Source organism: Dermacentor variabilis, chromosome 3 (assembly GCF_050947875.1).
Source record: "Dermacentor variabilis isolate Ectoservices chromosome 3, ASM5094787v1, whole genome shotgun sequence".
Taxonomy (NCBI): Eukaryota; Metazoa; Arthropoda; class Arachnida; order Ixodida; family Ixodidae; genus Dermacentor; species Dermacentor variabilis.
This window is the reverse complement of record NC_134570.1, coordinates 168,767,065-168,839,153: the sequence shown is the minus strand read 5'-3', so window position 1 is coordinate 168,839,153 and position 72,089 is coordinate 168,767,065. Positions and strand designations below refer to the sequence as shown.

The 72,089-nt window shown below is 45.7% G+C and overlaps 1 protein-coding gene and 1 long non-coding RNA gene across 2 annotated transcripts; one reads left to right on the top strand and one right to left on the bottom strand.

The window, feature by feature from the left end:
• Positions 1-43,536: 43,536 nt before the first annotated feature.
• On the bottom strand, positions 43,537-46,851 carry LOC142576511 (uncharacterized). The gene is made up of 3 exons (XR_012826859.1): positions 46,477-46,851; positions 44,469-44,678; positions 43,537-43,634 (listed from the first exon to the last, which is right to left on the bottom strand). It is a non-coding gene; the product is annotated as an uncharacterized LOC142576511 (long non-coding RNA).
• A 7,093-nt stretch (positions 46,852-53,944) lies between these two features.
• On the top strand, positions 53,945-65,733 carry LOC142576510 (monocarboxylate transporter 12-like). Its single transcript, XM_075686663.1, has 5 exons — positions 53,945-54,054; positions 55,373-55,639; positions 61,362-61,505; positions 62,124-62,969; positions 64,345-65,733. The coding sequence occupies exons 2-5, from the start codon at positions 55,384-55,386 to the stop codon at positions 64,596-64,598; spliced, it is 1,500 nt and encodes a 499-aa protein (XP_075542778.1). The 5' UTR covers positions 53,945-54,054; positions 55,373-55,383; the 3' UTR covers positions 64,599-65,733.
• Positions 65,734-72,089: the final 6,356 nt, after the last annotated feature.

The window sequence follows — 72,089 nt, the reverse complement described above, 5'->3', positions numbered from 1 at the left end:
GGTATTTTTTTTTCACTTTGTGTCATTTAGAAGTCCCGAAAATCAATCTTCCGTAGTAATTTTCCTGCGTGAATTGTGCCATCTTTTCATTTGAACCTTTATACTTTCTTTGTGACTTAATTAAATGTAATAATTCGTTCTTACGCATATTGATGTAGAAATGCGTTATTGTACTAACATGCTTCTTGTGTCGTATGGCTATTGTTTGTTTTTTCTGCACTGTTATACCTGTGGGCGAAGTTCAGCACTGAGCATTGTGTCAAATAGTATATAGATGGGTTTTTTAAGGCGAGTGGGGGGGGGAGGTTATGGTCATGAAGCTGAGGCGAGGGATGGTAAGGAGGGAGCTAAGTTGATCGAGAATACACGTATCGTAACTACTTTCAATGGTATTCTGTACAAGCGCGGCTTGGGGCTCGCTTTTCTAACGAAACGTTTGGTGGGTAATTCGTGTTTAACATGTTATCGACACTGCACGTAAAGCGCGCAATTTTTATATAAACGCCGAAATCTGTAGAAATTAGGCGCCAGATATCTGAAGAGTTTACCGTCAGTGGTTATTATTGCACGTGGGGAAACTTTCGCAATTCGGTTGTTAGCGTTCAGGCCAAATCTACGATTTCAACGCGGGGTACCTATATTGTGTACCACTACACTGAAGTTCTTGCTAATTTGTTTCCTTTGTTTCTTTACTTTTTGTGTGTGGAAATCTGCCTGATGTCTGCAAAAACCTTTTCGCCACTTACATTTGACAAGGCAAGATGACATGAAGCAATGCGTCATCACTGCTGCCGGACGGCGACACGCATTGGACCTTCGGGCCATGTGTTTAAGTAAGCTTCGTGCACCGTTCTTACATGCGCTACGGAGCCCATGTAAAAACAGCGGAGTAGTAGTTGCACTTGTCGTTCTTTCGCCCCGTTACTTCATATGATATGTAGTATGGGAAATATTTGAACCCATCCTCTGTGTGAGGCCCTAAAGGCCTTGAGGCTATAGCTATAAATAAAAATAAATAAATAAAGAATTGCATGAATGTGCGTCATGACATGACATTAACCACAAGACATGTATCAGCACGTCATTAACACAAGTCTCGCCACACACACGCTGATACATATCCCGGTAAAGAAACAGCCACGACGCCATTACCTCGCGTCATTTGTGTCTTTGATGACAATCACATCATGACATGCATCTCATTTCATCAATGTCATGGATGTAGATACCAGTTAGAAAATAGACCTGACAGTAATGAGAATCATTCTGATATGGACGATATACCGTGCATGCCATGACATGGTATGAATGTCACAAATGAGATGACACTTACGGATTGAATGACAGTAAATGCATTTATTTAACAGGAGAAATTATAAGTATTCTCGTTATGACTTGACATGTGTGATATTAGCGACATCTCATGCGCTGTATGGCCTAAAATGATTGCCATGAAAGCATATTATGCACTGTCTCTATGTCAACCCATCACATAATTCTATGGACGTCATGACAAGCATGCATGGTATGACATTACCATGGCAAGAACTTATCCGGACCCAGTCTACCAAGTTGTCTAACTTAGACCGATGGCTATATGCTCGTGTTTGTGATGCCCTGACGGTCATTTCATCGTAATTACAGACCCCCGCCTCTGACCCTCGCCTCTGATTCTCACGCGCTATCAGCGCTCGTGTCAGGCGGTAGTCGTAAAAAGATCCCGAAATCTCGGCAGAAGAGCAGCGGGAGGTAATTGCATACGTCCAAACAGCTATTCATGTTTCCCATGAGCGGTGCATTCTCAGCATTAACGCGCCACCTCCTCTTTCCTCCTGAAGCCCATTCCGGACTTCCACGCCCTCTCTTGTCGTTACCAGATTACTTAATCAAACATGGCTTGCCCTATCTTGGTGCACGTAGAGTCCGTATACGCTAATCCTGCATCAATTTCACTATGTCAGCGTAACTACGGCGCGTTCAATACGACTAGCTGCGCCACGCCACTGTTTAAAAGGGCTATAAAGGGACACGGGCTTTAGGTTGTGCTATATTATCACCATCAGATCTGTGTCTTCCAAGTGATATCGCACGCTACCGTCAGTGAGCATTTAGTTTCTGCGTTTCTCACTGATCACGCACCTCCATCCAGCACGTTCACATGAATTTGATCGTTCGTAGAAATCAAGCAATCCGCGTTGTTGTCGCCGTCACCTTGCTGCTCCCGTCGCACACACATGCTGTTGCATTAATTCTAGTTCACTCAGTAACCAGATCAACCTAGTAACCTTTTGTGGAACCTAAAATTTTGCTGCATATACTGTTTAGAAGGATTTGTATATGACGCAGTGGATTGTGATTGCCCAGGATGAAACTGGAAATCCTAGCAATTACTGCGTCAGCGGCCATTTGTTGAATAAGTAAATAATGATAATGGGCACTGATGGCCTTGAGCTCGGTTTCAAATAACATAAGAGGTCTATGCACGGTGGCGGTAGAGCCATTCCCCTTGTCTGAATATCAGTGAAACAGTCACGTTCTCCGCGGTGTTCAGCGTACTCTTTAGAGGTCGGGAACTTTCTTTTAGGCAATTCGATATGCTTCATCGCAAGAATAAAGTGGGGCATACAGGTATTTCTATTCATAGATACATTCATACAGCTATGTAAAACAACAATACCACCGATTTCCTAACTTCCGATGTCACGGGTTTTCTGCCGCTCCATTAAGAAAACCCAGGTTCGTGAGGTTTCGAAACTTGTTTCCTATAGCATGAATATACCACCTTGCTTTAACCGCCGCTGTTGTTCAGCTGAGTGCTGACTATAAGCACACACAACTGGCTACTGGCCGACGATCGGGTCATTACTGCCAAAGGGCAGCAAGAAAACAGTGCAGGTGGTGTTCCCTCCTTTAAATTCTTCTGCATAATGGAACCGAGGGAACGCTGCGATTGTATGAAGCACGGATATAGTGAAGGATAGTTTTAGTGTTCAGTTTAGCAAGGTCTCATGCAATACCGCAGTCCGCACTTGTTTATGGAGAAAGAGAACTCTTCACTGAAAGGTAGACATGTTTTCCGGGTAGAAGTATTCGCTTACATCTTATTCTGCAAGAAAGATGGGAGAGAAAAGCCCAAGAAGAAGAAGGGCAAGAGAAGGCAAGATGAATAAGTCTATAGAAGTCTACAGAGTTAACGTGTGTATAGAAACTTGTGAAAGCAGGTATAACTTCATAAAAGGGACAGCACTGTTTCACGCGATGTTCAGTATGCCGCACTCCGTCACTAACGATCAAAGGTTAGGCCCGATCTGCCTAGGCGTCAAACGCCCTTCCCGTCACGGCAGCGCCATGCGTGAGATAACGGCGTTACGTCGTCGATTTCTCTTCCAAAATTGGACGTCGATGACGCTAAGAGCATCGGTCAACATCTCGGGCGGACCGTTCTTGAGGAGAAATTGCCCAATAAACACGGCCTCATGGCGGACGGCGGTGCCTAGACGGTATGGTGCCTTTCACAGCTGTGTGAATCTGGCCTCATTGTTTCCGACTACGCAATGCCTGCAGCAAATGCATAAGCTTGAACCAGTGATACGATTCTATTTATGAAATTACTGCTACATGGCTAACTGCACCCTTTAATAATGAAAGATTCTGTAACACTGTAAGACACTATCACTAGTAGACGCAAAAAGAGATGATCGTGCCACCATAACTTTCTTTAGGTTGGATAAGCAGCACCTTGAAGCATAATTTTGTAACGTTCATGACATTTAATATCAGCCCCTCGTGATTTGTACTTGATTAGCGTGAATAGAAGAGAAAATAATAGATTGAAGGATATATTTATGGAGAGTTGATTGTAAGCTTTTTGTTTCAAATTGATGCACATTTTTATAGCGTTTTATAATGCTCTCTTGCTTTTATCATGTAACCGAGTAGGACAAGTTACCGGTGAGCTATTCCGCCAAGATTTTGTGGTAGCTGAGTGTTTCAATGAATTTAGTGTTCATTCTTCTGAATTGATTCGGGAAAAAGTGATGCTTTTCTATAGGCTACTTAATAACATAAAACGTCAACAGCGTCTGATGTCCAGCACTTAAAAATCCACAGAACAGACCGAGCTGTGTAGCACTAAAGTCACTAGATACTTTTCAAAGTGCCGAAAATCGAGGGACATTATCTAGCACTACCTTTTGACGGGACATTCACCATATTGCATTTAACCATTCACCATCAGCCGGCGTTTCTGAGTGCCGCGTTTTCAGAGAGTTGTTCTGTGAGCCACTATGGTTCGCTCTCGCAGAGGAGGCAGATGCCAGCGCTCGAATCTTAGACTGCCTGCGCCATCTGCCATCGAACTCGCGCATTACCGACAAGCGCGCTGGGCGCTCCAGCGCGCACTGATGAAATCTCAGGGGCCATGCTCTCGCAAGGCTTCCTCGACACCTGCCAGATAGATGGCGATAGCGGTCTGCACTAAAAGAGACGAGTGGGTGTTTTGGCGTGTTTTCGCGTACGCGATGCTATTGGGTGTCGAAGAAAAAGCAACTAAGGTTCAATCGGAAACTTGTTGCATTTGTCCCCATTTGAAAACAAAAGTCCGTTAAAGAACGATATGTAGTAGGTAGAAGCGCGATACTTTTCGTTCTACTGAACCTATTGAGGGATATCAAAACGAATAACAAGACAATAACATAGACAGTGCGTTCTCAAAGATTACGAGACAAAGAAAACAAATGTTACAAGAACTTCGTATTGCGTAGACCGTTGAGGGCATGCTATGACAGGCAGGAACATTGAAAGGTCTATGTTCCGTGGTGTTCTTCCGCGGCATACGAAACATGATAAAAACTAAGGAGATGAAGGCAGGTTATGAGTGAGGATGCCATGAAAGAATTTGAAAAGAAACAGATCAGCGCGATTACGTCGGCAGCGAAGTAATGGAAGTGACGATAACCCAACAGCACGAGAACAATGCCGATTGTCCGTGTTCGGAAATTCATCACGATGTATGCGTAGAAACGTTTTCTGGACTAGTTGTATGATTGTTGGACTTCGAAATCCCCCTCGAGACGACTCACGCGTATTCCAGTTGAGGAGGACCGATTGTCGTGTTGAACTTGCGAAAAAGCCATGGGGAATTTATTTGTCCTGATAGTTCCAAACAGAGGCTAGATAGCGCATGCCCCGCCTTGCAACGCGTTCTTCGGAGCATCAAAGTGCAAAGTTGCATGAAAAATTAGATATCGTTCATCCCACAGATCTTGCAGAATTACGTAGAATCTACAAAATAAAGAAAGGAATGCTTGCTCTTTTGCGTCTTAGCAGCATTTAAGGCGAAGTTTTTGTCTAAAGGACGCGACAGTCATGAACAGTACGAATTCCTTTTCAAATCTTGGTGTTATCGCATATAGAGGGAAAGAAGATTTATTATCAACAAAAAAAAAGTGCATTACTATTTTTTAAAATAATCGTTTATACACCAATCTTTGAGTGATTCAGCTAGCTGCAATGTAAAGGGAATATGTTTGAGCCAACGACGTTAGCATACTGTGATCTCTTAAGCAGATAAGCGCGCAAAACTCAAAACTGATGAGTCCGCACACAGGTGCGTGAACTTAGCCAGACGGAGTGAGTGGCTGATTACGTCTAATGTCTGCCGTATGCAATCCAACCCATTTTTATTCTGCTGTGATTTTCCGTTTAATGATGAGGGTTCGCTGTGATTAATCGACCTAGGTAAACGTACTCCTTCACAAACTCTACAGGCCGACTGGTGATCCAGAACCCTTGTTCCTTTGCCCGGCTATTTATCATTATCTGTCTTCTGCACATTAATCTTCAACCCCACTCTTACACTCTCTCTGTTAAGGTCCTCATCGATGTGTTATAAGTCGTCTGCATCGTTGCTGAATAGAACAATCTCACCGGCGAACCGAAGGTTGCTGAGATATTCACCGTTGATCTTTACTCCTAAGCCTTCCCAGTTTAATAGCTTGAATACTTCTTCTAAGCACGTAGTGAATAGCATTGGAGAGATTGTGTCTCCCTGTCGGACCCCTTTCTTTATAGGTATCTTCCTGCTTTTCTTGTGTAGAATTAAGCTAGCTGTAGAACCTCTGTAGATATTTTCCAAGGTGTTTACGTAAGCCTTCTGTACTCCTTGATTACGCAATGCCTTTATGACTGCTGGCATCTCTACTAGTCAAATGCCTCTTCATAATCTATGAAAGCCATATAGAGAGGCTTATTGTACTCTGCGGATATACTGTATATCAAATAGGGGTAAATATTCTTCCTTAAGCTTTCAGATTTGCGGAGATGATGCCATCAGGACTACAGAAGAGCGAATGGTTCCAACGCTGAAGGCATTCGCTGATGACCTTTTCATCTAATAATACAGCACACTAGATGTAGGAACTTTCGTGTGCTTCTGACACCAGCGTATAAAGCTGAATCTTTGTGTAAAGGTAAGAAGTGGGCAACGCAACAGTCCGCAACTGCTTGTAGTTCGGCTCCGCTAGAGTCGATCAGGCGGCGTTTGCTAAAGTCGACGTTTTGTAAAGTGCCGCGGCCGGTCTTAGGTGCTCTTTTCCATGAGTGCATTGCATGAGTTGTGATCCCGTCTATAGAGGCGTTTGCAGAGTGCTCTGAAAATTCAGAACTTATATACCGAATCATTATGCGTAGGACTGCAAGATTTTCGGTGGGCGTAATCCCTAGGCTTTAAGGCAGTTATTGGGTAAGGTGAGAAACAATGGGGATATTTACATCGTTTAGATCTGTACTGCGGAAAGTATCTACACATAGTGCTTTGTACAAGCTCCATAAACTGATGTATTTGCGCAATAACATTCATTTTTTTCTGTAAGCACTGGCCGATCGATACTGGACGAGCAATTATATAATCAAGCACAATCACTACGCTTGAAAGGTGAACGAGCAGACTTGTTTAAGCCTCTTGGGGACCTCTGCCTCAAGGCTGACACAGAGGCAGGTACCTGTACTGACGTATGAAAATTATCGGGACGCAGAAGGGAAATGCCTCAACGAGAGACGTCTTCAACTTGTGTATTCAGCACGCAAATGTCTGAGACATTGCCAGAGCAATGTAAGATGAAGTTATCGTGCTGACGGGAACTGATGGACAGAATGACCAACAACAGGCTGCACTTGTTGTCTATGTTGATATTGTAACGACAATATCTAATCGTGTTGCAATCCATGCCAGGTGTAATAAAATCGCCAAGAATGACTATCTTGTGTTTGCTATGGGGAGGTTTACACATTCAATACTACAGATTATCTTATGAAACATTATACGAGAAATATGCAGCGGTGCACCCTCTGCTGCGTCGCAGGTCTGACCGCCGCCGTGGTCAGTTGCTTTGCAGCTGCTGGGGACTGAGGGCCGGGGTTTGATTGTTGTGTTCATAGGAGGTTGTGGCCAAGTACTGCACCAGGGTTGCCAATCCTGCTCTGGTGAGGGAGTGCGTTACCGGTTCTGTTCACCGGGATCAGGCCACACTCCAGGCCTGTTTGTGCAATTTTATCAACACGCGGATTTTTTTTTCACCCGGTGGAAAATTGCTGGCACCAGGATTCGAACCACGGACCTCTTGCACGCGAGGCCGGTGTTCTACCTCTACGCCACCGCTGCATCTTTTTTTTTCACTGGCTCCCTTTTTTTTAAGAATCACTGGCTCCGGACAGGCCGCCATTGGAATATGAACCTGGCAACGTTTAACGCTAGAACGTTATCTAGTGAGGCGAGTCTAGCAGTGCTATTGGAGGAATTCGAGGGCAGTAAATGGGATATAGTAGGCCTCAGTGAAGTTAGGAGGCCAAAAGAAGCATATACAGTGCTAAATAGCGGGCACGTCCTGTGCTACCGGGGCTTAGCGGAGAGAAGAGAACTAGGAGTCGGGTTCCTGGTTAATAAGAATATAGCTGGTAACATACAGGAATTCTATAGCATTAATGAGAGGGTGGCAGGTCTTGTTGTAAAACTTATTAAGAGGTACAAAATGAAGATTGTACAGGTCTACGCCCCTACATCCAATCATGATGACCAGGAAGTCGAAAGCTTCTATGAAGACGTGGAATCGGCGATGGGTAGAGTGAAAACTAAATACACTATACTAATGGGCGACTTTAATGCCAAGGTAGGCAAGAAGCAGGCTGGAGACAAGGCAGTGGGGGAATATGGCATAGGCACTAGGAATAGCAGGGGAGAGTTATTAGTAGAGTTTGCGGAACAGAATAATATGAGGATAATGAATACCTTCTTCCGCAAGCGGGATAGCCGAAAGTGGACGTGGAGGAGCCCGAACGGCGAGACTAGAAATGAAATAGACTTCATACTCTGCGCTAACCCTGGCATCATACAAGATGTGGACGGGCTCGGCAAGGTGCGCTGCAGTGACCACAGGATGGTAAGAACTCGAATTAGCCTAGACCTGAGGAGGGAACGGAAGAAACTGGTACATAAGAAGCCGATCAATGAGTTAGCGGTAAGAGGGAAAATAGAGGAATTCCAGATCAAGCTACAGAACAGGTATTCAGCTTTAACTCAGGAAGAGGACCTTAGTGTTGGAGCAATGAATGACAATCTTGTGGGCATCATTAAGGAGTGTGCAATGGAAGTCGTTGGTAACTCCGTTAGGCAGGATACCAGCAAACTATCGCATGAGACGAAAGATCTGATCAAGAAACGCCAATGTATGAAAGCATCTAACCCTACAGCTAGAATAGAACTGGCAGAACTTTCGAAGTTAATCAACAAGCGTAAGACAGCTGACATAAGGAAGTATAATATGGATAGAATTGAGCATGCTCTCAGGAACGGAGGAAGCCTAAAAACAGTGAAGAAGAAACTAGGAATTGGCAAGAATCAGATGTATGCGTTAAGAGACAAAGCCGGCAATATCATTACTAATATGGATGAAATAGTTAAAGTGGCTGAGGAGTTCTATAGAGATTTATACAGTACCAGTGGCACCCACGACGATAATGGAAGAGAAAATAGTCTAGAGGAATTCGAAATCCCGAAGGTAACGCCGGAAGAAGTAAAGAAAGCCTTAGGAGATATGCAAAGGCGGAAGGCAGCTGGGGAGGATCAGGTAACAGCAGATTTGTTGAAGGATGGTGGGCAGATTGTTCTAGAGAAACTGGCAACCCTGTATACGCAATACCTCATGACCTCGAGCGTACCGGAATCTTGGAAGAACGCTAACATAATCCTAATCCATAAGAAAGGGGACGCCAAAGACTTGAAAAATTATAGACCGATCAGCTTACTGTCCGTTGCCTACAAAGTATTTACTAAGGTAATTGCAAATAGAATCAGGAACACCTTAGACTTCTGTCAACCAAAGGACCAAGCAGGATTCCGTAAAGGCTACTCAACAATAGACCATATTCACACTATCAATCAAGTGATAGAGAAATGTGCAGAATATAACCAACCGTTATATATAGCTTTCATTGATTACGAGAAAGCGTTTGATTCAGTCGAAACCTCAGCAGTCATGGAGGCATTACCGAATCAGGGTGTAGATGAGCCATATGTAAAGATACTGGAAGATATCTATAGCGGCTCCACAGCCACCGTAGTCCTCCACAAAGAAAGCAACAAAATCCCTATAAAAAAAGGCGTCAGACAGGGAGATACGATATCTCCAATGCTATTCATAGCGTGTTTACAGGAGGTATTCAGAGACCTTGATTGGGAAGAATTGGGGATAAAAGTTAATGGAGAATACCTTAGTAACTTGCGATTCGCTGATGATATTGCCTTGCTTAGTAACTCTGGGGACCAATTGCAATGCATGCTCACTGACCCGGAGAGGCAAAGCAGAAGAGTGGGTCTAAAAATTAATCTGCAGAAAACTAAAGTAATGCTTAACAGTCTCGGGAGAGAACAGCAATTTACAATAGGCAGCGAGGCACTGGAAGTCGTAAGGGAATACATCTACTTAGGGCAGGTAGTGACGGCGGATCCGGATCATGAGACGGAAATAATCAGAAGAATTAGAATGGGCTGGGGTACGTTTGGCAGGCATTCCCAAATCATGAACAGCAGGTTGCCATTATCCCTCAAGAGAAAAGTATATAATATGTGTGTCTTACCAGTACTAACCTACCGGGCAGAAACCTGGAGGCTTACGAAAAGGGTTCTACTCAAATTGAGGACGACACAACGAGCTATGGAAAGAAGAATGATAGGTGTAACGTTAAGGGATAAGAAAAGAGCAGATGGGGTGAGGGAACAAACGCGAGTTAATGACATCTTAGTTGAAATCAAGAAAAAGAAATGGACATGGGCAGGACATGTAATGAGGAGGGAAGATAACCGATGGTCATTAAGGGTTACGGACTGGATCCCAAGGGAAGGGAAGCGTAGCAGGGGGCGGCAGAAAGTTAGGTGGGCGGATGAGATTAAGAAGTTTGCAGGGACGGCATGGCCACAATTAGTACATGACCGGGGTTGTTAGAGAAGCATGGGAGAGGCCTTTGCCCTGCAGTGGGCGCAACCAGGCTGATGATGATGATGATGATGCAGCGGTGCATATACTCATTCGATCATAATTTTTCACACCCCCTAGGTTGACTTCCAGCCATATCCTTTGCTGCATACTTTCTATATATTCTATATCTTTGCGTCAAACACATCTAAGTGAACTTTCATCACTAATCAGTACGCCACCAGCATTTCGTTTACGCGCATTGAAGTCGCAGTCACTACGAAAGATGTTGAGTGCGGAAAAAGTCGGGAGAGGAAATTTCCCTTCTCAGTCAAGTTAGAGAAATAACAACAATTGGAAAAGAAATAAAATTGCAGAAAAATTCACGCTGCTTGGTGCGAATTCCACGAGCGTCCTGTAAAATATCGATTGTACACATTACTTTGATATTTGGTCGTTGCCTCAGAAACATGAAGTATGCCATCATCTAGCAACTCACGGAACGACTTTGACGGGTCGTCAAAGCCACATGAACGGGTCGTTGAGGTGCTTCAGAGCTTCACATCGACGGCTACATGAAAAGGAGAATACGGGTAATATTTTGTTCTAAGTTGCCCATTGGAAAGAGCACAGTTCTTCATTGCCAATAGATGTTTCGTCAGGTGAGCAGAAGCTGTTCGTGGGCTCAACTTAGAAACAAAAATTGTCTTGGGTTAGTGTGGCCGTCGAGCGTCGAGATAACGTAGAAGTCTTCAGGGCTCCAACTGAGGCTGGATTCTTGCTTTTTCAGTCTACAGGGATTTTACCGTGGTCGAAGCGAAAGCAGATAGCGAAACGCCAGCCCACGCTTCAGCTGTGCGATGATGTAGATGATGTGACGTTGAGGCAGAAGTAAACGAAAAGGAGACGTTATGGAGCAGATAAGTGTCTTCTATTCTAAAGGAGTTGAGGAATTGGGCATGTTGCTCCACGCCATGAAAATGGTCCTTACGAATGCCATAATTCTTGTCGCGAAGTAGGGATAGTTCTTGGCTCAGGAACGATGGTCCCTCGGATGTGTCGAGGAGGAGGCAGCGCAGACCGGGCACGTCGCCGGTCTACGCTGTGTAATCACACGGTGGGAAACGAGAGGAGAGCTGGAACTGGTTTAAGAGCAGGAAAACTACGCGCAGCCCGGCGCCCGGTCATATTCGCTACGAAACATCGGGCTTGGTCAAGTCACCCAATCTGCAACAGAACAAGCGTGCTCCGGACTTCAAAAGCTTTTGTCACCGTCTGGTCAGGTTTCACCCTGCGCATGTACATGCTTTTCGCAGCTTTCACAATGAAAGAGCTGCTGCTTACTAAAAAATGGGGACGAGCCGACCGAGCATGCGTCTGTGCTGCCTGCTATGTTGTGCGACATTAAATCAGTCAATCAACCAATCGATTTTAATAAAGTGCCCATGAGGGATGTGATGGTCTTGGTACTGGCACATATGAGGAATGGTATAACATACACAAAGAAATATATACATATATATATATATATATATATATATATATATATATATATATATATATATATATATATATATATATATATATATATATATTTCTTTGTGTATGTTATACCATTCCTCATATGTGCCAGTACCAAGACCATCACATATATATATATATATATATATATATATATATATATATATATATATATATATATATATATATATATCAAGAAACAGGGGGGAACAAAATGTGACCTTTCTATACTAATGCGGTTTACAATATTAACATACATAATATAACACAACACAGCAAGACACAACATACCATAACATAGCATAACAAAATACGAAGGCGGTATCACGGCGATGACCTGGCATTGTTGTGATGGCGTTTCTGAAGTGGGGACGGCGGTAAAATGATAGTGTGACAGGATGGCCCGGCGAAACTGTTATGACGACCGCTCTGTGACGATAGCTTGACGAGAATAGGAGTTAGCATGATGAAAAATTAACGACGATGACGGCATTTGACGACCATGTAATAAAGAAAGTCGTCAGATCCAACGTCCTGTGGGATTCGATGTTATGCGAAGCAGTGTGCGGGTAGCCTACCAAGTTATCGAAGCGGCCATGAGAGCACCAAGATGCAGGCAGGCCGTTTCATGACCTACATGGCACACATGTTATGATAGTCATGTCATGAGCAACCATTTATGTTTGCCAAACACCATTTTCACTTTATGCCAATTTTGGTAAACACCAACTTAACGAAACAGCCATGACAGCACCAAGATGTAGGCGGCTAGGTAGATAGATACTGTCAAACTGCGAAATGTTCCCCAAGAAATGCTTCGCATTTAAAATGAATGACCAGTACTACATTAACAACGAGGAAAAGACGTCGATAGAATGGCAGATGTTTTGTGTACAACGGGATCACGTGCGTGTATCACGACGATGGCATGGCAACAACTGTACCCAAAGACAGTAGGACGACGATGGCACGACGACAATTGCGGGACGACGATACCGTGACGACACTTGCATCACAAAGACTGCATGGTGACGATGGCGCGACAACAATCATGGGGTGACGAGAGCTTGACGAGAATGACGTGAGGACAATAGCATGACGAGAGCCTTAAAACGAGGCTGGAAGGAGGACGTTGAAGCGACCATGATGGCCCCACGAGGGCGGTATGACAACGAATGCTTGAAGACTGGGCGAAGAGAATGACGTGACGACGATGGAATGACGCAAGTCGGATGACAAAGCTGCAGTGACGACGATGAAAATACCATGACGGTATCACAATGACTGGCACATACGTAGTGGCCCATGCTGTTATACCATGCCAACATTATGTATCCGAAGGCGCAACTACAAAAAAGAGGCACAGCACACCTCACAGGCGCTGCGTGTTCCGTGTTTCTTCTTGGTAATTGAGCCTTCGCGCTACATTATGTAGGTAAAAAAACACAATCTAGCCAAGCAAGTTATTTTACAGACTATTAGAGCACTTGGGCTCGCAGTCAGCGCAGAAGTCTCATAGTCTCGTAGGGCTCGTAGTCAGCGTAGTCAGGGTAGAAGGCGTGACAACGGCGACGATGGTGCGGCTATGATTGCGTCATCACCACGAGCATACTCTTAGTGGCCAAAACTACCAGAGAACCCTCAGTTGTCAGTCAGCGAAGATGGACTGCCCCAAGAAAGTGCGTGAAGCGCCTCAAAAATACTTATCACATTAAAAACTGGAGGCCCAAATATACTTTGTATATCAACCCGAACGTTAATATGATTAAAAATTCGGCAGAAGGCCGGCAAAAGACAAAGGGATATTCGTGTACCTTGTTCGCAGCTTCGCGCAACCTGGATGCACTGTTTGAAAAATTGAACAAGGACTATATCATGCTGAATGTCGATGGTAATGCGACTAGTATTGATGCAACATATGGACACTCCGTATTGCCACCACGGAAACGCGCCATAGAAACGGGCTTCTCTGTAGCCCTTTAGCCCTTCTTACTGGACACGCTGCGCCATCTAGTGCCGCTACGACGAAGTCCACTTGTGATGCGTATGTGACCATATAATCAAACAAGATTATATATATATATATATATATATATATATATATATATATATATATATATATATATATATGACGTCATAGTTCTGCGGAAACCCGCAAGGTGGAGAGAAGTAATTAATAAAGGGAAAATCAGACATCCACCCGTTTACGTCAAACTCTTGCCGTTGCTTCGAGCTGTCGACAAATTCGACTTCGCTCTGCCATCTGCTAGCCGCCTGGTTAGCTCAGATGGTAGAGCGGCTGCCCCGGAAAGGCGGTGGTCCCGGGTTCGGGTCCCGGACCAGGACGAATTTTTCTTCAGCTGTGAGGCTTTTCTTTCTAGGAACCCGTATGGGTTTTCTTTGTAGCTTTCGCTACGAACGGGTGGATGTCTGATTTTCCCTTTATTACACACACACACACACACACACACACACACACACACACACACATATATATATATATATATATATATATATATATATATATATATATATATACGCAGGAAAGAGACGACGAACTTTTTGGGAGACTTCTTTTTCTTACTTAACGTTTTCGGCTGGTGGACCAGCCTTCGTCAGAGTACAGGCTGGTCCACCAGCCGAAAACGTTAAGTAAGAAAAAGAAGTCTCCCAAAAAGTTCGTCGTCTCTTTCCTGCGTATTTTACGTCGGGTCCAGCGTGCTGAACTTTGAAGAAAACCCCTATATATATATATATATATATATATATGTATTGTTATGGTGAAGGGAAGGAAGAAGTTGGATTGGACGAGAGGAAGACGATGTCTGGCAGTTGCCTGAACGCCATTAACCTCACTTGTAAATATACATTAATTTACACTCGTGGGCCTGCTCTCTTCCTGCAACATTTTGGTGGAAGGTGCTGGGTACAGTCCCGGAACTTTGTAGCGGACGTCATCTACCTGCCGCCACAATGGCAAATCAACCGACGCAAGCAACAACGCCTCAGCAGCCCGTACCAACGGTCATCCTCGCTCATCCGCGGGACCCAGGGACATTTTGTGGCACGGACAACGCCGACATCGAGGACTGGCTTACGACGTACGAGCGAGTGTGCGACAACAACAGGTGGGATCGAACAATGATGCTAGCAAACCTGATATTTTATCTAAGAGGAACTGCGAAGCAATGGTACGACACACAAGAAGCTGACCTAAGGAGCTGGGATGTCTGCAAAGAAAAAATGCGGGACCTGTTTGGCAGACCTGTCGGTCGTCAGCTGGCAGCAAAAAAAGAACTTGCGTGCCGCGCTCAGACGTCCTCAGAATCCTATGTCATGTACATACAGGGTGTGCTGGCCCTCTGTCGCAAGGCTGATGACAACATGACCGAGGCAGACAAGATTCGTCACATACTGAAAGGTATTGCAGACGATGAATTCAATCTCCTGATGTGTAAGGATTGTGCCACTGTCGATGCAATTGTAAAAGAGTGCCGGCGCTTCGAACAAGCGAAGGGCCGTCGCGTCGCACAAACTTTCGACCGACTGCCCAATACCGCCGCGACACCTTCTTGCGAAGACCCGCCGCGGTTCGTTCAGCCCGCAGGACCGGAAGATATCACGCGCATCGTTCGCCGTGAGCTTCAGGCCATGGCTCCGGCTCCAGTTCGTCCCGAATGTCGGCAAAGCGTGCCCGCTACCTCGCTTATACAAGCGGTCATTTGGGAGGAAATAGCAAGTTTGGGCATTCCACCTCTCTGCTCGGTCCGCCATACAAGCACCTACAAGATTTCTCCGGCCGCTCGCTCCCGGACGCAAAGCTTTCCGCCACTCCGTCGCAACCCAGCGGACTGGCGCACAGCGGATGATAAACACATCTGTTTTAATTGTTCCGGTATTGGACACATCGCCCGTCATTGCCGCAACCACTGGTCGTCGCTTCCTCGGTGGTCGTCTCCGAGTCACTAGCGCCAAGTACCAGACAATCGCACTTTCTCGCCCTATACGCCGACTAGGAACATAAACGCCGACAGTGCTCCACCAAGACCTAGCCGCTCACCGTCTCCGCAAGGTCGTAGGTCCCCTTCGCCTCTCGTTCACCGCTCTTCGTCCCCTTCTGCAACCGGTCGCTTCGCTCCGGGAAACTAGGCGGTGCAGCTCCCGGACGTGAAGCTGCAACTCCGACCCGGCCCACAAATCCTCTGTTGACCCTGCCTACATGTGTAAACCTACTGGACATTGAAGTTGATGGCGTTCCTGTTAGATCTCTCGTTGATACAGGAGCGCAGCTTTCAGTTATGAGCGCTGCTCTCCGCCGAAGGCTCAAGAAGGTTCTGACACCCGCCGTACTGGGCACTGTGCGAGTCGCCGATGGGAGTACTTCACCTGTCCTTGGAGTGTGCTCAGCACGTGTGACCATTGGGGGCCATTATACCGTTGTTCTATTTATCGTCCTTGAACGCTGTCCGCACGACCTAATTCTCGGCCTCGACTTCCTTTCGAAACACTCTGCCCAAATTGACTGCTCCGCAGGTGTTGTACAGTTGGATCTGCCGCTTCCTGCCGACACAACAACTTGTACTTCACACCGCTTATGTTCTGCTGAGTTTGCAGGGCTGTCTCCACAAGCGGCTACAAATGTCCTCCTGACGCCCTGTCCTCCCGTACCAGATGGCGAGTACGTCGTGTCGCCGCTTATTGACGTGGTTTTGTCACGAAATATTGCCCTGCCGAGCACTTTAGTCCGGATCCGCGAAAACTGCACTCGCATGCCCATCCTCAATTTAGGATTTTCGTCGCATGTGCTGCCACTCGGTATCGCCATAGCGCATATCACTCCTTTGGAGGAATTTGAGGTTTCTTCTTTGACCTCTGAATCCTTCCTCAGTACCAACGGACCATTGTCACCCACTCCTCCGTACTCGACGCCTACGGTCGATGTTTCTAAGATAATCGCCCCTGACCTTCCTTCCGAGCAAACAGCAGCTCTTCGTCACGTCCTGTTAATCTTATCGGGACATCTTTGATTTGGACGACCGTCCACTTGGCCAGACATCTGTTATCACGCATCGCATCAACACCGGTGACGCCAGCCCCATTCATAGGCGGCCATATCGTGTCTCCGCAACAGAAAGGGCCATCATACAAAAAGGAGGTAGACAGGATGATGGACAAGGACATCATCGAACCTTCAAGTAGCCCGTGGGCATAACCAGTTGTCTTAGTAAAGAAGAAAGACAACTCGTGGCGCCTCTGCGTTGACTACCGTCACCTCAACAGGATAACAAAGAAGGATGTTTATCCCCTGCCTCGCATTGATGACGCTCTTGACTGCCTTCACGGATCCCAATACTTTTCATCGATTGACCGTCGCTCCGGTTATTGGCAGATTAGCGTCGATGAAATGGACCGCGAGAAAACCGCCTTCGTCACACCGGACGGTCTCTAGCAATTTAATGTCATGCCCTTTGGATCATGCAATGCGCCAGCTACATTCGAGCGCATGATGGAGTCTCCCTTGCGCGGCTTGAAGTGGTCTACATGCCTCTGTTACCTCGACGATGTGATTGTGTTTTCGCCGAACATTGAGAGCCATCTGCAGCGCCACACAACCATACTCTCCGTGTTTCGCAGGGCTTGCCTTCAGCTAAATTCCTCCAAGTGGCATTTCGGTCACCATGAAATTAACATGCTCGGCCATCTTGTAAACGCCGCCGGAATCCAACCTGATCCACAGAAAGTTCACGCCGTGCGAAATTTTCCTGTACCTTGTTCCACAAACGATGTCCGTAGTTTTCTGGGCTTATGCTCTTATTTCCGGCGATTTGTGAAAAATTTTGCCGACATAGCTCACCCTCTCACTGATCTTCTTAAGAAAGACGTATCTTACTCTTGGGGACCACTGCAGGAGAAAGCGTTCTCTACCTTGATTGAGCGGCTTACAACTTCCCCAATTCTGTCGCACTTTGACCCTTCTGCGCCCACTGAAGTACGAACTGACGCGAGTGGTCATGGCATCGGCGCTGTCCTCGCTCAACGTCAACAGGGCCAAGACCGTGTCATCGCTTACGCTAGCCGCCTTCTTTCCACGCCCGAGCGAAATTACTCCATTACTGAGAGAGAATGTCTCGCGCTCGTATGGGCGGTCGCGAACTTTCGGCCGTACCTTTTCGGTCGGAGCTTCTGCGTCGTAACCGATCATCACGCCCTCTGCTGGCTCTCCTCTTTGAAGGACCCAACTGGACGACTTGCACGTTGGGCGTTGCGTCTAGAAAAATATACATTTTCTATTATGTATAAATCAGGGCGCCTGCATAAAGACGCTGACTGCCTGTCCCGCAATCCCGTGGATCAACCGGACGATACCGATGCAGACTCGGACATCAGTATTCTATCCCTCTCTGGCTTCCTCCATATTGGCGACGAGCAGCGCAAAGATCCTGTTCTTCGAGCACTTATGGAACGCCTAAGCTCCTCGCCCAATGACCCGTCCCTCCGGATGTTCACCTTGCGCGATGGAACTTTATACCGTCGTAGCGTTAGTCCTGACGGCCCGGAGCTCCTCCTAGTCGTTCCCAAGCACCTTCGACTAGCCGTGCTCCAGGAACTTCACGACGCTCCTACTGCTGGACATCTGGGCATCACTCGTACATACGACCGCCTGCGGCGACGCTTCTTCTCGCCCGGCATTATCAATCTGTGCGACGTTATGTCGCTTCTTGCGACCTGTGTCAGTGCCGGAAGACACCTGCTATGCCTCCCGCTGGTTTGCTGCAACCAATTGATATCCCTACAGAGCCCTTCTTCCGGGTGGGCCTAGACATCCTTGGCCCCTTTCGAATTTTCATCAAAGGAAACAAATGGATTGCTGTAGCAACCGATTATGCCACGAGATATGCCATCGCACGAGCGCTACCAACCAGCTGCGCTACAGATGTCGCCGACTTCTTACTATACGGTGTCATCCTGCACCACGGCGCCCCTCACCAGTTGCTGAGGGATCGCGGCCGCTACTTTCTATCGAAAGTCGCCGACGATGTGCTCCGCTCCTGTTCTACAGATCACCACATTGCTACCGCGTACCACCCTCAAACGAACGGCCTCACCGAGCAAATCAACCGCACGCTAACTCAAATGCTGGCCATGTACGTTTCCGACGATTACCGCGACTGGGATGTCGCTTTACCATACATCACTTTCGCATACAACTCGTCCCGCCACGACACTGCCGGATTTTCACCATTTTACCTGTTGTATGGCCGCGACCCCACCTTGCCCTTTGACACGTTGCTACCTTCCGCAGCACAATCACCCAGCACTGCTTACGCTCGCGATGCTATTGACTTAGCCGCCCAGGCCCGAGAAGTCGCCCGTCATCGCCTCACAGTCTCGCAAGCTTCTCAAAAGCGACGCTACGACCTTCGGCACCGAGACTCCCATTTTTCACCTGGTTCCCTTGTCCTTCTCTGGACGCCTTCACGTCGCGTCGGCTTGTCGGAAAAACTACGTTGCAGTTATTCTCGTCCGTACCAGACCTTACGCCAACTGTCCGACGTGACATACGAGATCGCCCTAGTCGGTCAGCCTTCAGTGCCTCCCAACGTCACCAGCGATGTTGTTCACGTCACCAGGCTGAAGCCCTATGTCCCCCCGTTAAGTGATGCTCTATAACTTGCACCGGGACGGAGCTACTCTACCGGGAGGGTGATGTTACGGTGAAGGGAAGGAAGAAGTTGGATTGGACGAGAGGAAGACGAAGTCTGGCAGTTGCCTGAACGCCATTAACCTCACTTGGAAATATACATCATTTTACACTCATGGGCCTGCTTTCTTCCTTTCCTTCATATACACATATACATATGGCTGGTCCACCAACCGAAACGTCAGTAAAATAGAGTGTGCTGATTGAACGTGCGTCGTAGTCTTCTTCATTTTACTACGGGGCCAGCGTGATTTCCTCAGCCATAAGTATATATATATATATATATATATATATATATATATACATATATATATATATATATATATATATATTTATATATATATATATATATATATATATATATATATATATATATATATATATATATATATATATATATATATATATATATATATACATAGGGACCCATGTTGGGGTCAGAGCAGTTCAGAGCAGAGCTGCACATACGCAATGCCAGATACACAGTAAGAAAAGTTAAAATTAAATGATACTGGCACGTACCCAATATCGCATACCCATGCAAACCTGGTGATTCCCAGTGATTGGTTTCGAACGTAGTTCTTTCAGCAGAACAGCCCGATGCTCCAACCACTAGAACACGGACTACCCATGTTGCCCCATGTTGGCGGGGAAACGCTTAGAGACACAGACAGACAGAAAGACATTCAGAACCTGGCAAATGTGCGGCGTACCTAATTATGTTAATCGAATTAATAATTAAATTGGAGTGCTTAACCCATTTTCAGGCTGTCTATGAGTGTCACCCGCGTCCCTCGACCTTAGGTCACGGGGTACCCTGTGTTCGAACAGGTAAAGCGTTTGGTTCTGTGGTCAGTGAACCGGATTTGAAACCATCCGTCGGACCAACATGAGTATGTGACACTGCAGCGTGCATGTGGCGCTCCTCAATGAATTTCTCTCATGTCCACATCGTTCACTAAAGCTTGCGCCCGAATGTCAGTGGGTGCTCGGGAGAGGAAGTAGGCGAATGTCACATGGGCATTTATTGTGCACTTCTTCGTCGTCTGTATATTGTCATCATCATCTGTGTGCCCTTCATCTTCATCGCACAAGGGGGTGCCATAATCAGCGTGGACTGTGCCGACGGTCCTTCGCCGTGTCTCTCGGGCTCAATAAAGGTGATTGATTGATTGGAAACATTATTATTCCACTGAGCTGGGGTGCCCGCCTCTTGCCCTACACGCAGGTAGCGGGAGGACTAAGCAGTCCCCGCGCGTTGAGGACGGTGAATCTTCACGGCCTCAACGGCCAGGCAGATTGCTCGACGGTGGTGATCTTCAGCCTCGCTCTGGAGCCCTTACTGGGTGACGTCACGGTCGACATTATTTGGATTAGCATTATTTTTGCATCTGTCTGCTGTTTCACCAAAATATTAAGCAAGATTTTGGTCAGATATACTAAATGCACATTGGCAAAACTTCCCACCACCGTAAGAAGCAGAGGCAGCGCAGTAAAGAACGCTCCACCCGCAAGCCGCCGCTTGAGCTCGAAGAAAAAGAATTGTGAACGTTCACAAGCAGCAACGTGTATTTTCTTTTACACTTCTAAATTACAGTTCTATCTTCCCACGCTCCACTATTCAAATCTAGTTTCGCTTTACTTCTAAGCATACGGAAAACCGCCTGCTTCTTGGCCAATCCCCCATGCGCCACTGTTTAGGACACAAGACAAGACAAGCAACATGCCGTGCGTCCCGCCACGCCATTTTGCCGAGGGAGAGGAAGTATATGGTAAGGATAATATTCTCCGTATAATTCGTTTTGTTCCTGTATGATACTTCACAAATTTAAGCCTTAATATCGCGACACCGAAGCTGTTTTGTATTGGTGCTTGTTAGCTGGGTATCAGCCGCACGTTTACTGTAGCAGCTCTGTAGGAGTTTCGTGGAGTTTTTTTAAAGTTACCCTGCTAAGGCTGCCGACTGTGCTTTATGTCAATTTTTTTACCAGGTACACTGTATAGAAATTTCACAGTGTTTATATTACGCTATATATCATTTTTGGTAGCTTATTTCTGAACTCATAATTTCCTTATAATTTTATTTTAATTTATTCTTAACTTTAATAACGTAATTTTCCTCATATTTAGTGTTTTCAGTCCCCCTAATGGGTATGTGTCATGATTTTAACCACGAAGACAAGAACACCAATTGTCCAGAGGAACAACAATGGACGACTGTGCTGACACGGGAAGTATTCCTGCAGCGCCGACGACTTCGTACAAATTTTGGTGGCAGCCAACAACAATTTTGTTTGCTGGCTTGATCCTGCTCATTCCGCCGGCCATGTTTACGTTCCAGAACTACAGGACCTTTGAAATGTGGCAAGACGGGATACCTGCGACAACTGATATGGTAAGGAGGCACGCACTATGAGCGCGTTCGTAAGAATCTATAAAGTATGCTTGACAAACCCGGCCATACAAACAGAACCTACTGCTTGCGATTTTGTGAATGAATTAAGGGTTGTAATTGCGCAAACCACTTTCTGATTATGAGGCACGCTGTAGTAGGGGACTGCGGAAATTTCTACCACATGGGGTTCTTTAACGTGCGCCTAAATCTAAGTACGCGGGTGTTTTCGCACCTCGCTCCCATAGGTACATGCGGTCGCCGTGGCCGGGAATCGATCCCGCGACCTCGTGCTTAGCAGCCCAACACCATAGTCACTAAGCAACCACGGCAGGTGTTACGATTTTGTGAGCACTCGCTTTCGACAAAGTTATACGTGATGATCTTCAGCCGGCCCCAAATCTCGAGAACCAAGGAGACAGGGAGAGACCCTGCAGGCGAGCGCCTTCTTGAACATGCAATTGTCAACAAGGGTGCAGAAAGATTAATGCCCCATCATTGGACTACTGGGTTCATAGCCCAACTAGCAGTCCTACAGAGCAGTGACACCAACAAATGTTCCAGACTGTTTGTGAATTATTCGTGTTGCGTGACCGACCTTTCATACGAGGATCGCTGCGCGTCAACATAAAGCTTGCACCTACAGGAAGCGCTAGCAAATAGTTAACCCTTCAAGAAGGGGCATGTGTACGCTGAAGAAAACAATGGAGATGGATAAGCTTATTCTAGTGGAATGCCAAAATATTTATCCAGCGAGTGCTGCTGGGAATGTCCACCTCGCAGGTGCCTGATGGGAGCGGTGCCTGGCGACGGTGAAGGTTATGAATGATACGTTTAGCGCATAGGTGGAAAAATGCAGAGAATGGATGGACCCGGAGTCGTAAACTACATGTATCTACATATATCTACACGGCACAGGTATCTACATGTATCTAAACGGCATCTGCTAGCCTTCAATAACTGTATCTACAAATTCAATAACTCGAGAAGGTTTGGTGACAATTCTCGCCACCGCTATTTCAAGGCGACACCATTAGGAATGTCTTTCCTAAAGGCATTCGCATTAAAATGAAGAGTCGCGGTTCCTTAAGCGGGGTGGGGAGGAGGGCTGTGATGGCAGCACCCAGCGGGGTACTTTTCAGAACACGCAATCGCGCCGCTATTCCAAATCGTAATAACTTCTGTACCAATAAAAAACGCACACATATCCCGACTCAAACAGACTGCAAACTTGTTCGTCAAGCATCACGCACCGATATTAGCTGTATAGGCTGCTCCAGGTAACTTTATCCAAGATGGTCAAAAAAAATGTTTAGAAAGTTGCAGCACAACCAATCTCACAATGACTGTCGACGGTAATGCATTGGCAGTGAAATAACATAGTGATACAGGATATTGATACCGTCCAGACGAGTTATATCTATGAGGCGTACGCTGCAGCAAGACCGCTTTATGTGACTTTTCTGGGATTATTGGGTTATTGGGAGCATGGCTGCCACGAAGCCTGCACGTGGCGTCCAAAATACATCGCACGTCGGTGCGTGCGAACGCCAAGAAAGGCGTCATGCGACAAAGGTGTTTTTTTTTCTCGCGCTTCCTTCTGGACACGCTGTGCCATCTAACGGCACTGCCATGAAGTGCGCACGTGGTCTCCGAGACGATAAACGTGGCACGCTGGTTCCTGGAACGCTGAGAATTGCTTTTCTTGCTTAGTTTTTTGGCTTCAATACTTCCGGATATGCTCATCTGTTTCCTGACATTCTTTATATCAAATGATGTTTCTTTGCAATGGTTTTGCAATCGCTTATATATGTTGATAGTTTAAATAAAGACTTTGTTATACGAGTTAATGCCCATGCCGTCTGCTTCCAGTCTTCGTCTGTGTCCTTCCGCGCAATGAACCAAAATTTTGTAAGTTCAACTTGAATTTGGCGCGAACTACAGTAGAAGGTACTTGATGGTGCTACGCCGTATCCAGTTCATACTGACGAAACCGGGAGCTCAATGTTTATTTCTCGTTATAACGCTTCACGAGATATTCGCAGACCACTTTAACCGATACTGGTATGTTTTAATAGCGACTGCCGCTTAAGACATAAATGCCAGAATATGACGTACAGGCGATCGTCGCAGCTATTTATTAGTCCATACGAGAGCGCCTACTTCAACTCGCAGCAACAATGAAGGACTGCACTTCATAGAGGGCCCCGATGCTGAATAATGACAATCGTGTGCACAAGATGCTTTTACGTAACAGCACCGCGCTACTTCCAAGCGCCCTCATCGAGCAAGTTTTTCAGTGTTGCTGCTGATGTCTTTAGGACAGAACTAGTGTAGATGACGAATGAGATTTTCGAAAAGCGACTGTTAGCAAGGCGTAAGCGATGTATGAAGGCCTGCAGAGGACGCATTGAATGTACCAGACCTGTTCGTTCTGTTTACGGGTATGAATTGTGTTGATAAAATTTCAAGAAAAATTAACGTAGAAATAAGCGATTACTTTCGAGTAATTGCTTAGTGAGATGTTTGTGGGGCAGTCATTGGTAACTATAACCAATTATATTTGAGAATTAAGTAATTGTAATAGTAAACAGTTACCTTCTTTCTATAACGAGTACAAGTCTAGTTCTAAGCTGCTACCAAGGGAGGGCATGGCGTCTCAGAAAGCGATCTATGCTAGTCTGCCTTCGCTTCTGTCCGCCTTTTACAGAGAAGCTGCTTACCTCTAGCTCCCGTATGCATCCGCTGCATGCTTTACAAAGGGGGGGGGGGCGGGGTACCCTAGCCGACCTATGTCGCTATCACGGCGGGTGAAGAGCGAAATAGCTTTAAGCATTTCGTCATCATACAAAATAAGTTTACTATCTTGGCCCTAAATACAACCGCATAATTTCGTTGTAGGAGAATATATATATATATATATATATATATATATATATATATATATATATATATATATATATATATATATATGTATATAACGCGAGCTGGAGGTTGTACACGGAGACAGCCATGATAGCCCGAACACTGCCTTTATTCTTGGTCTTTCCCTTCACCGTTAGTGCGCCGTACCGTCTTTGTGCAGTTCGTTACACGGTTCCCCCTACCCCCAGAGAGTGCGAGCAACAAGCAACATACGATGCACCTAGGAGACGCTAATAAATGAAAAATAAAGATGCGCAGTTAGACCAGTGTCCAACCATAGCTCCGTAACCTCATCGCCTTCATGGGAAGTTGCAGCTGTCCAGCCACATCTAACATATCTATGATGGGTGAAGCTGGCTGCAGCGTCCCGGGTGACATATGCGCGCCTTGCACATGAATACAGTTGGTGTCAGCGTGTGTTCGGGTCGCAAATGAATGAGGCAGGGGCGCTACGTAGCATGCGCGGGTCACCTTATGGTTGACATCTTTAGGGACTGAAAGATGCATGGTGTGACGTATACTTGCTTCGTGTGTGTTTTTTGTGGTATTCTTTCGACCTCGATCCACTTGTCGCAGCTGGTAGACATGTACTGCTGCTCGTTTGAATAGTTGTTGGACTATCTTGCTTGAAAATGGTCCGTATCTTTTGCATCGTATTGTGTGGCGTCGCCGTTTGAGCCATTGACGTAGACCCAGTCTAAATCGCTGCCAAAGCCACCTTCGGTGACGTTTCTTGCTGGAAAAATGGCGTATTGGTTCAGTTCGGCTTGGGTTGCGTTGGCTTGGGCTTTGACTTCTCTGTTGTCGTCGTATCTGTGCTTCCACCCACCCTCTTTGACGTCGTCTGCTTCGAAGTTGTCTTCGCGGTCAGTGAAGTTTTTCTTGAAGTTGTGGATGCTGATCTTTGCTATTTTGAAGTTGCGGATGCATGGAGCTCGAAGGGGTGGAACCAACAATCCAATCGTCCTTCGTTCGCTGTACTAAGGTGCGTTCAAGGCTGCTGCTGATGTGGTCATGACGCTGGTCGCTTAGGTGGTGGATCTTTGCGCTTGGGATTCACGGCGTAGTGTTCAGTACTTGCATCATGATTGAAGGCCGATGAGGTGGCTGCCAGCTCTTTGTCCTGTCGACTTGTGTAACTTCTGCAGGAGATTGCGGATGGAGACAAATATGGTCGCCTGAACACTGCCTTTGTTCTTCGTCTTTCCCTTCACCACTGGGAAACCTTACCGTCCTTGTGTGGTTTCGTCACACACAATGCATATATATATATATATATATATATATATATATATATATATAAGAAAGTGCACTTAGTGTTGAAAGTTGACCTGCATGCGCTTTGTTTGTGCGTTAAATACCGATTGACGAATCACGAGAGGGGGAAAGAGCGTGACGTTGGCACCTGTGCATGTGGCCTGCGTTTCTGTGGTTATAACGTCACGCGCGTAGGAAGTGCCGGCGAGGCTGTAGCAGCGGTTGCGACAGATGCATGAGGGGTGCAGTGACATTGGCGGCACTTGTGTAGGCGCAGTGTGGTGCCATCCGAAAAAAAAAATGAATGATTCCATAATACATCCAGCTAATGCACGCAGCTGATGTATGCTGCCTAAACAGCTTCACTGGAAGTCCATCCTCATATGGTGTTGCGGCCCCACGAATTTCTTTCGTTTCCATATTCAGAATTTGGTTCGCATAGTGAAGAATAGGCTCACAAGCGCTGTCTTGCCAAACGTGTGTTGTCTCTTGAACACAAAAACTCCCTTGCAGGCGACGCCGCCGTCATTACCGCCGCTAGATGTCTTTCACACTTCACCCCACAAACTGATCCAGTTCTACCCGGGGCTCGCCGATACTTGCATTTCCAAGGTGTGCCTGTGGAACACGGAGTACCTCTCACAAGTCGGCAAGAGCCGAGTCAAACCGTGCGACGATTTTTACGAGCACGTGTGCGCCGCGATCAAGTAAGTCGCACTCCCAATTTCATTGACAACACAGCCTGTGAAAACGGGCATTCATGCGTATACTACACGTTACATTGCATCCACAAATCTATTATTCATAACACATATTTTCATAATTATTTATGCACATGAATACATGAATGAAGGAACGAGCACACGCACGAATACCCAGCCTACACCATTCAGGCATTCCTTTTACGACTACGCTAGCTATGACACGCTTTAATTATTCGGATCGATGGGGACTGTGCCGGGATGGTAGGCACGAAAGATGAAATGCCATACACGCCGTTCGCTCCAGCAATGTCACGCTGGTTAGTGTGTCTCGCTCACATGGCGCTATTTCATCACGTTGCACAACGAGCACTTCTTGGCAGATATATATCATCACTGAGACGAACAGGAGCGTGTTTCCGTAGCCTAAACATTATTTATCGGTTACCACCGCCTAGCTGTCCGCAACCATGGAAGGTGTTTTTTATCCGGTTGAAGTTTCTGTGCCTTGTATCTCTTACCAGCTTGCGATTCCTTGCACACTGTGGCGCGCTTGTCTACGCCCCAAGAGCCCAATATTGTCTGTAAGACGCCTGAAAAGTGAGTAAAGTCCGCCTAGGATTCTTCAAATAATTGCGTGACCGACAGTGCGCTCGAAATCATATCTTCCTGGGTAGCAGTCGAATGATCTGATCACTATGGCGTGATTGCATCCATGTTTTTGAGTGCCAAGGGTGCTCATTGAAACGTGCCGCGCGCCTGTTTATGCCTTTCTTCCCTCGTGAGAGTTAGCTCTCGGACGTGCTGTATTAGTTTGCAGTGTCAGAGGGACTGGCCCATATTTTACATCAGAGAAACGTGATACCTGCAAATTGAGCCAAGTTTGCTTAACACTGTCGAATTTGAAAAATTCGGCAGGTACAACGAGTGTTCAAACATGTTCAGCTAAGAGCAATGAAGTGTTCACTTTCTTGTGCCACGTAGCAAACAATTTCTTTTTGTAGTTTGCACTTGTGGTAACGTGATATCACTTTTGGTCATCTGCGGCACACTTTTCAGCATACGAAATGCATCTCTGCTCGACAAATCACTTGTTCTTAAATGTGAGAAGGCTTTGATCTCACGGTGACGCATGTGCAACTGACATTCGCGCGCTTTGTATTTTGATATTTCCGCGCGCCGTAGTAAAACGACAGCCTTATTTAAGGCGCATTTATTTGAGCGGAAAGAAACTCAAAATCATTCCCAAAGTGCTACCTAAAGAGTAGGTGCGTTCCAATGGGCGAACGGGAGCAGGAGTGTCGTGCTGCGACGGCAGAATCCAGTCAGAAAGCAGTCGACACCAGTTCTAGCTGCTACCGCGGAAAATCGGAGTGCGAACCATAGAGTTTGTAAACTATCTCTAGTGGGAAGGCAGGGCGAAAAATGTGGCAGCAGCCGGAGACCACCCCATTCCAAGAGGAATAGAAGGTGGCTGTCGCCGATCGCTGTAGCACTGGATACTCGGAGCTACCGGGCAGCATGGATTTATTTGCGTATGATATAAAATATTGCGTTGCAGTATAACGTTATTGAGACCCTTCGGCACACATACGACAACGCTCTGCCAAGTCTACTTTGTTGAGGATCTGTTTTACGGCATTCCTATCCTTCCGCGGCACGCCGCCACGATTTTTCACCAGCCACCGCAAGCTAAGTAAGGGGAAGCGTACTAATCGCATTCGCGGCACCACCCTCCTGATCCGGCTATTTACTTTCACTGCGCTGGCTCTGTCCCATCGAAACTCTCTACATTTGAGCGTGCTCCTCGCCTCTACCCTGCCAATTGGAAAAGAAAGAAACTGCTCAACGTCAGGAAAGCTATTCGCTTCGAAAGCGAAAGAAAGTGACATCCTATACAAGTGACACGCGTTTGGTTGGGCTTTTCAAACAACGCTGTATGCTACCGCCTGATGCTTGCGTCGGCGATGATTGGAATAGAAACAGATTGGAATGGTTTTACGTTAAAGGGTCCCTGCTGCAAATCACGTATAGCACATAGAATGGTAGCATACGTCGGCACATTGCACAGACGTAAATCGTAGCCTCACGGCAACGTCATAGCTCGCTTATTTTCTACATGTGCTGCAGAAGCGTATCATTTCCTCAACGGCATGACTTTATTGAATGTTCTTAAACGGATTCCTCTAATTTTGAGCTTCGTGAAATTTAATGCATATCTGTTACATGTAAAGGTAGAAAAATAAAGGGAAGAAAGAAGTAAAGGAAGTAAAAAAGAACGAAGAAAAAGCTTTATGGTTAACAAATGTATATCGTAGAAGTTTCAATGTTGTTTGCATCGTTTCTATAAAGATGCAACAGAAAGAGAATACACAACGACGAAGTATCACTACCCTCAAGCACTTCCGGCACACAGCAAGTCTCTTCTGTATCTGTTAAAATGTTCTGCATGTTGGCGCGTGCTGGGGGCCAGTGTTAGTATCGAAGTTTTGTTTCGCGATGACAATGAAACGCCCTTGTTGCATTGTGGGTTGCGAAACTAGTGATTCGCGACATGTAATGCTGTGACAACGTTTTCCTCTGCAAGGCAACAGGCAAGCGGAGTGGCAACAGCGATTAAGGCTATCACTATCTGATCGGAACCAGGATCTACGCGTTTGTGGCCGTCAATTCACGTTGGAAGATTATTACCACATTAGAGAGATCTAGCGCGTCCATTGTTCTGGTAAACGCAGGCGGACTGAGCGTTTTGCCAGATGCGCTAAGGCGCGAAAATGCGTGGCTTGCACAGTGCAGCAACATGGTGGCACGGAACACAGACAGAGATAATACTGCAGTAACCAAGTGTATTCCACTTTGTGGCTACTAAAAATTTTGCGCAGCAGCGAAATCGTGAATACGTTGTATTTTTAAAATATTTCAATGTTTTACACTCGGGGGCCACAGCAAAATCTATGGGCACTTTGCTGAGCTGAACTGCGATAGGCGAAAGCCTATCTATGACTGCCTCTGTTGTTGTCTGAACTGTTCTACGAACGTACGCCGTTGTGGCCGCGAGCATGGAACGCAGTCACAGCCATATGGCTGCAACGTTTGTAGCCCAGGTGCGCCCCCCCCCCCCCACGCGCATGTCCCCGCTCTCCCACGCGCGCCCCTCGCACAGCACTACTGGCATGGCGCCTCTTCTCCTTGCTACCCTCGGCGGTGGCGTCTAGCCTCCTTGCTCTCCTCACCGGTGATCACCATTTTCCTGCGTCCACCACGCACTGCGCCCGGACACTCATGAGCCACCAAAGGCTTACGCCTTAATATTGTTACGCAGGAAGACGCCGACGAAAAGCTATTTACAAGTATATTTACAAGGCAATACGCCGCAGTTGACCAAGAGGCAACAGCCCGCGCTAGCTTCCAATCGTCGTCTTCGTCTTCTTCCTACTCGGCTCTTCGTCATTGGGAATACTACCCCGTAGCACTACGCCCGGCGGCAAAAGCGCCGTCCCGGAGAGACTAAAGGCCGGACTCTGAAGCAGTGTAGTAGCTCTTGAGCCTACTGACGTGCACGACATCACTAGACACCAGAGTAGATGACGAGGTTGAGCTCACAGGAGCAATTTCATAAGTCACAGGCGTCACCTGGCGCAGCACGCGGTAGGGCCCTGTGTATCGCGAAAGGAGCTTTTCGGAAAGTCCGACGTGACGACAGGGCGACCACAGGAGCACGAGTGCACCAGGCGAAAACTGTACGTCACGGTGGCGGGCGTTGTACTGACGCTGCTGTGTGGTTTGCGAGTCCGTCAGTCGAGCACGGGCAAGCTGGCGTGCATGATCGGCGAGGGCGATGGCGTCGCGCGCATACTCGGTTGTTGAGGTCGCAGCAGGAGGAAGTACCGTGTCAAGGGGCAAGGTCGGTTCGCGACCGTAGAGTAGATAAAATGGAGAAAACCCGGCGGTGTCGTGCCGGGAAGAATTGTAAGCAAAGGTGACGTAAGGAAGGGCAACGTCCCAGTCGTGGTGGTCCTTCGAAACGTACTTGGACAGCATGTCGGTAAGAGTACGGTTTAACCGCTCTGTCAGGCCATTGGTTTGAGGATGGTATGAGGTAGTCAGCTTGTGTTGAATAGAGCAGGAACGCACAATGTCGGCGATAACTTTCGAGAGGAAGTTACGACCACGGTCAGTAAGCAGCTGTCGCTGGGCGCCATGCACTAAGATAATGTCACGCAAGAGAAAGTCCGCGACGTCAGTGGCGCAACTGGTAGGTAGAGCCCGCGTGATAGCGTATCGGGTGGCGTAATCAGTTGCGACGGCTACCCATTTGTTCCCAGAGGATGACGTGGGAAAGGGACCGAGGAGGTCTAATCCAACACGAAAAAACGGTTCCACAGGGACGGTGATCGGCTGGAGATGACCGGAAGGTAGCACCTGAGGCGTTTTCCGACGCTGGCAGGGATCACAGGCAGCAACATAGCGTCGGACGGAGCGAGCGGGACCAGGCCAATAGAAGCGGCGGTGGACGCGGTCGTACGTGCGGGTTACTCCAAGATGTCCTGCAGTGGGTGCGTCATGCATCTCAAAGAGCACAGTCTGTCGTAGATGTTTTGGCACGACAAGAAGAAGATCAGGGCCATCAGGGAGGAAGCTCCTTCGGTACAGAATGCCGCCCTGGAGGACATATCGGCGAACGGATGCGTCGGTAGGTGTAGAGCGCAGACGCTCGATGAGTACTCGCAGCGATAGGTCTCGGTACTGCTCATCGGCGATGTTAGCGAAGGCAGACACAGAGAAAATGCCGTCGGCGGTACTACTGTCGGCGTCGTCAGGCTCGTCTACCGGGTAGCGAGACAGGCAGTCAGCGTCCTTGTGTAGTCGGCCAGATTGGTAGGTGGCAGAGAACGAATATTCTTGGAGGCGTAAGGCCCAGCGACCAAGTCTTCCTGAAGGGTCTTTCAATGAGCATAACCAACAAAGCGCGTGATGGTCTGTGAAAACGGAAAAGGGTCGGCCATATAAGTATGGGCGGAACTTCGCAACCGCCCAAACTAGGGCCAGACACTCACGCTCAGTGATGGAATAGTTGCGCTCCGCGGGCGAGAGGAGCCTGCTGGCGTAAGCGATAACACGGTCGTGGCCACGCTGGCGTTGTGCCAGTACTGCGCCAATTCCGTGACCGCTGGCATCGGTACGGACTGCGGTAGGCGCAGAAGGATCGAAATGGGCCAGAACGGGAGGCGTTGTGAGAAAATCGACGAGAAGCGAGAATGCAGAGGCCTCGTTATCGCCCCACTGGAAAGGGGCGTCTTTTTTCAAAAGCTCGGTTAGTGGTCGTGCTATGGCCGCGAAATTTTTGACGAAACGGCGGAAGTACGAGCAAAGGCCGATGAAGCTGCGCACATCCTTGACAAACTTCGGAACAGGGAAGTGCGTAACAGCATGGATCTTGCCTGGGTCCGGTTGCACACCGTTCGCGTCAACGAGATGTCCAAGGACGGTAATCTGACGACGGCCGAATTGGCACTTCGATGCGTTGAGTTGCAGACCGGCTCGCCGAAAAACGTCCAGGACTGCTGAGAGGCGCTCGAGGTGCGTAGCGAATGTTGGGGAGAATACTATAACGTCGTCCAAGTAGCACAGGCACGTGGACCATTTGAAACCGTGAAGAAGGGAGTCCATCATGCGTTCAAAAGTGGCAGGAGCGTTACATAGGCCGAACGGCATCACCTTGAATTGATAAAGACCGCCGGGTGTTACAAAGGCAGTCTTCTCGCGGTCGAGATCGTCCACGGCAATCTGCCAATAGCCGGAGCGAAGGTCAATAGAGGAGAAATAGCGAGAACCATGGAGGCAGTCAAGGGCGTCATCAATCCGAGGTAGGGGATACACGTCCTGTTTGGTAACCCTGTTAAGGTGCCGATAATCCACGCAAAAACGCCATGAGCCATCCTTCTTTTTTACCAGCACAACCGGTGACGCCCATGGACTACATGACGGTTCAATAATGTTCTTGGCAAGCATTTTCCGAACTTCAGTGTGAATAACTTGACGCTCAGCCGGTGATACTCGATACGGGCGGCGATGAATAGGAGGGGCATCTCCGGTATTAACGCGATCTTTAACAGCTGTAGTGTGGGCCAAAGGATGACCGTTAAAGTCAAAAATATCTTGGTAGGAAATCAGAACGCGGTAGAGCGCACGAGCGTGCTCGGACAGCATGTCGGGTGCAATCAGTTTCTGTAAGTTGGCGATGGTACAAGTTGCCGACTGCGATGGTAGAGGAGGATCGGTTGAATTGTCGTCTACTGAAATCGATGCTACAGAGTGATCCTCGAATGAGCAAAGTTGGGCCAGAGACATCCCGCGTGGCAGCACTGGTGTCGTCAAGCCAAAATTCACCACTGGCAGGCAGACGCAATTCGCCGTAATAGATACAACAGTATGAGGTAGTGTGATCCCGTGTGTAAGGAGGACGTCTTGCATAGGAGCCGCGATGTAGTGACCGTCTGGCACTGGTGGGAATGACACGAAGTCAACGTAAGTCAGTGCCGAAGGTGGCAAGCGAACGAAGTCGACGGAACTGAGGCGAGTAAGGTGTTGTTCAGCGGGATCCAGAACAGGCAGGTCGAGGCGGAGAGTACTGGCGGAGCAATCGATGAGAGCAGAATTGGCGGAGAGGAAGTCGAGGCCGAGGATGATGTCGTGGGGACAGTGAGCGATGACTGTGAATAGCACGGTAGTGGAGCGATCGGCGAAGGAGACGCGGGCGGCACACATACCAATTACAGGGGCTGTTCCGCCATCGGCGACACGGACAACAGGCGTCGTGGCGGGCGTGATTATTTTCCTCAGCCGGTGACGAAGGTCCGCGCTCATTACCGACAAATGCGCCCCAGTGTCTATGAGAGCTGATACAGGAACACCGTCGACTTGCATTTAAAGATGGTTCAGATGAGTGGGCAACGTCAGGAGAGGATTTGGCGGCGTAGGGAGCAATGCAGCGTCACCTCGAGGCGCTGCATCGTCTAGTTTTCCGGCTGGGAGCGGCGTCCGAAAGGAGTCGGCGAATAGGAACGACGGGGCTGGGGAGAGCGAGATTGTCGTCGTTGGGGCGAAGGCGAACGAGAATAAGGGCGGTTCGGCGCAGGAGAATCGGTGGCGGCATTATCTGAGCGGGCAGCATAGGGACGAGAAAGGCCACCTGGGGGGCGAGAGTAGGCAGTATATGTAGACTGGTTCAGGGAACTCCAGCGACTGCGACAGTGCCGAGAAATGTGCCCAATTCGATGGCAGTGAAAACAAATTGGCTTGTCGTCTGCAGTGCGCCATTCAGGGTGGTTGCGGAAACGTGGTGGGTAAGAAGGTGCGGGACGGGGTGGAATCGAAGAAGCCGGGTGGGGAGCAGGGCGATGGGCCGAGCAGATGGTGTGAATACCCATGTTGGCGAACTCCTGGCGGACAACTGCCTGGATCAGGAAACAGCAATATTATCTCTGTGTTTGCTGGTTAAGCGCTGCTCACCCAGCTGGCTGCACTCTGTGGACTGCTTATGCCGCTGACGTTTACGCTATAGCCTGTGATTACAGCGGTAGCAGTATGAAGGGGTCTTAATTTACGTCTCCGCCAATCCATCGAAACGCACGCTCGGCGGCGCGGCAAAATGTTCTCACCACACGCTGCTTGGGTAGATCTGGCTGCGGATCGACGGCCAGGTGGGTAGCGGAGACGTTGGAGAGGTTTCGCGCGCTGGCTCCAAGACACCGGAAGTAGACGACATGACGTCACCTCATAAAGCAAAGCCAGTGAAGACGGAGCTTTCAACTACGTGAATGCATGCCGGCGCGGACGATGAAGTCACAGTGTTGTAAAAGCAAGCCGTGTTGCACTGTAGAAGCCAGCAAAATCGCCATGCGCAGACAACGTGTTTACGCTGCTTAGATGACCCACTCCTGTGCCACACATAGAGATGAGTTGATAAGAGTAACGACTAAAACGAAAGCCATTCTTACAAAAATTATGGAGTTTTACGTGCCAAAACCACTTTCTGATTATGAGCCACGCCGTAGTGAGGCACTCCGGAAATTTGGACCAGCTCGCGTTCTTTGACGTGTACCTAAATCTAGGTACACGGGTGTTTTCGCATTACGTCTCCATTGAAATGCAGCCGCCGTGGCCGGCATTCGATCTCGCGACCTCGTGCTTAGCAGCGCGACACCATAGCCACTAAGCAACCACGGTAGGTGAAAGCCATTCTTAAGCCGGCGAAATGAGTACTTTTCTCTTCTGTCCACTCTAAAATCGACCTAAGGGATTCTAGCGATATAATAAAGTAAACGGAAAGGACGACATATCAATTCCAGCCTTAAATCACGATGTCACTGTTCATGACAGCCACACCAAAGCCAAATTTCTTAACTCTTTTTTTTAGCTCAGTTTTCGCGTATAACCACGCCAGCGATGAAGCAGTATTTGGCTTCATAAATTGCGCTCAGTGCCCACGGAAGCCATAACATTTAATAAGCAGGGAGTAGAATGGCTACTTGAAAAACTTGAGGCATCCAAGGCAGCAAGGCCCGACAAATTGTCCCCTTCCTTGTTTTCTTTGTGTGCTCATTCATTTTTTCCAAATATTCGTGCGTATTTTCTAGAACTCGGTTGTTGAGAGTACTTTGCCTGATGGCTGGAAATATGCCAGTGTTGTTCCTCTGCATAATTCGTGTCTTCACAATGTTCTTTCAAAACACAGGCCAATTTCCCTTACTAGTGCGGTATGGAAAGTATTTGAACATGTCGTTTTTACATCCATTCTGACACATTTAAATGCACATTCTCTGCTGTTCCCCAGCAACATGGTTTTCGCAGGCGGATTCTGGCTTCATCCAACTTAGTGAACCAGTTACGGGCCCAACAAATGGCCTAGATAAGGGTATGCCAGTCAATGCAATCTTTAATGATTTTAAGAAGGCTTTCCATCTTGTTCCTCACACTGTATTGCTTGAAAAGCTGGTATGGTACAATGTAAATAAAGAAGTGATATTTGCATGAAAGCATATTTAACTACACAGCGTAAAACAGTAAATGTAAATAACGTAAGATAACATGAGGTTAAGGTTACGTCTAGTGTTGTAAAGGGATCTGTTGCTGCGCCCCTTGTTACAATTAGAGCGCAGCTCCTATGCGCCAGTTTCTGCGGCGAGCGTCGATGTCCCTCGCAAGTCAAGTCATGTTTTTCAATTCAAGTTTATTGCAACAGTAATGTTAAAGTTACATGCTAATATTATTACAGTCGAACGAACGCGGAGCGCAAAGGGGAATGAAAGGCTGCGATAGCGAAGAGAGTATGAGAAGAAAAGCGGAAGGGGAGCCTGCATCGGAACCATGCGGCGGAAAGCAGAGGAGGAGAGTATGGGCAATACGTTAGAAGAAAAGCATATTGCCGCGCAAAACAGGCTCTGCGGTGACGATGGCCTCGGTATGGCGCAAAAGTACCGCGTGTTGTCTGTTTGGAAACAACGCGTTGCATGAGCGGAGATTTGTCTCTGGCGGCTAATGTGAATCGCAAACACGCGTTACGTCCCCCACACACTGCCTCTCGTGATCTCCCGATAAGCGAGGCAGTCGCGCCATGCTTCGGTCCCTTTGCAACGGGCTGCACGGGACAGTTTGTGTGCGCGAGGCAATATAGTGTCAAATAAAAACACGTGCAGAGCTGCGCTTAACTTTCGCATTAGGGGGCATCGTAATTGTTGGTGAATTTTATGTGAATGATATTTTATTTATTTATTTTCAATACTGCCAGTCTCTTTATCGAGACCATAGCAGGTGGGCATATTGTTACTATGTAAGCGTTGATACAACATTATTCATAGAACATGTGAATACAAAGTACAATGAACTAGATACGCTACATGTAGGTACACAGTAAAGTCTGGGAAAATACAAAATGCAAAAAAAGAAAGACATCGTTTCATGCATATAATTAGTGAAGTCAGCTATAACAATAAAACAGATGTTAAAATACAATAAATTGTCATTCAATACAATCTCGTGAAATATAAATGCAACAACAATTTACAACCTAACAGTGCATAACTTAATACAATCTAACATAACATAACATAAGAGATAGATCTAAACAATGTAAAAAACAAATTTGCATAAGACTAAAATATTTCTAGCAGTCATTCCTTATTCTTTTCTATCATATTACTAAAAATTGAAGGCGAGTCTATATCAGCTATTGCTGGGTCGAGGTGGTTCCACTCCCTAACAGCAGTAGGGAAAAAAGAGTACCTAAATGTGTCCGTTTTACAAGGGTACTCAACTAACATTTTATTATGCTCATGGCGTGAAATACGGGACGTAGAGAAAGTGATGTATTTTGAAGAATTTATGTTAAAGCGGTTGTGCAACAGGTTGTGTATGAATTTTAGTCGAGCTTGCTGTGCTCTGTTTGCCAGTGTGTCCATTCCGGATGAAGTCAGGAGTTCTGTGGGCGAGTCAGTGGTTTTGTACTTGTTGTGAATAAACCGTATTGCTTTCCTTTGAACTTTTTCCACTTCGGCTGTGTTTGTCTTTGTGTGAGGAAACCAAACCGTGTTGGCGTATTCTAGTACTGGCTGCACAAAGGCTTTATAGCATAGCAGTTTGATATGACTGGGAGCATATTTCAGGGACCTTTTAAGGAAGAAAAGCTTACGGGTGGCTGCTGAAGTGATGTTGGTAATGTGCTCATTCCACTTCAAGTCTGATGCTAGAGTCAGTCCTAGATACTTGTGTTGCTGAACATTAGTTAGGGGTGTACCATTCACCAAGGTAGGTGAATCCTGATTTAATCTTCTTTGTTGTTACTACCATTGTCACTGATTTCTTGATGTTCATAGACATTTGCCATTGTTCACACCAGGCATTTATCTCGTTAAGGCATCTGTTCAAAGTAAGGTGATCATATATGTGCAGTGGGCTATCTTCTTCAGTGCGCTTCCTGCCAATGACTGAGCTTTATATTGAGTAACCTGTGGTCCAGGGGTCAGCACAACCTTACAGGAGGACCTACAAAAATTTGCTGAGTAGTGTGTTCATTGAAACATGTAGATAAATTTTGAAAACACTTTCACAACGTCTTTCACAGAAAGGCGAAATTACCTCGAGTTTGCTTATTCTTTAAATGGAAATGACACTACTCTCGTCACTGAGATCAAATACTTAGCTATATTCTTAGCATCACGATAATCATAGCACCGACATATTCATTACGTCCCAGCAAAGGCCTCCAGGGGAGCGAGTTTCCTGCGTCGCAATACCAAGCGTTTGCCAAAGAAAACCAAACAGGTTCATTATCAAAGAAATGCCCGGCCCGCGCTTCAGTACGTTTGCACAGCCTGGAACCCATGGCTTTCAACCGATATAAGAAGAGTACAAGAGTTCAAAATATGATAAGGTTTGTTTTCAGAAATTATACTGTGCATTTTAGCAAGTCTCTTGTGAAAGAGAGCCTCGGATGAGACTAAGATTATAAGACTAAGTAAGAATATAAATGTTTCGTAATATATCCTACCCTAGAACGTGCGTTGAACTGGACAGCAATATATTCCGCCCACACTACATTTCTCCTCGAGTTGATCGTATTAACAAAATTAGGGAATTAAAATGCAGCAATAACACATTCAAAAAATGTTTCTTCCCACGAACCATTTCAGATTCGAATTAACTACCGAGGAATGTCGCAGTGACTGTTTCTAATGTAGCCTTTTCTCTCTGGTGTGATCAGTGTCTGTGTACTTTTGTTTTGTTTCTTTGTTGTTTTTTTGTCAAATATCGCAGTTGTTGCTTGACATTGAATTTTGTTTGACATTTAGTGGCTCTTGTACTTTTTCATTTGTCGCCATTGTAACGTGTAGCGCCACCCTCCACCCCCCCCCCCCCGCTTCGCGCCCTCTGTAATGCCTTGTTGGCACTGAGGGTACTGTGATAAGTAAATAAATAACAATTACTCGGGCAATGAGTTGAGGAGAAAACGCATGGCTAGGAAGAAGGGAAACTTGTAAGGGTCCGTAGCTCTTTTATTATGAGACGCTTCTCCTAAGGTGTAAAGCGAATGTTTAAGAGTAACTCTGCCCTAAGCGTCTGCAAAATTTATCCAAACCGTTTCAGGGAGCCTCTATAGAAACGCTAATGTGGGGGGCCTGATAGTCCTACATTTAGACTGAAAAGACAGAAAAAAGGAAAGGGAAGCAATGAGAGTGATGGCGCTGATTACCGTTGAGTTTCAGCTCCTTGGAAGTTATTTCTGCTATAGGAGGGTGCCACATGTTGGCGGGGGTATGCACCTAACACAGCTGCTGCTATTTAGAAAAAAAAAGAACGTCATGGCAGCTACCAGGCGTCTCACATTCTTTGCGCGCGGAGGAGGGCCAATCACTGACATTGTCGCACGACGGTGGAAGAGATGGCACCGACGGAATAGCTTGGCATTATGCAGCACCCAGTGATATATTAAGTGACGTATGCTTAAAGCTCCCTGTCGGCTCCGCTGAGACCAGTAAATACCCACAGCAACTCAGCAGGAATGATAGTGGGATTGTAGTGTGTGTTAACACGTCATTCGTGCCCGCATCAAAGCAAAGAGCGCTGTCCTTCATCCACTTTTCCTCGTCGTTTGAGCAGCCAAAAGCACGGCGCGTCTCAGAAGATCCTCTAATACCGCGCGCGCCAGCCGCTCAAACGCCATAGGTAGCGGGCGAGCATGGCAGCACTATGCTTTGGGCATCCTTATACTTCCTATCACAATAGACTACTGGTGCTTCGGCTATCAGAACTTGTACGACATTGTTGTACGTAATGCTCAGTGCGATACATCGTGTACTTCGGATAACTTTCGAGCACTTCCCGTCCCGGTTGACCCTTTTAAGACACGTTTCAGCACGGCCTCGCAGAACTTGGCGAGTTTAATGACAGTACCATTATTCCGTGACACATACCGAGCGACGCGAGTTGGCATCGACGATATCTGTTGAAGAACGGCACATGCACAGTGCCAAATAGCTAGGTCCAAGTTGGCTTGAAACGTTAGTTTATTGAAGAGTGGCTCACAGGCACTGGCCCATACCCAGTGCTCCAAGTTTGCGCAAAAGTGTGTCATTGAAGAGCAACGCATACCCAGTAGCACATAACCTGAGATTCAATCTGGTGCCAAAAATGTTCTTGGAAGAGCACCACATACTGAAATTTAAATGCACACTGACCCAAGCTAGTGCTAAAGAGGTGCGTTGCAGAGCGTTTCATACCCAGTGACACAAGTTGGCGTCAGAAAGAACAATAGAATAGAACCACACGCCCAGAGTTACGAACGCAGTAATCGATATTGGTCTGACGGTTGGCTCTGAACCCAGCTGCTCCAGCACAGCACCTCGGTGGTCTATCCATTTGACCATGGGTAGACCACCGCACTTGATACAATAGTGTAGCGCCAATGAAATGCAAATACTTCGTTTGGGCTTACAGTAAATCATTCTGCGTCCTTAGGCTAGCGCAGTTGACACACGTGACTGTTTTTGCGCGTTTATTTGAAAGAAGTAACGGAATCCGTCTTATTTTACTTGCAGGTCTAACACTGAAGACTGGATGCACCTCTCTTTTGCCCGGATGAGCACCCAGCAGCTGATAAAAGATTTCGACTTGTTCTACGAAAGATTCTTCCACCTTAAGAGAGAGCGCTCACAAGAAAGAGAAGACAATTTCCTCACTCAGTCGATGTTGGTGTATACAAAGTGCAAAGGCAACCACTCTTCGAGTGACGCTGAAGCTCTCAACGCCTTTCGCAGAATCCTCGCTGCCATTCACATCAGTGATTGGCCGTATGCGAAATTTGCTGGCGACATCGTCGAAGTTGTGTCCGCTGCAGACAGACAGCTAATGTTGCGGCCGCTGTTTAGGGTCCACGTGCTGCGAGACATAAGGAAAAACGGAACGCCAGATATAGTGCTGAAGGCGCCCCTGACGCACCTGAATAGACACGTCATTAGTCCAGATGCAAACTATACAAAATATTACGTGCAAAGCCTTGCACGTGTTCTAAATACGTACCGAAATTCTTCAGACGCCAATAAGGCAGCCAGACATATTTATTGGCTCCAAATGGCCCTTAGAAAGCTGTCTTACGTTGACTCTTCCAACAGAGACTTGGATGTACGGAATATAACCTCGATTGGTGCGTTACGGAACTGTGATAGCTGGCACTGGCTCAGATACTTCAAACATCTCTTTAACACAAGCGACCGCATCGTACCATCCACTCACGTGTTTCTAGAGGATCCTGCATTTTTTAGAAAGTTCACTTCCATCTTCGATCTGGAAGATTCTGGCACCACGGTAGCCAATTACGTTGGCCTCAAGGTATTGCTCACGCTCTGGCCTTTCATGCCTACAGCTTTGCATTTCGTTTACAAGTTAACTCAAGATGAAAACATGGTACCACTTGATGCCAGAATTTCAGCTTGCAGTGCGACGGTTGAGAAAATGTATCGCTACGGCGTCGGCATCGCAGCGAAGCTGGCGGCTAGCGGCGAATTTGCCGACGTTTACCGTCGAGATCGCGACGAACAATTTGCCGCACTTTTTCGCGATACACGAATGGTAGTCAAGGAGCTTTTGGAGACCAGGCGATCGTGGTTTGGCCTAGCCGACGTTCAGAGGGCAGTGAACACACTGAACAGCATGACATTTACGTTCGGCACGCAGCACAACTTTCAGCAGTACGAAGACTACCGAAATACTCCGCATTTGTCCCTGAGATCGAACGCAAGTGGTTTGGACGCAGTTCTTTTCGTATTTTCACACGCGTCATCTCTCTACTGGAATGCACATGCCACCAGCGCAGATAGCACAAGAGCGTACGACAACACTTATGTAACATCTGTTTTTGACTGGGACAGCGAGTACCAGCCGACTAACAACCACGTGTTCATCCCTAATGGGGTAGTTGGTTTTTTGAGGGACATTTCAAACAAAATTCCGTTACCACTCCACCCTATCATCTCACAGCATGTCGTCAAGGCCATGCTTCAAGCGCTTCTGAAGGGCAACTCGCTGTTCGACGATCATGGGAGCGTTAGCAAGTGGTGGAGCGCGCAGACGGAACGAGAGTACGACAGCACGATTAAGTGTCTCCGGCGACAACTCGACGCTACCGAACATGGTGCCGACTCTCCGCGCACTATTATGCGCAGCGAGGCAGAGTTCCTGGACAGTGCGGTGCTCTGGCCGTTGTACGAGCTCTATAATCACGCACTTGAGCACCAAAACGAGAGCGGGCTCTCCCTCAATTTGAGCGGAAAGGTCGTGAATCCTAAAGAACTTTTTTTCTACAACTACGCTTCAGCGCATTGCGAAGATGGCGACCTGCAACGTCACGAATGGCGGCTTGAGCCGGCGTTGAGTCCGTCTAAGATTCGATTGAATGTGGCATTGAATAACTTCCCGCCCTTCCTTGAGACATTTTCGTGTGGTGCAGCTAGGACACCAACAGTCCGCTGTGAGGTATGGAAGGAGCGAGTGTCTGCAACGAGCGCCTTCCAGTAATTCGAGCGCACTTTTAGCTAGAACGCGCCTACAGCGTTCGTGCATACTAACGCAATGCGTGGCTGGACCCCCCAAGATTACAATCAGTAACTGAGCAAATAAAAAGTATAACGTGAACTACGAACACCTAATCTAGGATCAGGAGAGATCTAAGGACGATCGGGGCTAAATAGATGTTCTGCGAAAATAATAATCAATTACAATACAGAGACGCGTTGCACGTGTGTTGATTTTCATCAATTAAATAGTGTTTGTGCCCTCTAATTTTCTTGAAATGTCATGCGTCACTTTTCAGACGCAGTAAACGAATATTCATATGAGAATATGACACGCCATAGCCAGCGCACGCTCATTGATTTATGGATGCCCTCACATTTGTGCTTGTAACCCTTACAAAAATTTTTAGTAACATTTTATAAACAGTCTTTAGACAAATGTTACTAGAACCTATCGACATTCTATAAACCGTCTTTAGACACCGTAACAACTTCCTAGTAACCTCCTACCGACTATTGGCCACCGATATTGAATTGAAAGTATGGATATAAAATGTCGATAGAATTCTTACCGACTGCTTATTATCTTATGTCGTTAGAAAGTGTCAACTGTGAAGCGACTATTTATTGACCACCTTTATACATCCTAACAACTTGCTAGTAACATCCTGTCGACTATTCGCCAGATAGTTGACAGGATGTTACTAGGAAGTCGTGAGGATGTATAAAGGTGGTTAATAAATAGTCGCTTCACAGTTTTTAGGAAGTACATAAAAAAATTATTCAGAGGTAATTACTTTTGCAATTATATATTGCAAAAATAAGCTTTCATTATCTCTGAATAAAATTTTTTTTTGCTTCCTAAAAACTATGCAGCGACTATTTATTAACCACCTTTATATATCCTAACGACTTGCTAGTAACATCTTGTCAACTATCTGTCTGCGGCGAATAGTGATTGCCAAGTGGCTAGGTGTGGCATGCAACAGAAGAAGACAGGTTTCCATTTGTGCTTGAACACATCCATTTAATATCCCCAGGCTAGTAAGGAGGACGAGTTCTCCAGCTGCCCTGGAAGTAGGCTGAAATGTTGCGTTGTGTAGTCTAGAAAAGAGAAGAAAAAAGGCAATATATTAGTTTTGCTCCAGTGACATTGCAACACACCATGCATCTGTTGCTTAAAAAGGAAGTGCACAGGAGACAAGCTTTCAACCCTGTGAGCTCTAAACATCTCCACCTGTTTTGTGCAAAGTCCTAAAAATGCATGAAATGACTGAATTAGTGCATTAAAGCTGGGAGCGTGATGGATGTGCATAACACCAACAGATGCACGACACATAAACTCTATCATACCAATTGTCATCTACAAACAAAAGCTGTAAATCAACTTCAGTTTAATGAACTTCGATATTGGTATTGTGACCAGTACATGGAAGTTTCATGCGTGAATTATCTTAGGAAAGGCAAGGTGCCAGTCATAACTGTGCTGCAGCTTTGCTTGGGCACAGGTACATAGAAGAGTTGACTTTTGTGTTGCACTTAAGAACCACGAAATGATACAAGCAACATGTAAGCAGTTGAACAGGCATTACGGACGTTCTACAGCAAGATTAGAAAATGCCTTTGCTGTGCAGGCAGACATTGTCAAAGTGAGCTTGTTACTAAACATGTTAGCTTTCCACAAGACAGGATAATATATTATCAGTGCATTCATATGACCAGGGCCTCTATCACAAAAATACATATGCCAACAGTAATGACAATTTTCTAGTTATGGTGGCAAAGCTTGCACTATAATATGCTATTATAATCAGGTTAATAGCTATTTTAGCAGGAAAGAAAGGAGTATACCCTAAGATAGCACTGAAATTGCCATGAAAGGAGTTTTGTTGAAAACTGCACAAAGAATATTAAGATGCTTCTTTGTGACACACATACCTACTATGGTGTTGACCTTCTTGGAATCCAACGGATCCTTCTGTGGAAGGCATTTGACAGCCGCCCAAAGAAGGACCTCCCTTCAACGTCTTCTATTGAGAAAGGAGCTTTAAGGAGGCCCTCCACGAAGTGAAAGCCTGAGTTGTTAGCATCCAGGCACAGCCTCTTCAGCATGCCCTTTTCAACGTATACACCGTCACCGATGTCTACCTGTGAAAGAATACAACAACCACAGATTCATTTTATACACGTTTGATGAAGGAATGGTTAGGAAGTAGGGTAAGGTTTGCAAAAACGGAAGTCGCTGCTTCTCGTTGATTCGGTTTAAAGAACAAAGCAGCCTTACGTATACCATACATGCATTGTACTGAGCTGTGTACTTTTACGTAAGACTAGAAAGTATTGGGAACTTCAATGCGAAAGAAAGACATGCATCTGCCTAGAACTAAGCAAATGTGTGCCACCCCTTGACACAGAGTGAGATCTGGTGCTGTTTTAGTGATTAGCAGACATTGAAAGCTTCAAGCCTCATCGAGTATTGGGCCAATCTGTGCTCGATTAGTGACGCACAAGTGCTCGAGAACTATCAAACAAGATGCAATTGTCTTCAAATACAATTCTGACTTCCCCTTGCAGACATGCAGTTTTCAATTTACTGACTGCACTTGGGTGTAAAGATTTTGTCTGACAGAGTGAATAAACCACATACACAAGCAGCATTTTCGTAATTAGCATAGTCTTTAATAGGTACTGATACCTTCAATTTAGAAAGCCCTGTATATTGGGCCTCATCAAACTAATTTCACAAAAGGTTTGTCAAGGTAGAAGCATAGAACTTTAGTCATTAGAAGACAGGTGAAAGGAGTTAATTATTGCAATTATTACTGAAAATTAAATTTTAGACAGCTCATCCCAATGAGAAATTGATGCAAGCAGTTTGTACATGCCACATAAGCATTTAGATATCAAAAATAGGGATTAGAGAAAACCTTCCCTTAGAGGTTCATTAGTACAAGCAGCCATGCCCTGGAGGAGACATAACTTCTTTTTCTGTTGGCAGAAAAACGCTCGAGTATTTTATTGACACATATATGTGCCCATGCATATATGTCATCTCTGTTGTAAACCTTTTTTTCATGTACATGCAAGGTGTGTTTATAACATCTCATTGCGCACAAAATTTGCGTAATGATTTAAAGACCGCGATTTTGTAGCGATGGTATTCCTTGTCGCTATTCGTTAGTGGGCTGACCGACGCCCCGGCCCGTGCTATGTACTGCTGCTGCCGGCCGTTAGCGGTGGGCGAGAAGAGTGATATAGAATCGAGGGGTAAGTATCGCTACAAAATCGCAGTCTTTAAATTATTACGCACTGCCGCAACCTACGATTGCAAGAGCTGACATCTCGTTATCAAGATTTGGTTGGTCTGTCTTTCTTAAAGGCCGGCGTCTGATTGAAATGTCTAGATTAAAAATGCACCTCGTTATTGTAATATCGGCCTATATCCGCTCTGTAACATAGAAGACAAATACGCGAAGGCACTCAAGAACATAAACAATACACACAGGTTCTCGCGACGCGGACCTCGAAACCGAACTATATACATACAAAAATCTTCATACAAGCTTCTATCTGCTTAAGCGTCAAACATAGCAATCGTGTGTCAACGCGCGAAGCCCATGATACATCGATGCATACATTACACATGTACTGTACTTGCGGGAATGCCTATATAGCGAATAACTTCTTGCCAGGAAACTACCGAACGAACACCAACTTTCAATGTGTTTTCATAATTGTGTGCCCATTCAGGCATAGCAATCAAGGCGGGTAGCAGACTGCAAGTACGCTGTAACATCAGAGGAAGCTTTCGTGAAATTGCTTGCTAAATGTGCACAGCAACATGGCTAACATACGATAGGAAAGCGCTTTGCTCTAGCTAGTTACACAACGCTCATTACGTAAATCATAAGCTTCAAGAATGCGCGCAAGCGCCAAACTTGCTTACCTTTCAAGACTTGGCAAACGCTCCTTCGTCTAACAGGTACAGAGGCACCGACGTTTCTCTGGCGCAAGCACTGTAGAACTTCCGATGAACTCTAGCTCCACAAAAGCACAACCTTCAACAGTCTTGCAAACACTACAATTCGAAGCCCCAGTACCAGACTTTTCACGAGAGCGCGGGCAGGCAGCTCGGCAGAACAAAGGCAGCTCGGAGGGGCGCTGTACTAGGGCACTCACTGACGACACTGGTGGAACGCTCGATACACACGGCGAACTAATGGCGTTACACGAGTCCGGAGGGTTTGGGATGGTTACTGCGCACGACAAGGAGCACGTTTTGTCTAGGCACTTCTAAAATATAACTCAAATACCACCTCACAGCAAGGAGCATTCACTACAACCAACGTGGTGTGGCGACCAAACAGATACTGCAGTAGCGCCACTCTGCGGTTTTTTAGAAAAATGTATCTTTAATAAAAAAATTGCGTGTTTTTTCCTAATAACATTTGATAGAGTCCTTTAATAGATTTGTTTGGTCCAAAAGTGTGTGCTTTGTACTTTGTGATACGAAGTTTAAGGAAATGTATATATAATAAAAGCTAAGCGGATGTTGCCTTCAAGATTCGCAATTGCTTCAGGTGCATGCAGGTTGCAAAAGCACGGCCTTCGAGATCAGACTTTGTCACTCAAAGGAAGCCGTAGTGGGAGGCGAAGAGGTATTTAGGCCCCAATCGTTGTGTTTACAGTGCCTAGGTAGGCTTCCTTATTTATAAAGAACATACGGGGACTTCAGCCGAACCTTGAGCGAGCTATACAGACACACGCGGTACGATTCGGTGTCCGATCCGACGTGCGGCGCTGCATGCTACGGCATGAGCGGCGCGTAAGCTTCGCCCACATCCAGCTCCCCAGCTTGAGTTCGTATCCACGTCGAGAAACGCAATAGAAACAACTCTGCACAACACTGCTTCGCTTTACGCGAACGCTGTCGATAAAATTATGCCCCTGTGAGCGACAGAACACTTCACGACGGCGCGTTGTCCACTGACGGCTCCGCTAAAGCCAGCGATAGGGCCGGTAGGCATAGCTAGGCGGACGTTGCAGCCGACGGCGCTTGCGATCCGGCCCGCGCTCGTCGAAGAGTGCTTATTTTTGCCAAAACAATTAACACTGTACACTTAGGTCGGCCCTAATTAAATACAATTAGAAAACAATTAACACTGTACACTTAGGTCGGCCCTAATTAAATACAATTAGTTTACTCGACGCAGTCGTTGCGAAGGGCAAACGTGCAAGCGAAGCGAGCGGCCTCGCTCAGACGGTCGGTGTGTGATGTCTGCTCGCGAAATGCCCTCGCGTCGCGGCTCCCGATCTCACCAGTAGCTTAGTGCTAGTGTACAAGGCGCTGGTTTGCATAACAGGCACACGTTCGAGATAATTTTACTGAACTGGTAACTATTTCATGTCAGAAACAAACTGCAGCAGGCAAGAAAAAAGAATAACTGCGAGAAACCGGCCAGCCAGCACCGCCTCCGTGAAGGGAACGTCAGAGACGACGGTGCAGTTGTCGGACACGTCGGACGATGAAAATCTGCCCGGTTTTCGCACGCCGGACATCCGATCCGGCGCTTCGGCACGGCAAAGCACCTCGATTCGGGCTGCAGTTTCGGCGCGTCGGACGCCGGATCGGACACCGAATCGGACCGTGTGTCTCCCGCTTTGGTTGGCGAACACGAGACGATCAGCGCGCCGTCCGTGCAGCTCCGTCTAGTGATATGGTGCATGGCCTACGGGCTTCTTTGACACCTACTGAGCACAAATTCATGATCACCGCTCATATACACGCTTCCCATGGCACTACCTGTCGTGTTTTCGAGAATACGTGCCCTCATCTTGAATTGGTGAGACCATATTTCCTCTTAGCGTCCGGTATTAGAAGCAATCTTTTTCTATGAACTTTCTACTATCATCTGTTACTAGGAAGTTGATTAAAAATTAGGAAAACAGTTACTGCGCAAAAAAACATTTTTTTCTAAAGCAGCCAGTCTTTGCATATTCATTTATAGTTCAGATGCTGTTATATGTTCATTTTTCACTAAATCATTTTTAACAACTTTCTAGTAACCACTGTTACTAGAAAGTTGATTGAAAATTGTGGAAATTTACACCTGCCCATGAAACAAGACTGTCTTGCACCAGCCATGTTCACTGAATAATTATAACCTTATTGAATAATATTCATGCATGTTTTGTAACTTGGGTTATCTACTTTAGGAAAATAATTATTTTTATTGACTTCCTATTGAATCGTGTTTCTAAAAAGTTAAAATAGTGTGTCTTAACTTTCTAGTAACTTTCTTTTTACATACTGAAGTTAGAAAAGAAGTAACCAACTTTCTTTTGACAAACGTTACTAAAAAGTAAAAGTCAATAGGATGTTACAAAAGTTGATAGGATGTTGATAAAAGTTCTAAAGAAAGTAAGGAAGCATTTTTGTATGGGTAATCCGAAAACGTGCGTAGTGCACGCTTCTGTTCTGTAAAAATACAAGAAAACGATGTTCCGAACCTTCGTCGATAATTGCGAGGGCTTGTGTGCTGGCAACGCAAATTGCGCATAACATCCCTCGTACCGGTGTCATACTTTTACTGCGATAGCAACGATATCAACTCTCCAGTGGCATTTCTGCCATCAAACTCGCCGTCGCCGTGAGCTTCCGTATAAAGTCCAAGGGCGATGACGTCATCGCCGGGCTCCGTGTGCTGTATGTTCGAGTGAAAACCTGTGAGGGTGAGCCGGCAATCGCTACTCAGTCTCGCGCTCCCAAGGATCCTAGTTGAGGATAGGGAAGGAGGGGGGAGGGGGGAGGGACGTTTTACTACGGGCGGCCGCGAGCGCCTGCCCGGGCCGCCGTATCTTGAAAGCCGTCTGGAATGGGGACAGAGTCCGTCGCGCGCTGAGTTTGCGCGGCTTAGTTCCCGTTAATCGGAAGCGCAGCTTGATGGTCCAGTTCGCTTGCTGCTGCTGCCGCGCTTCCTCCGTCCAGCGTTTTGACAGCGAGTTCCCGCGGTCATCGAATGAGATGTGCGCATGTTTGCTTGTGCGCGCGCGATACCATGCTAGTTAATCTAGCTGGTATACCGATGTGTACAAGTCAATACGGCCGATAACAATACCATACTTACTTCGTATAACCAGCTGCCCACCAATTTGCTCTCGGAATCGATGCTTCGCCTTTAGGGTGAAACTGTCTTTTTAGTGATTACATGTATAGTATGCTTATCACCCCGTACCTAACGCTTCGTAATAACTTTGCACGTCAACACAACCCGTATTATTTCACAAAGAACGTTATAAAAAATAATGCGTGGTCATCGTCCCTGCTGTTCGGAACTTCGGTGTTTAAACTTTCAATTTTATTAGATAATATACAGAGCAGTTTGCTGTCGGTGAAGTTTTCTGTACGAGCGAGAGTTCAGTGTTTGTTTTACTACGGAAGCGGGCGAAATAAGGAAGGAGAGAAGGGATTGTTGAAAATATGGAAACATTCTTTTTTTATTTTCTAGTTCAGCCACGATTCAGAAACCGAGTGTGGTTTGAGAACCTGCAAATCCTGAATCAACCTATTAGTTTACAGGGAGGAAGCTCGAAGGTTTGAGCAGTGATTAAGGATGCATTTTTATCTTTCTCACCGCTGCGCGTAGAGCGCATTCCATAGATTCTTCGCCAAATTCTATTTTCCGCGTTACTGGCCTCGATAGTTTATTGGATGTGGCGTTGCGTTGATAAACTTCAGATACTGGGTTCGATCCTCACCGGGGCGGCAGCATTTCAATGGGGGCGAAATTTAAAAACGATCGTGGGCACTCAAATATGGGTGCGCGTTTGACAATCCCAGGCGGTTACAATCTATCACTGAGTTTCCTCCTATGCTGTGCCTCATAATCCAATCGCGGTCCTGGCTCGCAATACCTGATATTCTTTTTTTAACATTGGGCGCTCGGCTAAGAATTGAGCACCAAATGTGCTATAAGAACAGCAGGGGTATTGAAAAAATTAGTTATTCGTTTTCCGAACTGAGTTGCACAAATACGCGCAAGTACCAACTCACCCAACTTTCATTTCTTCTGGGTATCTCAGCCTCGAATGCGCCCTATGGTGCCAGGCGTCGGAGAAATAACTACTTTTGTGGCAGCTTTTGTTAAAGCACATCGCCGTTGATTCGTGTCTCCAGTAGTTTCTCAAATTGAAACACGTCGACACATTCCACTAGCAGACTCAGATCTGCCCCCCTTCATCTCCCATCATTCTATGTATGCTTTGAACAGTTCTCTTCTATGGTTATTCTAGAGCCATCCCTCTCAAGTGCTGTGTCCTGGGAATCGTTACATGAAAAATGTAACGTCTAAGCCCTTTTCCGTGGCATCATTTCTTTCGAACCAAACAGACTTTCCGTTCAGAGACAGCTATAAATTGAGACCCAATATCGCTATATAGTATTTGCACATATGCAACCTTCATTGCGTGAAACAAAGGTGATGTGTTTTAATAAAAGACGCGACGTCCTTCCGCGATATCCAAGAGTACAAGAACGCCTTTAGCGTGCACTCGCGTAAATGCACATCATCGCCTGATAAGAGTGCTACTCGTCAGGGCAATTTGTGAAGCCACGAGTCTGCAATAAGCCCACCTGACCGGGGACGACGGCTCTAGGCGGGTGCAGTCCGGTTTGACAGCACGTGTCGCGTAAAGCAAAACGCTGCTGCTGCTCCGACCCTGACAGTGACGGTGTCCACGTGTGACTGATGACAAAGAAAAGAACCGCCACTATATTCTAAACATTTGCGCTCGCTCGCAGCGTCTGCTGCGACTCGATATCACAGCTTTGAGGACGAGCAAAATATTTATGAGAGCTCTCCTGCCTTGATTTTTGTTTTGCTTTTATGCAGGCGCAAGATAGTGGTTAAGATACTAGTACACGTATATTGGTTGTGTTACTGCCGAGAGGGAAGCCGTCATACCGGTATTTGCCCAAGGAATCGCCGTCTCATTTTTTCATTTTCTTTTCATTTCATTTCATTCATTTTTTCATTCTTTTTCATTTTCTTTCATTCTTCTCATTTTCATTTTTTTCAGTCTCGCGCTGATGAGATGTCGTCTACCAAAAGAAAAAAACAATCGGTTGTTGATGTTGATAAAACGACTTTATAGTACCGAACTCTGTTGCGGTGAAGGGCTTCACTCTGGTGATTTACAATGAAATTGCTCAAAAAATCAGTCATTATTAAGAGCAAGAACCGTCTCAGTTTTTAATGGCAAAGTTAAAAAAAAATTTGGGGTTCTGTTGCCTGACAGCAGGTGGCAAATTACTAGCAAGGAAAGACGCAGATAGCCGTGTCCTGCGAATCTCTTCTTCCGATGACCTTGCAAAAATGAACTAAAGATTGCATAAGCTTGCTTTCACTTTATTGTAGATGTGCACGTGTGATGTATACACATCAGAAGTGTTTAACACCACATTTAGGACCAAGCAATCAAACTTCTCTTTGATTCATTTCAACATTAGAAGTTGAAAAAAACAAGCTTGACAGCCTACAAATTTTCTTGGAGTCTCTCGCGCTGACATTTAAAGTCATTGGTTTTACGAAGACTTGGCTGACTATTACCGATGATACAGCCGTCAATAACAATCACACCTGCATACGCTTGGACCGCGTAGGGAAAAAGTGGAGGGGTTGTGGCGGTACATATAAATCATAGCTATGCTTACAGCATCATCGAGGAGTACACAATTACAAATGTAAATGTTGAATGCTGAGTTAAAAACACGTCTCAATTTCAGCTTGCTGCCAGCTGGTTCTAAAGGTGACTTCTTAGACTTTCTTGAGCAATTGCTGCAGGTTTTTCAGACAAACAAGTTACGTTTTTCGTTGTTGGTGATATAAATATCAATACGGTTAGTATTGACCAGTACGCGATGAATTATAAGAGTCTGATTATGTCATATGAATGTGAGAATTTTGTTTCCGTTCCAAGACGCATTGGCCCTAATGCATATGCAACCATAGGCATCTGTGTTACGGATATCAGTGTGTGAGAACTAATGGGTGGAGTGATAGTTAACGACACAAGCGATCATCTACCAGTGTTTGTGTTACTGATCACTTCACACGCAGAGATCTAGAAGTAAGCAACTATCGAGTGATAAATCACAAACCACTCGAATGTTTTTTTCTTTGGTGGAGGCAATAAAATGGACTAGCGTGTATGACTGCAGTGATCCGAATGAAGCTAACGAAAACTTCTACCACAACTTGAAAGTAAGTTATGATGATGCGTTTCCTTTACAATATGGCCGAAAGAACAAGAAAACAATAAGGAAACCTTCGATTAACCCTGCACTATACAGAAGAATAAGAGAAAAACACAAGATGTATCACACTTTTATTAGTACGCGCGATGTTAACCTACTTAAGCAGTTCAAGAAGCTTCGAGATAAACTAGCTTCAGATCTAAAGAAAGCAAATGAAATTTATTACGAAAGTTTCTTTCTTCGCCATTAAACTAATTTAAAAGAGTTATGGGAAACAGTAAACAGATTGACTAGCAGAAACAATGCAATAACCAGCGTACAAGAGATTGAGATAAATGGAAATGCGATAGCAGGGTCGGGTTTGGCTAACACCTTCAATGAGTTTTTTGTACAATCAGGGAAGGTAGATAGCGCAATTATAGGCAGTAAACAACGAACAAGGCACATCAGTTCTTTATTAAATTCGCTTGTTCTGTATCACGTCTCCCCGCAAGAGGCTGAAGAGTTGCTCAACAGAATAAACATGTCGCCGCTGGTTATGACGAATTTAGAGCTGAACCAGTAAAGTATGTTTCCAACTTACTAAAAAGCGTTCTTAGCCATATTATAAACTTAATGTTCGATACTGGTATCTTTCCTGACCAACTGAACATAGCAAGGGTTGTTCGGATGCACAAATCCGGAGACGAAAACGCCCTTACAAATTATCGGCAAATATCGGGCAATAACACTAGCAACCGCTGCGAGGTTTCTGGCATCTGATCTGCGAGCCCACAGCACCAACAGGTCGCTAGAATATCCAGTTTTGATCATTTTTTCTAACTTCATCTTGTCGCTGAGTTAAGCTGTAAAGCCATTACGCAACAAGAGTGCGCCTGTTCTTTTCATTGTCTCACGCTGACGCTAGTTTCCGACTGAGCGAACGAAGGAAAGAAGTAGTCGGTTTTCCCTTTCCTTCGTCTCCTTTCCCCGTGGATGGCGGCGGACCAAACCAGCATAGAGAATTGACGTCCAAAATTAACAACATTCTTCCCAGAAGACAAAAACCTCTCCCGTTCTCTTAACCTCTCTCGCCCAGCCGCGATACGTAGGTCAGTGATAAACGTCAACATATAAGGCGTGTAACGAAATTAGCCGCACGTGCAAACGTCGTAAGCTGGTTGCACTTGCACAGGTCTCATTGCTTTCTGTAGTCCGCATTGCTCGGACTGCTCGGGCGACACTTGAAGAAACAAGCACCCATCGGTGGAAACGCTGCTCCAAGAGCAAGTAAGCCCACAAAAAAATTTAGACGCAGTATGTATGTTGTAATTACTCCTATTTTTCTGTCGTTATGCTACTAGCCCTTTCCTTGCTGTGCACTCATAAGTTACGGATGACGGTAAAGCAGGGACATTTCACAGAGTTCGGCCATTAATAGTCACTATAGAAGGAAGAAAGGTTGTGGTGGCTCTTCAACTAAGACACTACCTGAAGCTATACTGAACATGCAATTTGACGCGAATACTGTATCGTAATTGCTTCCTTACTCTGAAGTTGTTTGATTGGTTTGATACCACACACTACAGTAGACAGCTCTATACTGGCACTGAGACCAGTGTACAGGAATTGCGGTTAAAGATAAACACATGGTAGCGCAGCCGTCAGCAAAGAAAAGTTTCTGACAGTATTGGCTTGGCTGCCCTTCGCACAAGAAAAAGAGACGGCGTTTGTTTGAATCTTTACAAATTTTACAACGCATCCCAGGATTTCATTCATTCCAATTGTTATTTCCCTTACTATCTATGAATACAGCATAATATTTAGCTGAGTAGAACTCACAACACGTCGCTCGTCCTTATGTGGCATTTTAGGAGGCTCAGATGACACATAAACTAGTTTCCGTAATCTTAATATCCCACAGCCAGAGACAAATTTATCGAGACATTGATGGAAAGTGCATAATGTTGCCACGCTCTCAAAATGTGTATCCAGTGTTTTTAGCGATGCAGCGAGCAAATGCAGCTCTGTAGCAAGCTAGGCTTGGTAAAAGTGGGATTCAGTGGCACACGCGTTCCGTGGCAGGAGGTCTCGCGTAAAAAGTTTTGTCTGTTTACACCGCGGTAGTTGGGCACAACGAGAACTTATTTGTGCCATAGAGTCGCTCCAGTTCACGAATAAGGTTTGCTCGAGAAAGTTTATAGGCCTTCCCAGATGACGCGTTTCATGCGTTCCACAGTTGCCAAATATCGTTCGCATTTACACTATCAAGATGCTCATGACATCTCTTGTCGCTAAAATTTCCTTTGATAGCATCATTGACTATGTCTGTGTTTGCGGCCCTTTGCTGCTATTTTCGTTGCACTCGTGCCTTTTTATTTCTTGCTGTGTCACACACTGTAAGTACATCAACAACCCCTCCCACTCTTTTACACATACACAGACACGCTCTTACGCAAAGTCTTTTTGGGAGCCTTTGAGGCGAAATAAATCATGATCCAAGTCACGATGTTGATGACTTCAGAAGAGGTGTTTTGCGCTCGACAGAGTCTTGGAACAGTTAACCGGGAAAGCAAATGGCTTTAATTTCATTTTACATTCCCTGCAGTTGAAAAAAAGATGGCTTACAACATCGAACAGAGGAAACAGGACGTCGTGGTGAACAAGCTACCGCCACCCAAGCAGCCGCACAGAGAGCCCGGAGTGGATACTTGCTGGTACATGGCTGGTCTCTGCGCACTCGTCACATTCATGACTTCAGCGACGATCCGGTCCTCTGGCTTCCTGTACATTGGCATGATGGAAGAGTTCCGTGTCGATCGCGGACAGGCCGCATGGCCCATTTGCCTATTCGGTGCCGTGAGCAATCTGGCCGGTGAGCGAACACAATATTGTGTATCTTAAAGTCGGTTCTCCGGCGTTGCAATTTTACATCACGGATTTTCGTAAGAAGGAGATGTTCAGTAATGGAATGTACATTTACAATGCTCCGGTAGTTACCCGGCACCAGGTAAGTGCACGAGTTTGCTAGTAGGTGCACAGTCCGTGTACGAGCGGGCCATTTCAGGCATCACTAATCTCAATCGGCAGCAGGACGCCAGGTGCGTGGTACTGCAAACCTCTCCAGCACACAATAAATGCTCTCTCTTTTCCTCCCTCCCTTTAGTAAGTAGAGACCGCGTCCTTACTTAGGTGGAGTGCACTTTGTTTTTGGCGGATCAGTGTAAACTATGTCAAACTAACTGTTGTCGCAAACTTTTTTCTTTGACCGCGGTAGATATGCTTTAGGGCCCACGATGACTACTGTAGGCTATTTACAACAGTCGTTTCGAGAAAGCTCCATTCAGAGGCAGCGTTTCCTCATTGTCTTCGCTTGGAACAATCTCCGCTGGTGATAACGATCGCCCGCATTACCGGCTATCACTATCCTAATCCCTTTCCTAAGTCCCTTGAGAGATGAGATAACATTGCTGAACAAATATTCCTTAAATTTGAAAGCCTAGTATATCAGGAGCCTTTTCCTTATGACCTTCTACGTGCTGTATACTTTCCAAGTGGCGATGCTTCATGAAACTCATCAAAAATAAAAGCACGCGGTATTTTGTGTGCACTCGCAAGCATAAAAATATGTGCATTTAGTAAACAAAATTTTTAACAGGCCTATAACCGTTAGGAATAGGGAGGAAATTGATGAAACAATTTATACTATTGGCTGAGCACTTCTACCTCGGCAAACAAAATATTCTTACTTCTTTAAAGGAATTCCCGACTTCACAAGCATCAAATGCCCGCTATTTTATATACTACGTTTATGTGCCTGTTCAATCACGTTCAAATTCCCTGCCGCACCTAAGCAAGCTTGTGATTTGTTGGAGGGGTTGCATCCGACCGAGAGATTCACAATAACCAGAAAAGTGTAACATAGAGTAAAATTATTACATACATAAAAAGACCTTCAACTGAGAAGGAGCACAAAAATACATAATAGAAGAGAAAAAGGAAGCTGGAGGGATGTCAAACTATATGACAACGTAAGTCTGTAAGAAATGCGTCCGCATTCAATGACAATTCTATCGGTATAAACAATTATGCGTAAATAACTTGTGTAGTGTAGCGAACAGTATTCTGATGTATTTAATATATGAGCGTCAGTAGAATAAAAAATGTAAATGATTGTTATGAAATATTTTAATCAGTAGACGGCTGTAGCATCGTATTTTTGCTTGAACTATGCGCCATTCAATATGTTTCCAACGCTCGCAAAATGCCTGAACTTCTGGTGAAATATTGCGTGGCTACGCAAACACTCACGCACAGCTGGGTGCACTTCTTTTGTGTGGTTGAACTTTTTTCCGACAGTACGTTTTGGGCGATTCCAATATGTGATAGCCATTCCCTGCAACGTCGGTTGAGTAAAGACAACTTGGCGTACGTTCAGTTTCCTGTTCTTTATTGATATGCCAGCACGAACGTTTGCATTGTCACACACTGGGGTGACAACGCGATGTGCTTGCTTCGTTTGACGAATATCTTTCACAGATGAGGCCCCAGCTATGAATTGTCTAGCCCAATTTTACCGCTGCTGGAGTGGCAAGCATGCATTACCATATTTACGTATCATTCGTCAATTAATCGCATTAAGACTTACTCGATCACTTCCGAGAATCTGAAAAGAGCATTATTTGGCGAATGCTTCAAGTGGGCAGCACTCTTTACACTAAGGCTGTGACTAAGAGTATTCAGCGACATATTCCTGCGATGCACTATAAGGGATGTTTCATGAACTTGTGCCGAGGATTTTAATAAGGTGTTAGCCACAGCTGAATGAAGCAAACGGTACATGGTATCCCGTCATGCGGTGCTCCTTATAGTATATTGTGCATTCTGTTTAACTAGTTAATTAACTCAAATGAATTAGGCAATATGTGTGTTATTAACTTTAGGGCCAAATGCATTTGGTTGTGTTGCAGAGGTGGTTCTGAAACGACAGATCCAATTTTTTTTGTGCCAACGTACACACTGCGTGGATATATTTTCGGCGTCAAAAGAAAGCCTGCGAAATATGAAATAAAACCACGTGACCGCAATAATAGTCTATCGTATTGGAGCGCTGGCAACCGTGCTTCGTGCGAAAGAACCGTGCGCGCTGACCGTGGCGAAGTGGGCGGCCGCGGCTCCAGGCATCGGCTTCACAGTGCGTCAGCATATTTCGCGGTGGCACACGAGAAGGAAGCGCCGTCGTCCCTGCTAAGCGATAGGCTCGACGCACGGTTGAGAGCGCTGCAATACGATTGCGCACGAGCGCACTCACGTGATTTTTTTTGACAATGCGCGGGCTATCTTTAAACGCCGAAAAAATCGCCACGCAGCAAGTACCTTGCCACAAACAATTGGATCTACCGTTTCTGAACCACCTCTACAAGTCAAGGAAACGCACTTCACCCTAAAGCAAATATTGAAGCTTTTGCATAATTCATCATTGTTCATTAAATAATTAGGCATAATCTAAAAAATCACGAGCCATTCCACCCTGTTAAGGATGTTGACCAGCGAAGCTGTTTAACACATGACACGAAGGTGACACATAATTTGACGCATAAAAACTCTATCCACGCCATTTACACAAGAAACTGGGGTGCCGCAAAGAGGTGTATTAAGCTGTACCCTTTCTATAATCAAAATGAATTCCTTACGCTTATATATACCGCAGAGCATGTTTTATTCGGTGTACGTAGATGACATGCAATTGGGTTTCAAGTCATGCAACCTTTCTCTATGTGAGTGACATGTCCAGCTTTGCTTGAACAAAGTGTGTAAATAGGCAGAGGAAAATGGCTTTAAACTGAATCCTGTTAAAAGCGCATGTGTACTTTTCACACGAAAAAGAGGCTTATTTGCAGAGCCCAGCCTAGAACTACATGGACAGCACATACCAGTTGTCACATCACACAAATTTTTAGGAATCATATTAGATTCAAAACTGACCTTCATTCCACAGTTAAAGCACCTAAAAGAGAAATGTCTGAAAACAACGAACCTTCTTAAACTTTTATCACATAAAACATAAAACATGGGGCAACGACAGGAAATGTCTGATGAACGCTTACAAAAGTCTTATACGCACGCGCTTAAACTATGGGGCCATAGTATATCAATCTGCCAGTCCATGCGCCTTGAAGATGCTTGACCCTGCTCACCATTTAGGTATCCGCTTGGCAACCGGTGCCTTCAGGACAAGTCCTGTAGGGAGTCTCTACGTTGAAGCTATTGAGTGGTCGCTTCATCTTCAGAGGTCATACTCTAGTTTCGTGTACTTTCTAAAAGTGAACGCAAACCGCGACGTTCCCTCTTATGTAAGCATAAACGACGTGGCATCTGCACAGCTCTTTAATAATCGACCTGCAGCAAGAGAACCATTCTCTCTGCGCATTAGAAAGCTTGCTGAGGAAATGCAAGTTCCAGTTCTTCAGCAGAACCTAATGGTCCTAGCTAAGCCATTGCCGCCATGGCAGTGGAAACCCATAGAATGCGATACATCGTTCGTAGAGGTGACGAGACACGCCCCACAGGCACATATTCGAATGCACTTCTTGGAACTTCAATCGAAGTACTCGTGCATAGAGTTTTACACTGACGCTTCTAAGTCACATGCCGGAGTGTTTTATGCTGCAATCGGACCATCCTTCTCTGAGTCCGATGGACTGCATCCGGAAACAAGCATATTCACCGCGGAAGCTTATGCAATTCTATCTGCTGTTAAAGGAATCAAGAAAAGAAAGTCGCACAAAGCCATCATATATACCGACTCTCTAAGCGTTGTAAAAGCCCTAATGTTCCTCCGCAATCATCGAAACCCTGCACTTGCTGAGCTTTATTCCGTTATTCACACATCGTAGATGTCTCAGCAGTAAGTCATAGTATGCTGGGTGCCTGGACACAGGGGCATTGAGCGTAATATGCTGGCTGACCAAATTGCCACATCAATAGCTTCACAAGATATACATTATACCACTGCACCACTTGCCTTAGACCTAAAGCCTTTCATCCGAAAGAAACTCAGAAGCCACTGGCAGCAGTTATGGGATGCTGAAAGAAATAATAAGCTTCACTTGATTAAGCCAAAACTGGGTTATTGGCCCCCCGCAACAAAAACACGACGAACAGAAATCCTATTCTGTCGTCTCAGAATAGGACACACATGCCACACACAGTTTCCTGCTAACTGGAAATGAGCCACCATCCTGCGGTAGATGCGGTGAAAGGCTCACCGTGCTCCACGCCCTCCTGGAATGTCGGGAAGCCGAAACAGAGAGAAAAATACACTTTCCGCTAGCATACCGGCCGCACATCCCCTTTCATCCTGTAATGTTTCTTGGTACAGAACCGTTGTTTGACACCAGAGCAGTCCTAAGCTTCTTAAACGATGTTGTCTTACATGTTGTTAGCCATACGAATTTGCAGCTCATCCTCTCTCCAGAGGATGCCGCTGCGATAATTTATTTTTGTACAGCACATGCCTTCAGGCCCTTCCGTTTCAAGGGCTCTCTAACGCAGTAGTGCGTCTTGCAAACGTTTACCTATATGTATTTTAAGATATGATCAATCTATCACAATGTATCTCTTGTGTTCTTAGTAGTACTCACTAGTCACTGCCATAATTTTATTACATATAGCTTTTATGCACTTTACAGAGATCACTTTTAGGCCCCTTTACAGCTACGTCACAATAACTACGCCAAATAAGTGACCGTGGAGAAACAGAGCAGCGTTCTTGCTTCCGCTGCTGGCATGCGTGTTGTGTGGATACATACTAGCGTACTTCCTCGGCATACTTGTGCACACAGTTCCGTGTTACATACGCTGGTAGTAGTGCAAAGGACAATGGACATCAGGCTAATTCTATATACAACATTTATTTGTTTCCTAGAGCACTGACAAATGTCGGCCTTATTTCGTGCACCATCAAAATTAAAAAAAAATTGGCTGGGGCTTAGCTAAGGTTAAGCCTGGATATCTCTAAGCGAAAAGTTTCGGTGATGCTTATGGTTTAGCTTATGGTTATGCTTTATGATTTAGCCTATGGTTATGCTTACGGTTTAGCTTATGGTTATGCTTTATCATTTAGCCTATGGTTATGCTTACGGGTTCACTTATGGATATGCTTTGGTTAGCTTATGGTTATGCTATAGATATGCCTTGTGTATGTATGCAAATTGCTAACCAATGATATATACCATAAGCAGGATTATTAAAGTGGATTCATCATCGTTGGGCACATTGTCTTGCGATTTCTGTAAAGTCATAAACACAGCTCTCCCTATCTGTACTATCACTCTCTTCTCCTTCCATGTTGAATGCGCACGCCTATTCTCTGGCAAGCGGTTATATAGTCGGCCTCCGAGATAAACACGCGCTTGCGGTGAACGTGTAACGATGACGCATTGCGCGCGGCAGTGGCCACCTGCGCCGACTCCGCACACGCTTACGGAGCCAATTCAGGCAACCGGATACGCGTTAGGCGGAATTATGTCGGGATTGAAATCTTTTACAGAAATTCCAATGGTACCCTTTAAACGGATGAATTTTTCTTTACACAGGAATTGTAGCTGGCCCTTTGTGCCAGAGGTTCGGACCAGTGCCTGTGATGTACGTGGGTAGCGTTACGATGTGGATGGGCCTAATCACGAGCAGCTTTTCACCGAGCATATCGTGGATGACAGCGACTCTTGGTATACTGTTCGGTGAGCACTCCATCTTCCGAAAAATTCTATTCTGAGACGATGTGTCAGTTCATTTTTTTTTTTGAAACTTAGGTACCACTTCTTCCTTTTCAAAAACCAGGTACTTTTCAATCTATGCACGAAATGGATAACGTCTCTCGGCCACAGGAGAAAGATGTGAACACAAAGTTAGCGGAGATATAATACCGAAGTTCTTTCCGTGATTTTATGAATGTGTCTTTTCCGCCGACCTTGGGAGCAATGATTATTTCTTCGTAATTTCCAGAGAAACATTTTCGTAAATAAAATGACACTTTCTGACTTGTTTTAAGCCAAGTACAGAGTGCCTACTCGTTTAGATAATGAATAACAGCAATATCGTGTATTGAACGGATATTACTAGTATCGGAAATTGTCGCTACACTATTGACATAATTGAGAGAGAAGGGGTGTTACAGTGCCGTTGAGCAGCTCACATAGAATTTGGACCCCTCTTGTAAGTAGTAAGCAAACAGACCCAGAAAGATAAACTAATACTTCGTATTTATAACAATCATGTGCTTTTCTTTGACGCTGTGCTTGTGACGGAGTTGTCTAAAATACCATTCGTTAAATTGTTTCGTTCTGTCTATTGTGCAGGTTTCGGCTCAGGAATTGTTTTCATGATGCTGTTCGTCTTCATCAACCAGTACTTTGACAAGTATAAGGGCCTCGCCCTCGGGATTATGTACACCGGTTCTACAAGCTCGGCTTTCGTGTTTCCGAAGCTTCTCCTGTTCCTCAAGGAAACCTACAACTTCCGCAGCAGCGTAATGATCTTCGGTGCCATTGTCATGCACGTAACGGCGATCAGCCTCGTCCTGAAAGAACCTGTTTGGATTCGGCGAAAGAAGCACCAAGAGAAAGTAGCAGTTCAGAAGGCTAAGGCACCGATTTTAACCATCGAGAGTGGAGATATGAAAATTATCGCCGAAAAGCCCTTAACCGATAAGCCAGTTACCGACCGGAGGAGCTTGCGCTATGGCCTCACCGTCTTGAAATGTCCCATGTTCTATGTAATTATGGTTACCTACATCATCTACAACTACAACTTTGATGTCTTCATGACAACTGTGCCAGACTTTGCCGTCGATCGAGGCACATCTGTGGCGGCAGCCGTCGGCTTGGTTCCCCTCTTTTCAATCACGGACACCGTCGGGCGACTTGGACTGCCTGTGCTGGCGGATCGCGGTTACCTGAGGCGGAGCACTCTCGTCATGGTTAACTATCTGCTTATGGGGTTGTGCTTGCTCGCCCTCCCGTGGTCCACCTCCTACGCGTCGATGCTAGTCATCTGCCTGTGCGTGGCCACTTTCGTCGGTTGTGGAATGACCATGTATCCGGCGATCATGGCCGAGTACGTGGGCTTAGACAGGCTGCCCATCAGCTACGGAATTGTGGGAACAGTCGCTGGTCCTTTGTTTCTGCTGAAACCATTTCTCATAGGTAAGAGTTTTTTTTTCATTTACCGCGCATTTTTGAACGCCATTCCTAGTATGACGTAATCGTTCTGCGGAAACCTGCAAGGTGGAGAGAAGCAAATAATAAAGGGAAAATTATACATGCACCCGTTCGTAGCAATTGCTACAAAGGAAACACATACGAATTCCTTGAAAAGAAAAGCCTCGCAGTTGAAGAAAAATTAGAATTTTAATTCAACTGCGACGCTTTTCTTTGTAGCAATTACTAGGAACAGGTGGATGTATGATTTTCCTTTTATTAGTCAGTCCTAGTAACTCAAAATTTGGCTTCATCGTTACATGTTCAGCATGCATAGCAACATGTACCTTGCTAACAAGTAAATTTCTTCATTTATAGTATTGTTCTTTGTGTGTGTGTAGTTTTCAATGCCACTTCGTTCAAGGTTCAATTACATCCCTGTATTGGCTTTATTGTCTATTACTGATATTTCGTAACGTTTGCCTCTCACTCTAGAGCTCTAAATATGGGCTGAAGCATATGAAAACGAAAAAATTGTATAGGAAAGCTAATAACAGAGAAAAGCTCACCGTAATAAACATGCCTAATACGCAGATAGTAAAGTTCTCGCAGCAAGTGATGTGTCAAGACCATCTGTCATGCATCACTATACGATGAATTCGAACGTGTCACCTATAAATACTTCACCACCACTTCATGTAGCGTGGCATCCAGGTGGCAACTTAGATACAGATCAGAGAGTGCAACCTACATGCAGCTAGTTAATGGCCAACGCAGAATTATAGGCAGACAACTTTTTAACTAAAGTGGCTGGCTTTTCACAGGTCACCAGCCTTTAGGTTCTCTGGCGAATTTCGTGAAAGCTGACTAAATGATGTTCACGAGTTACCATCGATCTTGTGGTATGGTGCCTTAAGTCAGCCTACGGGCTTTAGGGTTGGCAGATTGACGGAATCGAAATGGTGATAATATACAGGACTTTTGATAAAATACCCCAGGAACTCGTTACGCATCATTTTTTTTACTTTCTTCATAAAAGCAACTCAATATTCGTGTACTGAGAGAATCGTTATGAAACTACACCACCGTAATAATCACAAAAATATTGACTGTGGCACTTTGATTTGGCGAAAATGGTTCGCGCACAACTAATCCGTTACCACCGCATGCAGCCAAAGAAGGGAAAATGGCACGCTGACACATATAGTGGTCAACACTGAAGTTATGCTTTAGTAAATATCCGCCGTTTTGCTCTTACGTAAGGTGACCGGTAGCCACAAAATAGGTTTCAACCTATAGAAAACGTTACGGCAATACCACTCCACTTTCTCGTTATGACCAAAGCGCCACATTTTCCACCATTACAACGTGATCGTTACAGGTTACTTCAGAGACAACATCGGCGCCTACGACAGATTGTACACACTTCTGGCGTCTGCTCTCGTCGCCCTGACGCTCATTTGGCTCGTGGTGGTCTGCGCTGAAAACAATAGAAAAGGGATCTGGAGGTTGGACCACAAGGGCACCGTGGATCACTCGCTTGCCGCGGGTGCTACGCGCTGCCAGTATACGGGAGAGTTCAAGAAATCTGCGTCTACCAACAGGGCAGAGGTGCCCGCCGACTATGTAACGTGATGTTGAATTTGTCGCCATTTCGTAAGGCCAAATGCTCGCATTACCAGTGCATATGAAATGCCACTATCATAAGAAAGCTGAAGGATACTCTGCTAAGATTGAAGGACACTAAGCGTGGAGCAGCTCAACCTGGTGCTATCTGTCCCATACTACCGAGCGTGCCGGTTTCGTTACCATATATGCCATACCGGTAACGTAAAAATTCATAGGGTCAATTTTTGTCACTATTTGTTTACGGTACTGTTGGTATAATAGAGGCATTAGTGAGGAAAAATTGTTTGACCAGTAGGGCCTGGGTCGCCGCTTTTGAAGCTAAATCTTTCCACGCTTCCATGTGGAAGAAGCCTCAGTGCAGTAATTTGTGTCGCCTGATGAACTCAGTATCTGCCTTACCAGCTCAGGGAGTGAATAAAGTATCTGTGGTTTGCAGGAATGAACGCAGTGATAATACACACATTAATGATAAGTGATCAGTGTTACAACGTACACTACATTTATTGCATGCTATTTAGTTCATCCTGGTGTTGCGATTTCATCTTAGGGTAATAAAAGGACAAAATGCGGAAAAACGCCGGTATAGCCCATGCAAATACCTGAGAATATCGTTACACCATGACCGCCGCTCTTGCGTCATTAGTATAACATGACAGCTTCTACCACAGCCTTCCTCTTGTATGCATGTAGCAGGCTCCGTTTAGGACGCTTGAACTTAAGTGTGGCTTTTGTTCTAGACTGATTTTTAACCTTAGAATGAACTTGATCGCAGGCGTGCCTTGTGGACATGCGTGCAGGATCATGCTCCAGGCCGAAATATATCACTGCTACTTCAGAAGTGAATTTTCCTCTTGTCTCTTACGAAGTTAATGTACTTGTTTGGTTGGGTGATGCAGAAATGTCTGCATCCGAATATTGAACTTTAAGCACCCTTTATGTTGTCGTTGAGCTATGTTTATCAACATAATTGAGTAAAATTCCCCCTATAGTTGCTTTCATGGAGTTAATGTCATCCTATCATGATCTGAGCGGCACTCGCGACGCTGTTGTAAACTTGGTGGTTTATACTTACAATCAAAGACTGTGATGAATTGAAATGAATAAAAGACAGCTGTCTAATATTCTTTGTAATAAATTCTCATTTTAGGCCTTATCACCTGAACAAGCTAGCATTGCCGTTATTTATTTTTTGTCATTCTAAACCTTCTCACTGCCCTGTATTCCAATAACCTTTTTTTTAGGTTTCATAAATATCACATAAAAGACAGAGTAGAAGAACGACAGAATTCCGTATCTTTTCACTGTCACCATGCTACCTTATCCGCGTTTATTGCTTTATGCTCGCAACAAACGTCTCTCAATCGCCGTTATCAGAGCATATATGTCAGCCTGTGTCGCTGCGATTTCTTCCGCAGTGCTTGTTGTCTACCAAGAAATCAGTGTTACGATAGCCAACGTCTTTCGCTGCACCCGAGTGTTAAGCAAAGCACCTTTTGACATCTGATTGCACTCGGGGTACTTGCGTTTGCCGGATGACAGTGGGACGGCTTCACTGAGCAGTGGACGCGCTAGAACTGGAATACACTGGATGTAGGCGCTTCTTTTACTGTTACGCCACGGGAGTACAATGGTCTACTCTAGGAAGCGCCTGACGCTGGCTGGGCTTTGATAAGACTCGCCGGAAGTTGCACTGTCTGCGCCGGCAAAAGGCTGGCTCCAGTGTTTCTTCTCTGTGTTATGCATCCGGCACTACTTGCTTGCGCGATGTGAGTGACCGGTAAAACGTGCCACTGACTTACCTAACTTTCCCTAAATGCTACTGCATTAATTCTGGCACACCGACCCTCATTCCTGAATATGGCTACCTATCTAGTCTCGAAGTTGCGCCAGCGTTACCTGCCGGTTAGACTGACTGTCAAAACAGTTCACCAACGTGTACTATACCATTTGTCAAAATAATCACATGCCTAGTCTGCCCAACGCAATTCATTGGGAAAAAACGACAGAGTACCTGTCATGACGAATGTCGTCTTTAATACGACAGGCATCGAAACACTGTATCTACATGCCATACTACAAACACGAAAAGGCGTCATGTAGGAGGTGCGTATTGCGCCGCGATGCATCCTCGCGCTTCCTTCTGGACCCACAGCGCCATCTAGCAGCGCTGCGCCAAATTGAAGTCTGCACGGGTAGCGTGTGTGAATTATTACTCCGACGGTCTACACTGTCTGGACATTTATGAAGCTGGTTCGGCTCCCCCGACCACCCGAGGTATTCATATATGTCTTATGTAATTCAACAGCGGCGCATACGAAGTGCCACACATTCAGTTACGCAAGTTGGGGTCATGGAGATTCATTCAAAAAACGACACATATTCATTTACACATTGGTAGCGTAAAATCGTTCACTGTAACTACCGAAAATGTCGTTCACTGGAGAGCGGAACACATACATTGACCCAAGTTGGCGTGAAACAAGTTTATGGAAAAGCGATACGTACGTTGTGGCAAATAGTTAAAGTGGCAGACGCCCAGCGGTTCGAGTTAGTGTTAGATAGGTTTAATGAAGAGCGGTACACCTTCACTGGCCCACGTCGGTAGGAAAAAATTTAGACGAGTGGCGCATACGTTGTGCCACTCTACCTAGTTGTGGCATATACGTTGTGCCACGTACCTAGTGGCGCATACCCAGCCGTGCAAGTCGGTCTTGAAGGGGTTCACTGAAGAGCGGTACATGCCCAGTGCGTCAATATTACAGAAGAGGTTCGTTGAAGGGGTGGGATATACTTAGTTTTCCATACGCAGTGATCCAAGATGGCTTGAACAAGGTTCAATGAAGTGAGAATGAATAAACATGAGGGCACAGGATACGCACGTTTCTTTCTCCTCTTTGTTCGCCATCCTCAATGTTTTGTCGACACCATACTTCCTTTTTTCACCTACAAAAGATGTTGCTGTGTCGCAGATATTGTGTCCTGCCGAAGAACGTCCACTTGCCCGAGTTAGAACGCTATTGTCGCATACTGATGCTAAGGCTCGCTACGACGTACATTTGCCTATCACGTTCGCCACGGGTGACTTCGTGTGACTACGGACACCAGTTCGGAAAGGTGGACGCTACCAAAAGCTTCTGTCCAAGTATTCGGGCCCGTTCGTCATTTTCAAATGCTCGAGTGAAGTGACCTACGTCTTTGTTAATGTGTTGGCAGATACGCACCGTTCACGCAGGGCGCAAGTTGTGCACTTCCAACGATTGAAGCAAGTTGATTACAAGTTTAACAACATTTCATTTGATATCCATGACGCTATGCCGTTTAAAAGTACCAGCACGTCGAACGTGACTTTTCACTAGTGATCACCAACGGCTCGTCATCATTCAATCACTTCTTTATTGAAGCCAATGAGGACGTGCAGGAATCAAGGCTACCGCTGTTATACTAAACAGAGTAATTTCTGATCATTAGTGACTCGTTTCTACCACCTGTTATAATTTAGTGCATGTTTATGACATTTCATTTGATATAATTAAGGTATTCTCTATAAAATACGAGAACGTCGAACAGAGCATATCGCTAATTATCACTAATAACGGGCCCTAATCGCTCAGCAGCGGTAAACAAAAAATACTAATTTAATGACTTTAAATTGATCAATGACAGCGTACACGAATAAAGGCTGCCACTGTCACGGTAAACAAACCGATCCGTGATCACTAGTAAGTTATTCCTGCCAGTTATGATAATTGAGTCACTGTTTGAATATTTTTAATTTGACATTCGCAACGCGATGACATATGAAAGGTAGAGTAGAGTCAGCGTCATCCGTTAGCAATAATCAGGGTGTCTACCAAGTTGGGATTTCAGGATTCCCTGCGTTTCCCAGGTTTCCCCTGAGTGTCGTAGCAAAATTCCGTGAGTGACACAGAAATGTGTTTTATGTCAAGATGGGCTGACACAATATCGCCCGATGCTGTCACTCTCTAGTAAGCATGTTAAAAAAATAAAAAAACACGACCAAATCCAGATTAAATAGTTCTGTTCCATTCTGTTTTCTTTTGGAATAAAATAAACACTACTCCTTAGTACTGTTTATTTTAATCCAAATGTAAACAGAATGGAAGGCTTACTAAAATACACAGCGAACTAAATAGCTTCGTAAAAAATGCTAAAGCCGAATGAAAATCAATCCGAACATATTCAAATACGAATGCAAAGAGGTGCATGCAGAAGCAAATATGTTCAAATGGGAACTATTTCTATCAGTTGATAGCAAGCTCATTGGTTGAGGCTTGAAGTTTCTCGCAAGTGAGATTCTCTCTCAGCAGCTGGGAAGCCAACCACAACTGTCCTGACATACTCTCAGCCCGTGCACAAGGCATCAGTGTTGCGTTTCACTGCTTTAAAGGGTTTATTTTTGTTTGTATGAAGGACACCTGCATCTCGGCGTAAGCCAAGGCTTTCTTTTTTTAGTTCAAGCTCCTTCAAAGAAGCGAGAAGCGGTGGGGCTCGTAGAGGGACAGCAGACGCCGGGTACCCTAGTGCACAATTAAGGAATACGTACTTGGACCGGTGACAATTGTCCCTTCCCGCACTTGTTAAGCTTCACTGCAATACTTTGCGATCCTTGACCGCCACACAATGTTTTACTGAGGTGAAGCTTACTTTTAGAAACAGGCCTAATTCAACGCGTTGTGCTTTCTTAGCTTCGAAGCCATTGGCGAGCATTACAAAGGCTGAGTTGGTGTCATTGCTAACAGCGGTGAAATGCTAACATTAGGGAACGTCGAAGTAGCTAGGCCTAGCATTGCTGCGGTGGAGGCTACGGCTGCCAGATGATCTGCGTGCGAGAACGGTGGTTCTAGACGTCGAGAAAATCGGTATAAACAGTACAGCGCAGCAAGCGAAACGATTCCATACCATCTAGGTTCCGTTGAAGGTTTATTGAGATAATAAACATGGTAGTGGCTTTTTTGAGCAATGTCGTTTCGGACCTGCGGTCACGGCAAAATGTCCGGGAAATCGGACGGCGAAGGGTTCTTGCATCCGAAATTTCGTACGCTCTTATGCATTGACTCTATCGGGTACGTGGTGGTGCCGGGAAGGCGTCCGAATTATTTGTCCTGTCCCAGAAATCCTGCGTCCGGAACATCAGTCGTTAACTGTGCACTGAAAACTCCTCTAGCCAAACACGATTCGTTACGATTCAGTACCCAGCATTAACGCGACTTTCTTTCCCTTTCAGTAAAATCACAGCTGATTTTCCCTGATAGAAGCAAATGTTCGCTTAGTTTTCCCTGTGTATTTCCTGACTATTCAAAATTTCTGAGAATTCTCGGTTTTGCCGGTTGGTAAACACCCTGTATGTCAACAACATGCTCATGATTTATAGTACGAATGGCCCCAATGACGACGCAGACGAATCAGGACAACTGTTGTAGCAGACGAATCAGAACAACTGTTGTAGCAGTAACAAGAATAATTCATCACTGGTGACTTCATGTTACCAGTTGCCAGTAGGTCTCATTGTTAAATTACTTGCGTGATAATTCATTTGATATCTATATATTTACAGGTGTGTAAAACTCAGAGAACTAAGCATAGTACGTCAGTAAGTAGTGGGCACTAGTTATTATAGTCATAATATTTAGCTGTATTTTGTAATCATTTAGTTAAGTACTGATTCAATAAGTTTAATTACTAATTAAGTTATCATATGATAAGCTAGAATGTAATGTTCGTCTTTATAATTACCAAATTAAACATCTTAGCGTGGGCGGAAATTTGAAAGCAAATAGCACGCGCAGCTGGACTTAATGTTTGGAACCCGCCGTGGTTGCTCAGTGGCTATGGTGTTGGGCTGCTGAGCACGAGGTCGCGGGATCGAATCCCGGCCACGGCGGCCGCATTTAGATGGGGGCGAAATGCGAAAACACCCGTGTGCTTAGATTTAGGTGCACGTTAAAGAACCCCAGGTGGTCAAAATTTCCGGAGTCCTCCACTACGGCGTGCCTCATAATCAGAAAGTGGTTTTGGCACGTAAAACCCCAAATATTATTATTATTCTTAATGTTTGGATTTCATTCTATAAAGCCATTCGATCCGTGGCTTGTTAGAGAATCTGGCAGTGTCATCTTTTCTTGTACATATGAGCATGAATGTGCATCATGGCTGCATCTTCGAGTCTATGAGTTTTAACATTATCGACGTACACTTTCCTTTCAATACGAGGGATGAATCTTTTGCCTCTCTACTGCTGCTTAGCCGCATAATAGCTAAACAAACGCGCCCCAGGAAAGTAAAATTCAACAAGCGGAATTTAGCTAAGCTATGCCTACGTATAGAGGAAGACCTAAGGCCACTAGAGTGAAATTAGGAGATCAGTTTTCGCTGCCATGCAATTAGTATTTAAATATCGCACCACGCATTTTAAACGGGCCTACAAAAGTGTCCCTGGTAAAAAATCCAGCCATTCAAATGGGACTAGATGCCACTGATAGCGTGAGATCGCTTTTGGGACTAACGACTGGAAGTGCAATTTGCGAAAAATGGGGCATGGCTAAGGAATCAATTTTTTAAATAAAAATGCTTCCTATAGAGCTACGTCGACTGCATCGCCCCTGGCACTGTTTCGCTGCAGCAGTCGATGTTCCGAATTCTTGGGCTTGTCCCACTGGGCATGCAGTGATCACGAAGTGACCTTGAAATTTGGCGCGTAGTTTCTTGCTCGGTGGACGACTCCCTCGTTCTACCCATACTTCCTCTCCTATCTGCAACTGCGGACGAGGAACGACTCCGACGATCGGAATGACGCTTTTGACAGTCTTGGGCTAAAGTAAGATCCTTACGAGCTTATTCTCTAATATTGCAGTATGACGTCTATCGCGTGATCGGGATTGCAAATCTGATGGGGGTGTCCAAATTGAGCTCCTTAAGTTGGGGCAGCTTGCCCTAGACTATTTCGTACGGCGATGTCCTAGCTGAGCTCTGTAGTGAAATGTTCACTGAGTAAACAGCAGCCTGGAGATTGACGTAATTGTTCTGCGGAAATCCGCAAGGTGGAGAGAGGTGGGAGCAAAAGGTGCTTGAATTCTCCGATTAGCTCTTACGGTCAGGCCATTTGCTTGCGGGTGGTAGGCTGAGGCATAGTGGTGCTCAACTCTTGCTTAGCCTAGATAGACGCGAGAGTTTGGAGCTACGGTAGGTGGGTCCCCGATACAATATTATTTTGTTCAGAAGGCCATGCGTCAGTTCGAAGTGGTCTCTGAAAAATCTTGTGACGGAGCTGGCTGCTAGAAAATGCACGGCAGAGACCTCCACAAACTAGGAAAGGTGGTCAACAGCAATCAGGATGTAGCGATTGCCAGCCGCTGTCATTGGTAGGGGGCCAACATGGTTGATGCCAACCATGTCAAATGGTCATGGTTATATTGCGCTCAGTTTTACAAACACGATACTAAGGAAGGACAGGACGTGGACGGACGAAGCGCAAACTAC

What these genes read in the sequence shown, in the direction of transcription:
- LOC142576510 (XM_075686663.1), top strand. Translation starts at nt 55,384, where the DNA reads ATGGCTTACAACATCGAACAGAGGAAACAGGACGTCGTGGTGAACAAG. An exon ending in TGCCGTGAGCAATCTGGCCG is followed by an intron (nt 55,640 to 61,361) that starts GTGAGCGAACAC and finishes TTCTTTACACAG; the next exon opens with GAATTGTAGCTGGCCCTTTG. An exon ending in GACTCTTGGTATACTGTTCG is followed by an intron (nt 61,506 to 62,123) that starts GTGAGCACTCCA and finishes TCTATTGTGCAG; the next exon opens with GTTTCGGCTCAGGAATTGTT.